The 71,288-nt window shown below is 44.7% G+C and overlaps 4 protein-coding genes and 2 long non-coding RNA genes across 9 annotated transcripts; 3 read left to right on the top strand and 3 right to left on the bottom strand.

The window, feature by feature from the left end:
- Positions 1-1,089: 1,089 nt before the first annotated feature.
- On the bottom strand, positions 1,090-1,986 carry LOC127338220 (uncharacterized). Its single transcript, XR_007874244.2, has 3 exons — positions 1,712-1,986; positions 1,354-1,378; positions 1,090-1,177 (listed from the first exon to the last, which is right to left on the bottom strand). It is a non-coding gene; the product is annotated as an uncharacterized lncRNA (long non-coding RNA).
- Positions 1,987-2,142: 156 nt separating this feature from the next.
- On the top strand, positions 2,143-11,535 carry LOC127341562 (uncharacterized). Of its 2 annotated transcripts, XM_051367431.2 has the most exons (6): positions 2,143-2,346; positions 2,383-2,538; positions 5,036-5,246; positions 6,241-10,953; positions 11,046-11,109; positions 11,212-11,535. In XM_051367431.2, exons 1-5 carry the CDS (start codon positions 2,143-2,145, stop codon positions 11,063-11,065), a joined length of 5,304 nt encoding a protein of 1,767 aa, XP_051223391.1. In that variant the 3' UTR covers positions 11,066-11,109; positions 11,212-11,535. The 2 variants fall into 2 exon arrangements, with proteins under 2 accessions (XP_051223391.1, XP_051223390.1); XM_051367430.2 differs by having other exon boundaries at positions 2,143-2,538.
- Positions 11,536-12,339: 804 nt separating this feature from the next.
- On the top strand, positions 12,340-20,266 carry LOC127341561 (uncharacterized). Its single transcript, XM_051367429.2, has 8 exons — positions 12,340-12,631; positions 14,305-14,491; positions 14,703-14,794; positions 16,075-16,180; positions 18,045-18,253; positions 18,729-18,771; positions 18,952-19,211; positions 19,308-20,266. The coding sequence occupies exons 1-8, from the start codon at positions 12,468-12,470 to the stop codon at positions 19,708-19,710; spliced, it is 1,464 nt and encodes a 487-aa protein (XP_051223389.1). The 5' UTR covers positions 12,340-12,467; the 3' UTR covers positions 19,711-20,266.
- A 25,003-nt stretch (positions 20,267-45,269) lies between these two features.
- LOC127339362 (uncharacterized) lies at positions 45,270-47,896 on the bottom strand. The gene is made up of 6 exons (XM_071827224.1): positions 47,886-47,896; positions 47,016-47,688; positions 46,420-46,629; positions 45,879-46,340; positions 45,684-45,794; positions 45,270-45,598 (listed from the first exon to the last, which is right to left on the bottom strand). The coding sequence occupies exons 1-3, from the start codon at positions 47,894-47,896 to the stop codon at positions 46,456-46,458; spliced, it is 858 nt and encodes a 285-aa protein (XP_071683325.1). The 3' UTR covers positions 45,270-45,598; positions 45,684-45,794; positions 45,879-46,340; positions 46,420-46,455.
- A 1,400-nt stretch (positions 47,897-49,296) lies between these two features.
- Positions 49,297-51,736, top strand: LOC127341560 (probable WRKY transcription factor 72). Of its 2 annotated transcripts, XM_051367427.2 has the most exons (4): positions 49,299-49,580; positions 49,745-49,816; positions 49,985-50,596; positions 50,749-51,736. In XM_051367427.2, exons 1-4 carry the CDS (start codon positions 49,515-49,517, stop codon positions 51,505-51,507), a joined length of 1,509 nt encoding a protein of 502 aa, XP_051223387.1. In that variant the 5' UTR covers positions 49,299-49,514; the 3' UTR covers positions 51,508-51,736. The 2 variants fall into 2 exon arrangements, with proteins under 2 accessions (XP_051223388.1, XP_051223387.1); XM_051367428.2 differs by lacking the exon at positions 49,745-49,816 and having other exon boundaries at positions 49,297-49,580.
- Positions 51,737-67,112: 15,376 nt separating this feature from the next.
- Positions 67,113-68,773, bottom strand: LOC127338218 (uncharacterized). Of its 2 annotated transcripts, none has more exons than XR_007874243.2 (3): positions 68,710-68,773; positions 68,099-68,204; positions 67,113-67,448 (listed from the first exon to the last, which is right to left on the bottom strand). It is a non-coding gene; the product is annotated as an uncharacterized lncRNA (long non-coding RNA). The 2 variants fall into 2 exon arrangements; XR_011754030.1 differs by having other exon boundaries at positions 68,687-68,761.
- Positions 68,774-71,288: the final 2,515 nt, after the last annotated feature.

Here is a 71,288-nt window from a genome sequence, read left to right on the forward strand (position 1 = left end):
GCTTCTTGCCGGACCGCGAGCCGCTAGCCTCTTGGTCGTTCTTGGTCTTGCGGAACGGCCAGCATTTCTTCCCCATGGCGTCGGTCGGGTGGATAGGGTATGCTCTAGCAATGGTGTGGTCGGGGAAATGGGCGTCAGCTTCGCTGTGACGGCCCGCTCACTATGCGTCGCCCCACTAGAGATGGTACGAGACGCGTTATCGTCCTGGGCGAACGGTCGCTCAGATACCCTTACACTGTGTTTGGATGTTGCAATTGGAGCTCGGAAATGAATTGGGCCAGAAATTCCATTTCCAAGTTGGAAAGGAAATGGACTGCAATTCCATTTCTGCTGTTTGGATGTATATGGAATTTCTGCAGGGAATCACAGGCTAGCACCCAATTCTAAATCATGTTTGGATGTCCAGGGCATGGAATTGACAGTTTTGTTCAGTTTTTGCAATAAAAACTTGTCTACATGTATACAAACAGTATATTCGATGTTTATCATATAATTTTCCACACATAATAACATTAAAAACCATCATAACATGGATAATAAGATTGTCTCACACAAATAGCACAACGGATAGATTATGTCTTACATACGATAGATTATGTCTCTCACAAATAACACAAGAGGACAGTTCATAACCAAAGTACATGACATAAAACATAGTTCATCTCAACAACCACACATCATAGGAATCATCATGGTAAGGCCAACAGATATGCCTTCTTCATGTCCTCGGGGAGCGCCATGAAACATTCAAAGGAGCGTTCATTGGCAGTCAACTTCGCATACGCTGTTATGATTTCGGAATCACCCAAATGTTAACTACCTCCACATATCGAGTCCACACTTCATCACTATCAACTGACACCATGTTTTTATCCCAATCCCATCCAAAGCACAAAGATCATGAAAGTTTCTTTTAGTTAAGCGGAGCTTATCATAGCAATATGCCTCGGACCCATCATATGTTTTTTTCAAGATGTACTTTCTATATGCGATTTTCTCCTCATCATCATTGAAACATCCTAAGTTCCTCGGTCCCCTCTGCGTGCTAAGATGAGCTAGAGCAACAAATGACATCTCTAAAAACTGCCTCGTCAATATTAGCCTTATCCTTTTCCTTTTCCTTCTTTTGTTCTCTTCCGTAATGTAAGCAACCAACTCATGATGAGACATGATTATTCTACAATGCACACAATACAGAATTCTAATTATTTTGGGCTTAGCCAATTAAAATCATACATTCTACCATTTGTAGTACTAGTATCCATTCTCTAATGCAAACATAGACATGAACACATATGTATACTGCAGAAATTCGAATCTCACAGATCATAGAGTGGATGATTAATTACTCACCAAGGGGACCAGTTCTCCAATGGTTCTGCAAATTTCAGAGAAAAAAAAAATTAGAACATCTAGCACTCATACACGTACAGGAAGAAGGGCATGTTGGGGAGGGGCCGGTCGGAGCAGGCCGCCGTTTGCCTCCGCCTGCCGCTGCTTGCCCCAGCCCGCCGCTGCTAGCCTCCGCCCGCCGCAACGTGCCCCTGCCATCCGCCGTTGACTTGGGGCGATCTAGGGTTGGGGGCCAGGGGACTGCGACCGATTGAGTCGAGCCGGCGAACGGGCGCTACAGCAGGCGTGCTAGTCGAGCGCGGCGACCGACTGAGTCGAGCCGGAGGGCGGGGATGAGGAGGACGGAGGGGGTACTCACCGGAGCCAGAGCCGCCGCCGCCCCTGCGCTTCCTCTGTCGCCGCTGCGTTTCCTCTTTTGGCTGTGTCACGAACGGGTACGCGAGCCTTTCCGAGCCTTTCCGAGCTGTGGAGCTCGGAAAGGAACGAGGCCACTTAACACAGGCCGCGGGCGGGCGTGGAATTGGGTCGACGTTTCCACGGTCCAAATTCTGAGCCACTTCAAACAGCGGAATTCGGTCTACCAATTCCATACAGGCAATTCCGAGGCTCAATTCATACATCCAAACACAGTGTTAGGGAAGGAAAGTGAAGGAAAGGTGCGACGGAGGCGAGGACGCTAGCTAGAAACCCTAGTTTGGGCTAGCTTTACGATTAAAGCAGCAAAGCTACTGCCTCATCGCCTGCTTTTTCCGCTAAAGTTGTATCAATTGCAGAAATCAAAAGCTCTGAATGGGGAAAAGAAAGCGATCTCTGCGGCCGCAAAGGATGCCCAATAAACACACCCAACTCCTTAAAGACGGTGAAGAACCCCAGGAGCTGAGCGGCCGCGCTCCCCTTCGTCCAATTTCCACCTCAAAAAACCGTAACCACCGCTTCCTCTCCGGAGCCCAGTTGGATTCCGTGTCGTCGTCGTCGCCGGCGACGATGGCGGAGGCGGCCCGGGAGCATGTGGAGAAAATCCTGGCGGAGGCGGCCCGGGAGCATGTGGAGAAAATCCGGCGCGAGCGCTACTACATCGGCCGCGGCGAGCAGAACCCGCTGGCGGAGGACATGCACCAGGCGGTGAACTATCTCAGCCAGGAGCTTTACTCCAAAGATGTGCACTTCCTCATGGAGTTAGTCCAGGTGAAAAATCTTGCTTTCTTGATACGAGTCCTTTCCTATTTCTTTGGCACTCCGTTCCTTTACTAGGAGTGCTAAAAATGATCAACTGATTAAGTTCCAAATTCAGATCCGATGTAACCATTTTTGTTTAATAGAAAACAAAGACTAGATCTTTCACGCAAAAACATCAACTTTAAACCGAGGTAAGATGTAACCACTTTAGCTTTTAGCCCAGAGAACATTTTCCCTCGAAACACGCTTTTGCCCCGCTTTATAAATAAAGCCACACGACTGAACCGATACAAGATGACAAGGAAGAAACCTTTTACACAGCAGATCAAAGATAAACAAAAAAGTACAAGAAGAACCAACACTTGCCACCGGCGACACCGAAGCGAGTCCGCAGGGAATAGAGCTCCACGACGATGGCCCCAAGAGGGTAATGGCGCACCATGCCGTTGTCGACGAGACCAACGGTCAAGGGGTTTCACCTAGAGCCCTAACGTGAAGAAGGTACCCACAGTGGCGCCTTGGGAGGGTAATGGTACCCATAGGCACCGCTGCCGTTGGCGATGAAACGCTCCCCGAGCCTGGCCTTCAAAGCTCCATTTGAGAGATGTCAATACCGAAGCACCGCCACAACCAGGGTCCCTCACCACCTGCTCGTCGCCACCCACATGACCAAAGAACATGACCATCACCACCGCCATGTTGTCCGCCGAATAGACACCTGCACGGTCTACCTTCCGAGGCCGCCGCCGCGGCATCCACAAACTCGAGCTCATCACGCAACCAACAACACACCGCAAGGCTGATGGATCGGGAGAGGTAGGCTAGCACCATGACCTGCAACCACTAGGCCATGCAACAACCAAAGGTAGGGGAAGAGGAACCACCCTCTTCCGTCCGAGGCGGTCGCTGTCCGGGCGCAGCGGCATGGCCAATCAGGCCCAGATCAGTCTTCCAAGCCCAGATCAGGCCAGATTAGCCCATTGCCATGCTGCTGCGCCAAGGTTGCCGCCGTCGTCCACTTGCAGCCTGGCAACGTTCAGATCTACCACCACTGCCAGCCTCGCCGCCATGCCGTGTGCCGCCATGAGCGGTGTCGCCGCAACATCGCTCCACCGCACCGCCCGTCCTGGCTGAGACCAAGCCGTCCAACAGGTGAGCACCAGTGCCACGATGCCCGGGGATAGCACCGCGCCGTCATGTACGTTGCGCCGCCGCTAGTCGAGCTAGTCACCACCTCCGTGCTGAGCACTAGCACCCAGATCTGGGCCGAGCCAAATCAAGCTACCACTGCCACGGACGCCACCACCGTGTCCCGACCTCCGCCACCATCGCCGGCCACCGCGCAGTTGCGCCCGACATTAGCGCGCCGCCACCACTCGACGACGCCCACATTCGGCAACCACCACCGAGCGGGGGGAGAAAAATCCCCGCTGCCAACGCCATCCGAGCTTCACCCAATCAGCGCGCCACGGCGGTTGAGAGGGGAGGGAGTAGTGGGGGCCTAGGCCCGGCGGCTAGGGTTTCCCCCCGATCGCTCGCGGGAGCGACTTGGGAGGGACAGGGGTCCAGACACTCACAATAGTGTTTTCGGGGTGCCAACAGAAAAAAGAGAGAACATTTTCCTACCATTCTCCAGATCGGAAGTAATAGATCGAGATTTCCATCTGATTTGACAAAACATAGTAGCCTTTCTATATCATTGTAATACCTGGTTGCCATATGGTTTTAATTTGCACATTTAAATACATGAATATATGTCTAACATCATCTGTATGCAATGCAGTTTGATGTCAGGTCATGAACCTATTTCTTTAACCTAGGTTCAAAGATAACCATGGTTTTCAAGTAATTATATAAAAGGTGGCGAAATATAGACTTTAACTCAAGTGTGGTCATTGTCCCGAGTATGCAACTTCATCCATCACTTTCGTATGAAATGAAAAAGTTATACTGTGAACATATTTCCATGACAACAATAAATATGTAATGGTTTGATTGCATGCTTCTTAAACCTTCATCTATTTCTTCAAGGTGAAGTAATTGTTATAGTTTGTTGATGATATGGTTTTACCTAGTGATACTAGTAAGCAACACATCCGTATGCAAATCATTTCTAATTCTTCAATATTCACATTAAAGACGTCTTCTCGTCCTAAATATTCAGTTGAACTTAGACCATTCTTGTCATACATGAGTACAGAATTACATGTGCCATTTCGATGTCCTAGGATTCAACTATATGTGTACAACTATTACTTTACATGTTATTTCAAATGTACTCATTTGGATAACTTGATAGAGTTTGCTAGTGTCATGACTGTTGAAGTGGCTGCAAAATTTGTCTGTCGCTACATGTGTTTTTTCTCAAATCGTACTAAGAGAATACATACTAATATTTTTAAGGTTACATCATTTGGTATGTGTAATGCATGTCTGACTAACGCAATTCAGTTCTATTTTCTCCATTTCGTATTTATTTTAATATATTTTATTCCTCAATAACTAGAATGCTGAAGACAATGAGTATCCTGAGGGAGTAGCACCATCTTTGGAGTTCCTTGTTACATCTAATGACATCACAGGATCTGGAGCATCATCAACTTTATTCATTTTTAACAATGAGAGGGGGTTCTCTAAATCAAATATTGAGTCCATTTGTCGTGTGGGGAAGTCAACAAAAAAGGGAAACAGAGACAAGGGTTACATTGGAGAGAAAGGTTAATCTTTGCAGCTCACAACATCCTTTTGAGATTTTTTTTTGGCCATTTGGAATTTACTTTTTACTGTTAGTACTGTACTTCATTTCGTTAGAGGGTCATTGGTTGGAACTTTTCTTGTCAAACATGATGGTAGCTTCAATTGCTTAAAAGATATGTAAAATTTCTAGAATTTTATTTTTTACTTAATTTGAATGGTGATGGAGTGAATGTTCTCAGACGTTATGTATTTTTTGGAAAGTGGTTTTTGGGTACAAGGTGTAAATAACCCCATCCTACAGAATGTTTTGGGCCAAGTTATGGTTTGAGGATTATTGGGTAGTAAATGAACTATTGACCTTTTTCGAATGGTCTAAACTCATACCAATGGATTCGTCACTTTTTCAGCAGTAAATGGAGTTCAAATAGTTTCTGGATATTTTATGAGATTGATTGTCGGCATTGGATCAAAGATTTCAATATTAAAAATGAATCTTGATTCTCCATTGTTTCTAGAATAAGACGTGACATGTATCATATGTTGCTACTTGAAATATTATTAGATGCTAAGATGCCATTTCTTTATCTACTCTGTCTTGGAAATGCGTGGATTTATTTTCTTGTTGGACTTGCTGTGTAAAGTTTATTTCTTGGTAAGCTCCAAGAAAGCTGCCTTTGGCAAGCAAATTCTGTCACTTACTCTTCAGCAATAGCTTACTGAATCAGATCCCTCGAATGCATTATGCATACATGGTATAAATACAATTTAAGCATTTCTGTGTATTTATCAAGACTATACTCCACTTCTGTTTGTAAGGCAATACGGGTAAGTTTTTCCATGCCTAGCAAGATAAGATGTGCAAAATATCCATGTATTCCTATTTTTGTTATGAATGTAATCATTGCTAATCCAATTCATCAGTTTTACCCATGTGTGGTTATGTATATGCTTACCATATCATGTTCCCCTTATATTGAAACTTACAAGTTCTAATATCTGTCTCTTTTGATTTAGGTATTGGATTCAAAAGTGTGTTCCTTATATCGAGCCAGCCCCACATATTCAGTAATGGGTATCAAATCAAGTTTAATGAGAATCCCTGTGCAGAATGTAATATTGGATACATTGTCCCTGAGTGGGTTGAATCCAGACCTAGCCTATCGGATGTCAAACAGATATATGGGTGTTCCAAAAACCTTCCAGCAACCTGTATCATCCTGCCTTTGAAGGATGAGAAGGTTACTGCGGTTAAGCAGCAGCTCTCAAACTTGCATCCTGAAATGCTGTTGTTTCTGTCAAAGATCAGGCAGCTTTCCGTCCGAGAAGATAATTGCAACCCGAGAGCCAGCACTGTTAGTGAGATTGCAATATCCAGCGAAAAGAACTACCAAATGAGAAAGAACATGCATGCAGAGTCTTATACTCTTCATTTATCAGCTCAAGAAGATGGGAACGAAGAAGAATGCGGGTACTACATGTGGAGGCAAAAGTTCCCTGTGAAGCCAGAGAATAGAGTGGACAAACGTACTGAGATTGACGAGTGGGTCATCACTCTAGCCTTCCCACAGGGTGAGCGTCTATCCCGTGGGAAGGAGCTATCTCCTGGTGTATATGCTTTCCTTCCCACGGAAATGGTAACCAACTTTCCCTTCATCATCCAGGCTGACTTCCTCCTTGCATCATCAAGAGAGGCAATACTGTTCGACAGTCCATGGAACAAGGGAATTCTAGAGTCTGTCCCAAATGCTTTCCTGAATGCTTTTGTAGCACTTGTGAAGTCCAGAGCTGATGCACCAGCAATGTCACTTCCATCTATGTTCCGTTTCCTACCGGTCAATCCTTCACTAATCCCATTGCTTGAGCCAGTTAGGTCTGGCATCAAAGACAAGGTTCTTCTTGAGAATATAGTGCCATGTGAGTCTCACACTTCACAAAAGATATTTTGCAAGCCTGACTCGGTTGCTCGGCTCAAACCAACCTTTTGGGATATCCTTGGCAAGGCGCGAGAGTCCGGAGTGGATCTGAAGAATCTGTCCACCCATGGAACCTACATCCTCAGCTCTCATTTTGACAAGAGTACACACAATAGTGTGCTTGCATTTCTGGGTGTTAAAAGTGTGAGCTCTGAATGGTATGCTAAGTGCATTGAGGGGTCTAATCTTCTCAAGGAGGTACATGAACAACTTTATCTGGAAATCATATCGTTTGTCGTGGATAATTGGCAAAATTTCTTTTGTGGAACAAACATGTTGTCTATTCCCCTGCTGAAGTATGTTGATAGGAACAATGCTATCTCTTTCTGGAGCATATCTAGAGCTAGTCAATCGAGCGATAGATTGTGCCTTGTATCTGAGAAGAAGTGCATATCATGGCTCATCAGCTGGAACCAGGAGTTTCTGTCATCTGGACGTTTTTTTCTGCCTCCCAGCACACAGACAGCTCTAGAAGATTTCCCACGGAAGTCAACAATAATACAATGGCTTCACAGCCATGCAAAAGTGGAGTCTACATCCGTGTACAATTATGGACTTACTGTTGCTAGTTCCTTGAACACTGATAGAAGGCCTGTCATTGCTTTGGCTCACTTTCTGTACCACTCATCTCAAAAGGGTCACCTAGAAAGCTACAATTTAGCTGAACTGTGCCGTGTCATGCCAGTGATTGACAGCTATGGCAATTCCGTCAAGACAAGAAGCAGCATTCTGGTACCTGCGAAGGGTAGCAAATGGATTGAACTGATCGGCACTAACCCATGGACGAATGAGAACTACATTGAACTGCATGCAGATTACAAGTCAGCAGGCTGTTTTGCTGGGAACTACACATCCGAAGGCCAGCTCTTGTCTTTCATCAAGGCACAGTTGCATGCATCAGATGTGCCATTCATACACCCTCCGAACGCAAGTTTCCCTACTGTCTCGTCCCCTCTAACTGTGGGCAATGCGATCTTGCTACTAGAGTGGATACAGAATTTGAAATCGAGAAGAGTAACATTACCGGCTAGGTTCTTGGCTTGTGTACAACAGGGAAGTTGGCTGATGACATCAGCTGGTTACAAGCCACCAAACGAATCATTTCTATCCAACTCTGAGTGGAGTAATCTTCTGCAAGATGGATCTTCCTTTGTTGATATACCAATGATCGATCAACAGTTCTACCAAAACAAACTGCATGAGTACAAAGAGGAACTCAAGGCAATTGGTGTAAGATCTGAGTTTAGGGAGGCGTCAGCTTACATTGGCAGCCGCCTCATGTCAATGGCTGCAAACAACATGCTAACCAGAGAGAACGTATACGCATTGCTTCGGCTGATTCGGTTTCTTCAACAGAAGGTTCTGTCACCAAGTGAACTGATTAATCATGTCAAAGATGCGCGGTGGATGAAGAGTACTCTCGGCTACATGTCTCCTGCTAGTTGTATTGTCTATGATTCAGAGTGGGCAGTGGCATCTTGTATCAGTAACCAACCATTCCTTGATGTCAAGTTCTATGGTGAGGACATCCTTGCGTATAAACCAGAGCTGAAATTGCTTGGTGTTGTCGTTGGTTTTGAAAACAACTACCAGCTTGTAATTGATAATTTCAAGTTCAGTTCTGCTGCTGTTACTTGTGATGCTACTGTACTTATCCTCAAGTGCATCCGGTATGTAAGCTCATGTGATGACTTCCTAAAGAAGCTTAAAGAATTAAAATGGTTGAAGACCAGCATGGGATTCCGAGCTCCCAATGAGTCTTTTCTTCTGGAACCTGAATGGGAGTGCCTTTTAAAGGTCTTTGATGGAATCCCTGTAGTTGATGTTGGATTTTACGAGAGTAAAATCAGTTCGTACAAAGAAGAGTTGAAGAAGACTGGATTGATCATAAGATTTGAGGAGGCATCGAAGGCTATAGGAAATATCTTTAAGAAGATGGTCCTTAAGTCATCACTTACAAAGGTGACTGTCCTAGCTCTACTAGCATCTTATCGCCAGCTGAGAAAGCAAAGCCCTATTCCTGTCGAACTTTTCAATGGCATGCAGAATGAGAAGTGGTTGCGCACATCGTTGGGATTCAGGTCTCCCTCGGATGCGATATTATATGACGAAGAATGGAAATCTCTGTCACCAATAGCAGACTTACCTTTCATAAATGATGATGACTCTCATGATGGCTTAAGCAAGGAAATACATGGTTACAAACATGAGCTGAAGGGGCTAGGTGTTACTACAGAAGTGAAAGATGGTGCTAGGTTTGTCATTAGTGGTCTAAACTTTCCTAAGCATCCTGTGAACATATCCGCAGCCACGGTCTTGTCATTACTTCGGTCTATCCGGAGCTGGTTGGCTTGTACAACAAAGTTTCCTAAGGACTTTGGGGAGAAAATCAGTAGCTGCCGCTGGTTGAGGACAACACTGGGATACAAATGTCCTGATGAATGTATACTCTTTGATCGAAAGCAGTCTTATATCTACAAGGAGGATGGCCCTTTCATCGATGAATCTTTCTATGGTTCAGAAATAGCCTCTTTCAAAGATGTCCTTGCGGAAATTGGAGCAATTGTGGATGTTAGATCTGGACATGGCCTTATTGCTCAGCATCTGAGGAACCACAAAGATACTGCTACTATTTCTCGGATATACATGTACCTTAAGGAGTGCAACTGGGAACCTATGGACAAAAAGAGTGATTGGATTTGGATACCGAATGAAAGGGAAAGTGGGGCCTGGGTGAGCCCGCTAAGCTGTGTTCTTCATGATCCGGACAATCTTTTCAGCAGCCAACTGCATGTCTTGGGAAAATACTATGAAGGGAAGCTGCTCGACTTCTTTTCATCTGCTCTTGGTGTAAGACATGCTCCGTGTGCGGAAGACTACTGCCAGCTATGGAGCACATGGGAGAGCTTGTCCAGTGAGCTATCGATAGTCGACTGTGCTTCTTTCTGGAAGTACATTGCAAAGAAGTGGAGCAAGAACACGGAGAAACTTCTTTCAGGTTGTGCCAAGGTTCCAGTTTGTGTGGATGGAAAGATAATTTTATCACAGAAGGAGGACGTGTTTATTCCTGATGATCTACTTCTCAAGGATTTGTTTGACAAGCTCCCTCAGGAATCGTTTTTTATCTGGTATCCTTCTTGCAGCCTTCCTTCTGCCTCTCGAGCAAGGCTTAACAACATCTATGGTAGTATCGGAGTCGGGGCAATATCAAAAGCCGTTGAGAAGAACAATTCTTTCACCTTGGAGGATAGAAGTTGTAGAAAAGTTGATCAGCGTGAGTTGCTCAGTGTTGGTTTGCTTCAAATAGTTCTCGCTTTCCTTGCTGATCCCGCTCTTGACATTTCTATCGAAGAGCGTCACAGGATGGTTTCTTGGCTGTTAAATGTGGTTGTCCTAGAGACCGACAGGCCAATCACGGTGGGATATCGTGTAAATCTGTCTGGTGGAAGGTCCGTGGATGTGAAGGCCAGCCGAATGCTCCGCTGGGAGAGGGTGAATGCAAAGCTGTACACGCAGCGAAGAAATGGCACAGCCAGTTGTTACAAAGAAAAGATCGAGTTTGCGACGAACTTTGCGGACGAGATAGCTCAAGGATTGCTCTTTGAGATGGCGGACCAGATCACTTCACTTGCAGAGCTCATAAAAATTGGCAGCCTTGTAGACTTCCAGGAGGCCGCTGTTGAATACCTGCTGAGGTCGAGGAATCTGCAGCTGTTCCCTGAAGACGAGGCTTTCCTTAACGCTGCATCACGAGGTAAGTCCCTTGCTAACTAAAATTTCTCATCGGTTATGCCTAATGTTTTCCCAACATATCTGAGTATCCATCTCTATACCTCCTGTACATAGGTGGCAGCAAGAACTGTTAGCCGTCTGGAGATCATCTTTCCCTTCTTCTAGTTGATCGGTGATGGTGAGGACATTGTTTTCGCTTCCGTTTGGGCATGTAGGCTGTTCCTACCTTGGTGGCTGCTGCAATAGAGCTTTGACATTTATGTGTTTTTCATTGGTATAGGTTTTGTTGATGGCCTGCCCGCAGGAGCTTTGGTGCCCTGTGTGTCTGGATTGCTGGAGGATCCGGAATGCAAACGCTACACCAGTGTATTTGAGACTTTCTGCTGGTATCAGCCCAGTTTAAGCTGCCGTGTTTCTTTGCTTTGTGTGGGTGGCTCTCTTGTCTTCCCGTCCAGAATCTGTCAACAGTGTCAGTTTGTCTGTTTAAGTAATTGTTTGAGACTTTGAGTGATACCACTAGTACTATTTTTATGCTGTCCCATTACCTTGTTTGCTGTGTGCGCCTCATTGGTCCTGAAGGAGAAAAATGCACTAATTTGCTGCACTGGTATAACTTTTCCTGATGGAAATCTGAATATAGTTTGCTTATGTTGTTTCCTGGATAACCTGCCAAATTTGGGAGCGTACCACACGAATATTCTACAATAGCAGGTATTGAGGAATCTGTACAAGAAATTTTATTAAATTTGAAAGAAATTGTATTGATAAGTAATCTCTATGGAGTTAAGAGACGCATCAATTTGTGTCAAAGGTCCTAGATACATAACTGCTAGAGCAATGGATGAAGCTGAGTGCGTTTTTATTTTAGACGCCACCAAAGGTGTTCATTAGAGTTCCAGAACGAAAAGAAAACCGAGGCCCCTGCTAATCTGTAGGCTGAAGCATGAGGGAGCGAAAGCTCCATCAATATCTTTTACATAGCCTGTTGTTCTTCAGGTTTACTAGATTGGATGTGTTGGCTCGTGTGAGTTCACATCTCTTTGCATAGCCTGTTGTTCTTCAGGTTTATCAGATTGGCAACCACATATCATGCTATGAGACCTATGTTTTAAAATTCCGGAACCAAGAGGGTGCTAGATTTCTGGTGAACAGGCCTGCTGGTGAACTCTAAGATACCATCGCCAAACAGCAAAATCCCATATTCTTTGACACGGAATTTAGTGGGAGTACTATTTTCCATGTAAAATTAGTCTTTATGAAAATAATCCCAATCTGTCTTTTCGATTTTTATTACAAGTAAAAGTAGTAGCATTTAAAAGTTAAAACCGGCTCTTGTTCAAACTGTTGTTTCAACATAAAGAAGCAAATTTTTGTTAAGACTGCAAGGCTGCAACGCATATGGTTTTCGAAAAAGTTTTGACATGGAAACAGAGAGAGAACAAACTTAAGCGCCGCCGCCTCTCCTCCCCTTCCACGCGCGCCTGTAAAACTCTGGCTGGCCACCGTGGTACGGGCCTAGGGTTCTGTTCGCCGGCGATGTCGGCGCCGCTGCCGGGGCGGACGCTCGCCGACCTCGATGGCGACGTGCTGGCCCACTGCGCGCGCCACCTCTGCGCCCGCGACGTCGCCAGCCTCGCCATGGCCTGCCGCCCGCTGCACGCCGCCGCCTACTGCGACGCCGTCTGGTACCTCCTCTACAGGTCGCCTCCTTCACCCCCTTCCCTCTCGCTCTCGCCCGTTTCTGAATTTCGATTCAATACGTCGATGCACCCAATTGTGCGCCAGCGCTTGCGTACGGCAATTGTTTCGAATCGAGTAGGTTTAGCTTTCTTTTGCGATTGCTAGGTGTATTGTTGATTTGGGTGGTGTGCTAGGGGGAAGAGGCAGAGCTCACTGAATTTTCAGGGCCGAAATTTACATGTGAGTGGTATCCTGTTATGGTTTTGGATTCCAGAGCTTTTCTGGAGGTACAATTTGGGGGCAAAATGCATTTGCAACGACATTAGGTGTGGTGACGATGGTTCTGACTGAAGAATTACGAACCTCTGCTATGGTTTTCGTGTTAGGATTGTGTACAGGATAAGTTTTGAGCTGATAGGGTTAAGCTTGAGAGAACAACTTTTCCGTTGCCAGCTAGGCTCAGGAAGCCCCAAACTTCGGAACAGTAGATGCACTGAAAGGAACAAGCTCCTATTATGTTGCATGAACTTTCATCTTGATTGTTGTATTTATTGCTAACATTAATATAGGCAACTATCAGAGGTTCGTTGGTCCATGGATTTAATGGGACAAACCTTACAACTTTCTTAGTTTTCTCGGGTGTTGGGATTGCAAGCTGGAAACTTAGTCTGTTCATAGTGGGGAGTAACTTAGACTAGTAACATATGACATGTTACTAGTCTAGGTTACTACCTTCATAGTGGGTAGTAACTTATATGTGGTGTCATACATTGTATCATTTATTATGTTGTAGACTCATCTTGTCTTGAGGTGTGTGATGTTATGGTAACATAGCTAGTTACCACCTCACTCTCTTTCTTCATTTATTAGCATGTCATGTCATCAAAATGCCTTGAGGTGTGTGATGTTACTAGCTATGTTACTCCCACTATGAGCAGTCTTATAGTATGTCTGCAGAAAAGTACAGTAGAATATTTCAAGCTTAAAATAACAGTGTTGGCATTTATGGTATACTCCCTCCGTGTCGTAATATAAGTGTTCTTTTGGACATTAGCACAGTTTTCAAGGTGTCATTTTAATCATAATTTCAATGTAAAATGCCATCTTACATAACATAAAAGAATCTGTTTGTACATGCAATGGTGGGTGCTTGCCTTTAGGGTTTGAGGTACTATTATATGTTACAAACGTATAGACCATGAAGAATCTAGTAATACCAATTTGATGTTGCTGGTGCTAGTTCTTCTTTCTTTAACCCAGAAATGTTTGACTGGTACATTTCGAAAATAGGTTATATTTGGATTCTGTGGTAGTAGCTTTTTGAAGGAAAAATAGTTTTGGTAGTTCGAATAGATGAAAGAATTCTGTTGCTGGAGGAATTGTCCTTGTCTATACAATATGAACTTTGTTTGATTATAAGGTGCATGGAACTTGAAAGTGACAGGCATGGATGTTTACTTTCACGGATGCCACTTCTAAATGATTGATGCTCATTCGTCCCCTCTGATGCTTTGCAGCTAGTTTCGCAGTTTCTGTGAGTTGATCAATGGTGTGTTATCCTGTTGTGATCTCACATAAAATATATAATGTTTCAGAATCTCAAACTATATACTGTTTAAATAGTTTGGGAACAGCAGATATCTATATCTTACTGCCCACTTATTGGTTGCGTCATGACTATTTGAACTTTCAGGGAGCAATGGCCGTTTCAACAAGTACCTCGTGGAGCTTTGGGGATTAGAGAACTGTACATTCGGAGGCATACTGAAGTACATCAAATGAAATTTAATGACCCCTTATCATCTATTTATTATCTAGATCCCACTGAGTCGGCACCAAGCCATCTAATGCTTGATAGGAATGATGTTTGGTTCTCTCAAGTGAGTAAAATCTAACAGTATTATGTGTTTTTGATTGAGCAGATTTGCTGTTCTGGTTAAGTACTGCAGATTCAAAAGAAAAGAATCTGCAGTACTTAACCAGAACAGCAAATCTGCTCAATCAACAGTGGTTAAGTACTGCAGATTTTTGCAGTATCAAAAGCTTTTTTTTGGGCTAATCAACATATGCCATGCGATTTCTTCTGTTCAGGGCCCAGTAGCCAAAAGATTGAGCCTTGGTTGGCTGAACATGGAATTGATGGAAACCTACAAGTCTCATGGTGCAAGAATCACTTGTATGAGGTAACCATTGCTTTTTCTAGACATTTCTAGTAACCTTATGTAATATGCAACTTTTATTTTGTCAATTTCATCATTTTCATGTACTCATAATCATTCGACCCTGTGGGGCAACCAAAGAGGTGACCATTGAATTTTTGGATTTATTCCCAGCTTAATGAATCAAGATAGTATATTTATGTGCTAATGGATTTATTCGGATTTAGGATCCATATCTAGAGGTGGGCAAACCTGGTTTCACGGTTTGGACGGTTTTAGCTTAGTTCATTTTTTTTGCACTAAACTGGAAATGAAGATTTGATTTGTGAAGGGAAATGAACTACTTTCACTAACCGATTTAAAACGGTTTCCACCGGTGTGAGATTTGCACACCCCTATCCATATCCACTTGTTGTCTTCGGCAAGTTTCTTTAATCCTCACATATAGAAAATCTTTAACTGTTAGTGATGATTCAGTGGATATCAGGATCTAGTTCTCATTATCGAAGAAAGCACACTCTGTTTATGATATTTTCGTAGATTTGAAGTAGTATTTGTATATGTATTTTTTGTGTGGGACACACATCAATTTTCAGGTAGAATTGCAACTTGTTTAGCTAACAAGAATATGAGAACGTTTTCAGAACATTTAACTGATGATATATCGGATCATTGGTGATTATGGAGCTATTTAGTAACTCCAGGTAGTCACTAATTGCCATAGGACCCATAACTTTTGCAGTTATTTTTCTACTTTCTTGATTAATATCAGTGAGGGCTATATAATGCTCATATACTGCACACCTTATGTTTGGTGTAGTAGGATGTTATGACATGTTATTTGGAAGTGAATGAGCTCATTGGACTTATAATATATTAATTTTGATTTGTTTTTTGCTTCCATTTGTTAGACAAGTAGGTAACTTCACTCTGTTCCAGTACATGATTATATCTTTGGACTTTGCAGTTCTATTTTGTGTCACTTCTTGGTGACTCTTCTTTTAGTTCATTATAATCTACAATCGTAGTAACATCCATTACTGTACTTTGTTATCTTGTTTCCTAGCAAACAAGAATTGTTGTAAATCCTTTCCATGAAAGCTGTTTGGTATTTGTTTGGGATATAGTATCCTCATCTCATAGGTTAACTTTTATTGTTTCATAGTTCTCTCTGTGCTTGGCCTTTCCCCTAATTCCTATATTCTTGTACATGCTTGCATTATAATTACGGTGCTATTGTCCCTAGAATTGCTGAAAGTCACTGAGATAGGAGTGCTTTAAGTGTTATTTGGTTCATTGTGCAGATTATTCCCACTAATCGACACCCCGTTCTTCCGAAGTGATACATATACAAATGAAAAGGCATTAGTCACTTCAAGCACAGATAGAACTGTTCGTCTTTGTTGGAAGGTATCTCATTTCGATATTACAATACAATATGTAAATTTATTTTTGTGAAGACGCAACGGTTACTCCATGGTGATCATCACTTATTTTGTATTTTTGTCTATGAATGGAGAGTTGTTTGAAATAGTAATAACAAAAAAATAAACTAACCACTATAACCTATGGTCACTTAATGGCTGTAAATAATAGTTATTAAAATTATACAAGCTATTAAAATAAATTTTAGTGTCAGATTCATATTGGTTCCTTTCTGACTCTTGTCAAATTTTTAAAAAATGCTTCCCTTTTTTTTTTTTTTGTAATTCCCTTGTTCTGCACTTCTGGTGTTTCTATTCATGACATTGTGAAGCAACCACCGAGTACCCTGGCTTGTCCCTTCGCACTATGGCAGCCTCAGTAACTGCTGACAAAGTTATGTCGCAGTACCCCTCATTCTGCCTTGTCAGGCTTTTCATGTGCTTACATGTTAGATACCCTGGACCATTGTACGAACATGTGGCCATGAGGAGTTCTTGGACCGACTAGGTGCCCGTGAGAAGGCGCCACTCAAGCATTGTAATCAAGAAATGTAGTTGGGGTGAGGATGGAGAAGGAGATTCGGGTTAAGAGGGGTGCGGCTTATGTAATGCTGGCTTCCAAAGATAAAGCAGGATTTACCTGCTATTAAAATAACAAGAGATAATGCAGATTTAATCTGATTAAACTCATTTAGAAGGAGATACAAAGTCCCAATCTGATACTGCAGGGACCCATTATCCTTGGGCCAGCCTGGCCCGCATGTATGGAATTTTCCACATGAAATTACACATGATCCTCTAACATCCTGCTGTGCTGTACATCCTCATGGATTACCCCCTCCCAAGATCAGCCTCTTCCTCGTTTTGTTACTTCTAGCTCCATAATACTGCAAAGCTATCACAATATAACGTGGAAGCCCTGTGATGCCCATTGATGCACTTTATATTTAGATATATGATGTTTTAAAGTTTCCATTTGGAAATGCTTACTCGGTATTTCTGCTTCGATATATCCTGATGTAGAGTTGCAGCCTAAACAACCACTTTTGTCCAAATTTAGCTCACACTGGACATTTATGACAATGCTGATCCTCTTTGTTCCTCCCGATCGTCCTCTTCTTATCCCTTCTTCTCATCCGTTCCGTAACAGGGGCTTCCTGGTCTCACTCGCCTGTCATCTCAACCTACATGCTCAGGGCCTGACCTCATCCTTGCCACACGCATCATATGGTTGAGTACATATTGGTTGAGACTCGCCCTGACCTGATGAATGGGGAGTGGGAGAGACTAAGTTGTGCTCCACGACCTGCAAAGGCAGCAGGGTGTGCGGGTAAGAAGGTGCCGCTGCAGAAAGGTAGTGATGAGGATGTATCTAAATTACCTTGTCAAATAATGTAACGGTTAGCTAACATCTTCTCTTATGATAGCACATCTGCATTGGGGTGTGCTTTTGAAATCTAATTTCTTTTCTTGTATAGATAGTAGATACAACTCTAAAGCTCAATTTCACTGGCAGATAGATGAAAGTGAAAATTACTTTCTGACCTTTTCTTACTCTTTATTTCCATTTAGTTCATTTGTAATAAGCTTTATCTCCTAGTCCTACAAGTTTTTGTTTCATTGTTATTTGAATTCTTTTGGTGTAACACTGTAACATACGGATGCGCACCTGCATGATCAGATGATGACAAGCTTATCTATTTTATCTTATTTTTGCAGCGTTCATGGGTTACAGTGTGTTGAACTCTATAGTCTGAATGTGTTCCTTGCATCAGTTTAGTTTGGCTAATTTTTTGTCACGTGATACGAAGCTAGTGTTAGGAGTGATTTTTTACTTTTATTTTATGTAGGGCCTGTCACGCTGTTACAAGGGCCATTCAGGACCTGTTACTGCTGTGGCTGACAAATTGCTTGGTGACGGTGAATTTAAAGTACTTGCAACTGGTAGTGAAGACTGCACCATTCGCCTCTGGTCTATGAGCACAAGGGCAAAAAAGCATCCTCTAATCTCAACTTTGCATGGACATGAAAAAACACTGTCACTTTTGTCTGTTGCTTGGTATGTACTGTCTGATGAGTGGAACTTACTCAACTACTAGGTAGCTGTTTTTGTTGGCATGTACACTATTTATCTGACTGGAATGCATTCCAATGACTTCTATAGTTACAAGGTTTCCATGCTGTTGCCCTGAACTTCCATGTTCTCGAATATGGTACTAACTTTGCCGGACAAACTTAGGAAGTTCTTACACTTGGATCTTATTTTTTCCTGCATTCCATTTCTTTAATAAAATAAATCCTATCCATAAGTTTGAAGAAGAAAAAGTTTACAATGCTTAGGCTCTTCAAAACTTGAACCAGATGGCAAGAAAACACAAGAAACCAAAAGTTACAAGTAGCGGTCTTATCATTTGATTCTAATGGCAGTTATATCTAGCATGTGTAATTGACGGAATAATTTACACTAGCCATTCCGAGGTTTATTAAATCATGATCCATCAGCACAATGATTGATATTCTTTTCTGCTCTTCAGGCATAAATCCTCACTGTTGGTGAGCAGTTCCAAAGATACAAAGGTATGGGAGATCGGAAGAAAAATTTACCTGAGATATTATTAATATTGTTTAACATCTTATGTATGGTCCACACTAAACCTTAATAGCATATTTATTGTCATGGGACAGCCATTTTATGCTCATGGTAAGCTCTGTTTTTTGTATATTTGCATAATGTTAATTTATTATGCTGCATCATAGGTGAAAGTGTGGGATACAATGGCACCTCCATCCAGTGTCTCATCATCTTGCGTTGGGGGTACTCACCTTAACTCAAGTGGTCCGCCAGTTGCTATCAAATGCTATGAATCTCTTTGTTACATTGCTGCTGGATCCGAAGTGACAGCAATTGACTTGAGGACAATGAAGAAGTCTTCTGTTCTTGCACTTCGCAACCAAAGAATACTTTCTTGTGAGATGCTACCTTCTGAATGGTTAATATGCACAGGCATAAAAGACAAGTAAGCTCACAATATCTGTACAATCAGTGCTTTTCTCATGCTTGTGGCTTGAACTGTCTTGGGAACCTTATCTATTTATTACTATCATTTTGACAGGGCTCTTCTGTGGGATATTCGCAAGTCCCAAGAACTTGCAAATACAGTCGCAGAATTGCATTCAGATGGTCCTGTGATGTTGCTTCACTTGGATCCATACAAGGTAGTGACGGGAGCCCCATGGGATGGTCAGGTGCATGTCTGGGAAACCAAGACGGGGCACTTGGTGAACACATTGAGTTGCAACAATCCCGTTAAATCAGCTGGGAGAAGCACATTGTCAGCCATGGCCGTGGATGGGTGTAGGATTATCACCACAGGGAGGAGTTCTACCGAAGGCAGCCTGTTGCACTATCAAGACTTCCTGAGATCCTCGGTGCCTGTAGCTTCACCTGGCGAGGAGGTTTCCAAGTTCTGGGGATCTCAAAAGTATGACGACGAAGACAGTGAGGATGATCACTAGCAGAACTTAGCACTAAGCAACAAAAGGTACCATTGCATACAAGATGAGATTGAGAGCTCATTCCATATGCTAGGCTCGTTTATATCTGTCTCTTAGCCACTCTGCTAAGGTTCAAGTTCAAGAAGTGAGCATCTTTGTGAAATGAGCCTGCACATGCATGCAGAAAGGATACTACATCAGCTGTGTTGTGCTTAAAGGCATCTTCTGTAGCTACATACATATTGTTATTCTCGAACAAGCTACACACATCAACATGAGCCTTCGTACTTCTGATTATCCAGCCACCACTGCTTACACAAAGGATCATCTTGTGCTCTTCACCATAGAATTGCAGTGGGTTTGGCTTGAGTTATTAAAAAACACCTTTTGCTGTGAATGTATAGTCTCCTCAGTATTCCTCTGGAGGTGTAACTGCTGTGAAACAGCTATAGAGATGCTGAATATGTGTAGAAGTCCAGTAACACATGTGTTGTCCTTCCTATTTTCCGGCTTATGCTGACAATCATATTACTATTGTATAAAGCTTTTCTCGCAGCTCATGAAGCATTCCCCGCAAGTATAAGTTATTACTAGTTATGCACTTATGCAGCATGCAAACTCAGATACTAGACATGCTGCTGTTCATCCCTATCCTCAAGGAATGATCTGTTGAGAAACTTGTTGGCCCCAGTTATTGCTACCAATGATTAAGACGAGAACAACTTGGATGTTTAGTAGTTTCACATATCTGAAAAAATGATATTCAACTGAATTGTGGAGCATTATGTGAAGTTTGAAAATACTTTTCTTTCCTGTTTTGGCTAAGTACTGCAGATGGGAAATCAGCAATGTAAAAATGGTGGTCGCATCTAACTGGCAAATCAAACAGTTTGAAATTCCCATTATTAGAAGACCTGGAGATCGCGATTTTACCATATTGGGCACAATATATGCAGAAGACTTTTACCCCGGTGTAAGTCTAGCACAGGGGGCTTTGGCCTGTAACCTTCAGAGAATGGGGCGATCATAGGTATTGCACTATCACTGGTTGGTTTGATGCAAACTCATCAAAAGTTATATTGAGTTTGGGCTGGATTTATTTGTTCTTGTAGATGAACAATATCCCAGGTTAAAGTCGTGCTTCAGTGTGAAAACTATCTGAATCTGTATTATATCCAGTTACAATGTCAAACATAGTCCTAGAGATAATAGAGGACTCCGTTTTAACTTGCAGTGCATTGAAGTCAGCATGTCACAGTCCAAGTTGCCAATGCAAGTGTTTCCACGCACGGTTCTATTGCTAAAGACAGAGGTGAGTCTCTATTATGATAACAATCATCTATCTTCTCTGTGGAAAAAATCGTTGGTGTGACCAAATTCTCTTTGCTTTTCTTGCGCCTACTGTAAGCAGTTGACATTTGAATTAGTAAAGCTTATGTGCAGCTTGCATTTACACTTGACAAATCTTTAATTAAGCAGTGTAACCAATTGTCCTGTTGCCTATGTAATCTTGAAGCGGATTGGCAGCGAAAAGTATTGGGTTTACTTACGACTGGTTGCTTAAGCTGTTAAGCCATACCATCTTAGATGCCAACACTTTTGTTTCTGGTGAGTTCAAAGTAAACTTGAGGATGAACCATCTGCTATCTTTGGGATTTGCATATTAAGTTTTTTTTAGATCAAACGAGGTGGTTTTTATTATCAGAATCCCACACACTCCGATGCCAATAGGTCTATACAAACATCCGATGTAGAACCTAGCCATCTGTTACATAATTTATTCCCGTAGCCTGATTTTGCTTACTTGTGATTTACCTCATTACCCGATCGGCCCACATGCATAACCAAGTGATCATCGAAATCACTAAGAGTAGGCCCATGCATCTGTCCAGGTCTGTAGACTTCAGTTTTGCCTTCATCGTGGTATTGTCTGTTTCCAGGATAATCTTGATCACCTGCATTTCCTTAGCGAGTTCCACCGCTCTCCTGCATGCTAGCATATTAAGTTTAAGCAGGGGCAAAACTCTGTTCTAACTAGGGAGTACCCAGTTTTAATAATTTCATGTGCACGCTATATGTAGTTCCTATGTCATTTGAGGTATTGCAGTTTTTCCCGTGTGTTCTAATGCGAAAGAAATAGCCTGCTTGGAACCTGAAGCTCAAGACGGAGACAAAAAGTTACATCGAATATTTTAATCGAGCAATGCGAAAATGCCTTTTATCACTGCCCTTGTAGGAAGGAAGTCGGTGTCAAGTAAGTGAGAACGGGAGGATGGCTTGCATCATCGTTGTGTGCTGTAGAGGCAAGTTGAGCGGGGCCGTTTCGTGGAAACTGGCTATTGCAGCCTTATCTCTTAGCTCATTCCCATTGTTACGGCTAATGATGATTATATGGGCAATAAAATAGCCATATCGAAGTAACCACTGATTTAACATGGCATTGAGGGAAAAAGCAATGGAGCGATGTCAACGCAAGAGCATATACTCTATGCTATCTGTGAGAATTGGCACGCAGGGATGGATCGGCGACCTGGATAAAACTTGTTCCATAGAAACTCAGATCAGTAATCCAGAAGTCAGAATTCTGAGCTTAACTACTTTTGCATGTGTCAGCGCTGTCATGTACTATTCTACATGTTGTCTTGACAAAACTTTACTGCTTGATTATACCTCTTCTGGACCATTCCTGGAGGAAATGGAGGCACCGTTCAGAAAAGTCAACAGAAGTTAACATTTCATCTCCATCATGAGCTATTAGGAATCTACAATTGCTGCATTGTTTGTCTTGACCCTTTGACGGAAGAAATGTGAGAGTCACACAGTCCTGTGTTTAGCTTTACTTCATTTTGATGGATCAACAACTAGGTCAAATAAGTATCTGCGTTCATATTGGGTTGGTTGCTGTATAATGAATAGCAAGTAAGCTACTATCAGCATCACGCCTTAACTAATGTGCCAACAACTCAGTTAACTACGCCCAGACAACTCTATGATATGTGCCACGATTGCGCGCACCACTGTATTTGATTTAACTTAGTATTAGTAGGTAATATCTAGACTGATCGCATGGTACATCTACATGTTTGTCCTTACCATACGTGCCAATTTAGTCCAGAAATGAACCGCCAAACGTTGTTATGTTACTTGTTAGGTTAGATGGTTAACTAAACAAAGTGATCCAAACTTGACTATGCTGGTTTTTGCTTGTTTTACAAATTGAGATCATAGTGTGCTGTCATTAACACTCCAATTTGATGCTTAGCTGTGTCTAGATTTTGATGCTGACATTTGCATTTAGTTAACTGCAGCCTTATACAACACCATTTGCAGCACCAGCTAACCGGGATTGACGACTGACTGGTCTTATTGCTGAGAACAACCAAGCATGTCGATTAGTACTAGTATGACTTAGTTGTGGCATGGTATTCCAAAACACATGCATTGACAACATTGGCCATCATAGTCATCTCTTTTAGTCATTCGAAATAATAGACAGAGTGTTTCTGCACCCGGGTGCATATGCACCCTTATTTGAAATGCATTTTGATGAACATATTTACAAATGTAAAAAAATACGAATGAAAAAGTCCCGTGTATATTTTGACATGTTACATGCTCACAAAGTTGTTTCAGAAAAAAATGATATGTTTTGTGCCCTGTGCAAAAAAGACAAATTTTGGGTGCTAAAATAGTCTATTTCTCGAGGCATTATTTGTCTTTTATACACAGGGTACAAAAATTGTCGGTTTTATGTGAAACCTTACTTGCACACATAGAACATGTCCCTCTACACGTGAAGTTTTTTCCTATTTTTTTTTTATGTTTTTGAAATATGTTTTACACATACCGGGTGCATATGCACCCGGGATCAGTTTTTTTTCTATGCTGAAGGGGGATATGTACAACACTTAATAACATGATAAATACTCACGCGCTTTATCTTTTTCTGCTTTTTTGATGAAAAGGTTTCCATTCCACATGGATTCCGAGCATTGACGTTCAAGTCCTGATCTTGGTCAACTAACCGTAAGTACTCTGATAAGAGCTGCCATTAATGTTCTAAATCTGAAAATCAAGTCTTGATGGGATGCATGAGCTGTGAACAATTGACTTGTTGCTGTACATACCTGTCCATGATTAGTTATCAACTTCAGTCTTTGCAAAGACAGATCCATGATCTGACATTTCCATAGGTTCTGACAAGTTGTTGACCGCAAGTATTTTGATGCACAAACCGCAAGAAGATCCATGAGATACTATTCCTTTTGTGCCTAAACTACTACATTAGAACCGTTCCCATTGGCTGTGCCCTTGATCTGGTCCATGTGCAAGACGTCTGACCTGCAAAAGATGCATGATCTTCCTTCTGACTTTGCTGTTTTCATCTCAGGACCCAGTACTGGTAGTGATCCAAGAAAACACCACAAAACAGCATTTGACAGCTACCAGGAATTGCCGATAGCACGAGTTTGGTTTTTCCAATGGCGACGTCACGGAAATATGGCCGCGCGCGCGGGGATATTTCGAAATCACCGATGAAGGATGATGAAGTAAGTAGCAGTGCCTTACAAGCATCAATCACCTAGAGGAAACAAGAGCCAAAAATACACTTGTTTTCAGCCTAGTTGATTAGTTCATTTAATTGAGGGCATAGGGGCCCGAGGTCTTTCCTTAAGAAAAATGTGCTGGAAATCTCAATCATGATCCTTGCCCTAGGTCCAAAGTTTTGACCAGATCGTTGAAAAGGCTCGGCGCCCACATGATCGGATGCGTCATCCAGCGGGGATTCTTCTCATCCCTTCGTCTCCGGCTTCTTTGTATCTTAGCTGTATCCATTTGGGAAAGAATTTTAAAGTGTTTAGGAATTAGGTAGGAAAGACGCCTCCCTCTGATGCATTCGTTGACTAAACCGTGCAGTTTATTTGAACTGAGTCTGTCACCCAACCGCCATGTGCTTATGTTATTGGCCACCATCTCTTCTACTCCTGCCTATTTAAACCTTACCTGTGTTATCGTTAGAAATGATATCATTTCATGCATGACACACCTCTATGCATATGTCTTGAGTTGATACATCTGACTAAATCCCTGGGTATAGTCAAGGGAATGCATCGTCAGTATAGTCATGGTATGTAATCTATTTCCTGGAGAGTAAAAATAATCCATGACTATTCTTGTCATGTTTTGAAGAAGATCCACACGCCCTCTTGGTGCATATTGAGTTGTGGAAAGGTGAAAGACAAATGTAGAATTTTTTCTTTGGTGATGATACTACTCCCCATTTGATTTATAGGAATGGAGCATAGGAGAAATCAAGGAATTTTTAGGTATCGAAGGAGACATAAAGGAATTGGCCATATTTAAATTCATATGCACAAAAAACAAGGCAAAAAAAACAAGACAAACGTTTAACCTAGAAATATATGGTCCAAACTAAATCACATTTTAATTCAACTCTCTGAGGCATATTTTCTATTCAAGAGTTGCATCTAGAATTCCTCTTAGACCCGTAGCTCACCACATGGGACATGTGTGTATCTCTGGTATGCTACAGATATGTCATATGTTACATGCAAAACTAGCTCCCCTAAACCCTAGCCCTAACCCTACACCTAACCCTAACCAGTAGATCAGGCACACCCTCGATCGTGTGATAATGGCTCTAGCTGTGGGTGTATGTGCCAAAGGGTCCCAATCTTGGTTATCCATGTGTATATGTACTAAACAAACCTAAAAGAATGAAAAGGTACATTGGTGCACCCTCGCGCGGAGAAATCTAGGGGGTAGACCCGCCGGGCCACACGTTCCGCTGTTTTCGGGGGAGGAGGAGGAGAACGACCGCCAGAGCACCGGAACCCCACCAAATCTTGCATGTGGATATATGCTATGTGTGAAAATGTGGTGCAAGGTGTAATGGTGCAAAAGTAGCTCCCCTAAACCCTAAACCCTAGCCCTAAACCTACACCTAACCCTAACCAGTAGATCAGGCACACCCTCGATCGTGTGATAATGGCTCTAGCTGCGGGTGTATGTGCCAAAGGGTCCCAATCTTGGTTCTCCATGTGTATATGTCCTAAACAAACCTAGAAGAATGAAAAAGTACATTGGTGCACCCTCGCGCGGAGAAATCTAGGGGGTAGACCCGCCGGGGCACACATTCCGCTGTTTTGGGAGGGAGGAGGGGGAGAACGACCGCCGGAGCACCGGAACCCCACCAAATCTTGCATGTGGACCTATAATATGTGTGAAAGTGTGACGCAAGATGTAATGGTGCAAAAGTAGCTCCCCTAAACTCTAAACCCTAGCCCTAACCCTACACCTAACCCTAACCAGTAGATCAGGCACACCCTCGATCGTGTGATAATGGCTCTAGCTGCGGGTGTATGTGCCAAAGGGTCCCAATCTTGGTTATCCATGTGTATATGTACTAAACAAACCTAAAAGAATGAAAAGGTACATTGGTGCACCCTCGCGCGGAGAAATCTAGGGGGGTAGACCCGCCGGGGCACACGTTCCGCTGTTTTGGGGAGAAGAGGGGGAGAACGACCGCCGGAGCACCGGAACCCCATCAAATCTTGCATGTGGACATATGCTATGTGTGAAAGTGTGGTGCAAGGTGTAATGGTGCAAAAGTAGCTCCCCGGTGTGACCTTCCTCACATTTGGGCGATAGCACTTAGCAGATTTTCCGAAGCGCGTATTAATTGCTCCGAAACCCTGATATATGTGGGGGATGAACATGGAGAGTAATTTTGTATTGCACATGGTAATACTAATAAATAGTCATCAAAAAGTAAAAATAATAAAAAAATAAATATAAGTATTAGATGAAATAAAATAGAAAGAAAAACAAATAAAATGAAGTATGGCGCACGGCAAAGAAGGAGTCGCACGGCAAAGGCGGCTTTGCCGTGCACTTTGCCTGGCCTCACGGCAGAGGGAGGCCCACGGCAACGTCCCAGTCCTTTGCCGAGCATATTTTCTTTGCCGTGCGGCGTTTATTGGCTTTGCCATCCTGGCTTCTTTGTCGTGCGCTTTTGAGGGACTTTGCCGTGCGACGGGACGTTGCCGTGCGGCACTGATGAGTTTGCCGTGCTCTATAACTTTGCCATGCGCCACCCTGTAACTTTGCCGTGCACATAGTCTTTACCGTGCGTGCTTCTTGCGGCGCACGGCAAAGAAGTCTTTGTCGTGCGGTGCCTCACGACAATGATAGGCTGCACGGCAGCGTCTGATTTTCCCGTAGTGATGGTGGCTACGATTTCAAATTCATATGCAATACATGTCAACCAGGGATGACTGTGTCGCTTGTGAGCGAAATAAGAGTGGGTTGCCCTCATATGGTCCAAAATGTAAAATATGTTCAAAATGTCACCATTTCAAATACATTGTTCAAAACGGAATAAACACTTGAGAGATAAGTTACTATTTATCCGCCATGCCCTTGGTTATTCATTCGATTAAAGTTAGTTTGAGATTTGAGGTGATGCATCATGATCGATGATCTCATGTAACCGAAATAAAGGAGACTTTTCAAAACCTCGCGGCACTGGTCTTGTGTCGCTGTTCTTAGCCGAGAAATCACCGCATACATGGTTGCAATTGTTGACGGTAGAATCTGTCTCCTTGTGTCGTTGAGGTGTGCGTCGGACTTGGATTTGAAATTCCGTGACAATTTGAGATAGACACCATTATTCCGTGTGAATTGTAGCACGAATATTTGTGACTTAATTCATGCCGCACCAGAGTATTAGCTAGAAGAGCACGTGAAACATGCTCCTTGTTTCCCCCCCGGTGGCCCCGTCTTCACCGTCCGTAGCTCCTTGAGAAGAATAAAATTGCCGTTCTGTCTTCTGTGGAGGAAAGTAGCACTAGTGGAAAACATGACTTTTGTTCCGGGTGGTAAGGGTCTTTTGTCGCGGGTGGCCATCCGCGACAAAAGAGTCGCGATAAAAGGGTCCACCTTTTGTCGCGGGTCGCTTATCACCCGCGATATATAGTCCACCACGTGGCAGGCGCCTGGCGCGCAGGGGACAGGCCCTTTTGTCGCGGGCGGTATTACCACCCGCGACAAAAGGCCCTCTACGTGGCGCGCGCACAACGCTGCTGCTTTAGGGTTTGAGAGGTGCAGCACCCCCCCCCCCGCCACCGACCCCCTTTTATTTCATTTTTTTCATTCGAAAATAAAAGTTGCATATATTTGTACGCTACTAGAAGTGGTACACGTTCATTCATTTTATATATATATATATATATATATATAGATCGATCAAACAAATATTGGAAGCAAAAGTCGATTTCCCTTACACATATTCGTAGATTCCCTATATATATACATGGAGCTCACGATCGACAAGCGGTACTAACGACCGTCTATTTGGAGGTAGAGCATCTATTTGGACTAAACAAGCCTTTGTCGTTTATTACTTCTCTAACCAAAAGTCCCGCCAGTTCCTCCGCGATTCCTAGTAGGTGTTTCTTTGGTTGGAGTCTGTCCCGCATGAAGTCGACCTATATACGAAAATGAGATGAGTATGACTATATCAGTCTTGATAACGAAATATTGATGATAATAAATAAAGTTGTGAATGTTATTGCTTACGTCGAATTTATTTTTGTTCTGCTTCTCAGTGGTTAACATGCGAATGGACTCGCAAATATAGTATCCACATAGATTCGTCCCTTGTGGCTGCTGGGGGCACGGTATAGGAGTAAATGTTAGCTTCTTTGCCCAGGTAATCTTCTTATGATGATTCTTCAAAGCTTGCCAAGCCCTGCCAGGCAAAAGAATGATTGAATGAGTGGATAATTAATTGATATCTCACGAAAGATAAAGCGCGGCGATGAAGGAAATTACACTTGGAGCAACTTCTGCAAGTCGTGGAACCCGTCCACGCCTCTACTCAGTGGGTCTCTTACTTCAACTATTCCCTTATCAGGTTGAATGTCTAGTAGAATCCAGTGAAAGCTGCACATGTTATGCATATACGTCAGGAATTACACTTAACATCGAGTAAGAAAAATTGAATGTGCATAAAAGATCATTAAGACTCTCACTCGTAGTTGTAAGGAAACAATATTGAATCACAGAAATATTGCTCCCCCAAAAACCTTAGTAGGTTTCCCCCCGTTTCTTCGCGTTTATGCTTTACCGTTTCAGCATGTATTTTATCTGGGTCAATAAACCCAACATTGATAATATTATTACTTTTGCATTCACTGATCTTCAGTCTGCATAAGAGAACACATAAGATATAATGAGTATATGCAATGAAAACGAACATGAACTGAATGAAAATGAACTTATATGTAGTTAACAACTTACAAGCAATAGCAACTCATGAGAGATTTGTCGAGGGCATCTAGATTGAATAACTGCCAGAGTTCATTCATCTCAATATGGATCTCCTCCTTTTGGTAGTAATATTCCCATGGTATACTCGCCACGATGTACATTATGTTCTCCTTGCATGCATCAAGGTACCACTGATGCAAATTCCGCATATGTGTTGGCAGTTTATGCAGCTGCTCTCTGCTGACCAAGTCGGCCCCGTAGACAAATTTAGGAGCTATATCAGCAGTGGGTAGTGCAGCATCTGCTGCAGACAGCAATTCCTCCACGGTAACTGAACAGGAAGCCGCTAGCCTTGCAGCTTCTTCCATATCGAGACCACCATGTTCCTGGTACACCTTGGGAACATTAAACACTTTGAGTGCTGGGATCGATTGTTTGGGCTGATCTCCGAGGAGGGGAACTTCCTTTCTCTTTCTTCCTTTTGTCGTTTGCTTGGCCTTGAGGGGTGCACTTGTTGAACTTGACTTTTTCTCGGCTGCACTTCTAGCTGATGATTTGCTCGTGCCAGCAATGTCCTTCTCCTTAGCCTTTTCATCCTTCTTATGGTCAATTACCTTCGCAAGAGTGCGTGTATAGTCATCCTTCTTCTCGTGTAACTCATACTGCGATGGTGTGTTCAGAAAACTAGTAGCATATTCTATTTGCTTCTATGTGTATGGCTCTGGCGCTGGAGGTTTTGGCTTATGAAAAAAATCATAATTGTATTTCTTAACAATGGCATCATTTTCCTCCTCAGTACGATCGTAAGGACGGGGGGGAGGAACCTTTGGTACTTTTGGGAGGGGTGACATCTTGCGGACAGGACTCTTGAAACGCTTCCGGCTGGGTGCATTCCGAGTCTTAGTGGGCGGCGGCGGCGCTGGAGATGGAGATGGACTACCGATGTCGTGGTCGATGTCGTACCCACGGGGTGATGGTGGCGACATGTGATCAGTAGGAGGAGGTGATGGTGGCCTGCGATCACCTGGAGGAGGTGATGGTGACCTGCTGGGACGACTGGTACTAGGGGCTACCCAGCCTGGCAGCCTGATGTTCTTCTTTTCCCAGAGAATGATTTCTCCCAGCACCTCTCTGAGTGTAAGCCCCCCATCACCTCCAGGGATTTCGAGCTCCAATGTCTCCCACGACGGGACAACTGAATCCACCCCGACACGAGCATAGCCAGCTGGAATCGGATTGCCATGCCATGTTGCCGGCTCACCTTCAGGTCCAAATGCCGGTAAGACATAGCCGACCGCCACCTTAACAGACACCTTCCTGAACACCTCATGGAGATCACAAGGTGTTTGCTCCTTGATTCCATCCAAGGGGTCGCCAGGACCGGCATCTACCATCATTCGTGTAGGAGGGGCCTCCGAGTCGGCCACGCTGCTGTCTCGTCGCTGAGATATGCCAGCGGTATTATCTAGCGGGCGCTGTCCTTTTAGTTCATTTATCTCCCGCTGCTGCTGCTGAAGCTCCCGCTGCTGCTGGTCAAGTCGGCGTTGGAACTCGGCCATCCGGTCATTCTGCACCTCCAGCTGGCATTGTTTAGCTCTCGCTCGGCTTCTATAAGTCTCCGCGTCGGCCGGAAACCCAAGCGACCATGGAACACTAGGGCCGAAGCCTCTTGTTCGTCCTCCCTTCTCAGGATTACCGAGGACTAAAGTTGTCGGCAGGATAAGGATGTGTCGGTAACTTTTTGTCACGGTTGGTGGCTGCAACCGCGACTAAAGCTGTCGGCAGGATAAGGACGCGTGGGTGGACGCACTGCTCGATGAGATAAAGCATGTAGCGCACGATGCCCTGTCGAAGGAATAAGACAAAGTAGAAGCGGTGCCGTGCCTATAAAAGGAGCATCGATACGCCTTGCCAAGAAAATCAACAAGCCAAGCACAGTTTCATTCCCATGGATGAAGGAAAGGGTTCTCATTATTACATAAATGTAGAGATTGTCTTGGGAATTATATATGAAGAATACATTATTACATCGCCATCTAGTGTTGTGATCTTCTACGCCGTAGCCATGAAGAATCTTCATCATTTAGCAAGATGCTTGGGTCAATTTTCACCGTGAAGGGCGGAATTTCTTTAAACTTATTATAATCTTCTGACATGTCTGTCTTGTCATCCACTCCCACGATGTTTCTTTTCCCCGAAAGAACTATGTGGCGCTTTGGCTCCTCGGTTGATGTATTCTTTTGTTGATTTCTTTTTCTTGATTTGCTAGACATGTCCTTCACGTAGAAAACTTGAGCCACCTCGCTGGCTAGGACAAAAGGCTCGTCCAGGTACGCAAGATTGTTGGGATCCACTGTTATCATACCGTACTTATCGTCAATATGTATAGCGCTGAGCTTCACCCATTTGCACCGAAACAAAGGGACCTTAAAAGTGGGACCATAGTCAAGTTCCCATATCTCCTCTATGTATCCATAATATGTGGTGGTCTGCCCATTCTCGTCTTTTGCATCGAAGCGGACACCGCTGTTTTGGTTGGTGCTCTTTTTATCTTGGTCGATCGTGTAAAATGTATTCCCATTTATCTCGTACCCTTGGAATGTACATATGTTTGAAGATGGTAACCTGGCCAACAAGTACAGCTGCTCCACAACATATGGGTCATTAATGAGATGTCTTTGCAACCAACTGCCGAAGGTATTCATGTGTTGACGTGTAATCAAGGAATCGGGCTGGCCCGGGTTTATTTCTCGTAAAACATTCTTATGTTCTCGATGTACGGAGCCACCAAGCTGGAATTGTATAGAACTGTGTAGTGTGCTTGATTGAAAGAAATCTTGTCCCTGCACACCGTTGCTTTCCTTCCTAGTGTGCCTTTTCCAGTCAGCCTCCCCTCATACCGAGATTCAGGAACACCAATCGGCTTAAGGTCAGGAAGAAAGTCAACACAAAACTCAATGACCTCCTCAGTTCCGTAGCCCTTTGAGATACTTCCTTCCGGCCTAGCTCGGTTATGAACATATTTCTTTAAGACTCCCATGAACCTCTCGAAGGGGAACATATTGTGTAAAAATACAGGACTGGGAATTCTAATCTCTTCAACTAGGTGAACGAGGAGGTGCGTCATAATATTGAAGAAGGATGGTGGGAACAACAACTCGAAGCTGACAAGACATTCGACCACATCTTCCTGTAATCCTGACAAAGTTTCTGGATCCATTACCTTCTGAGAAATTGCGTTGACGAATGCACATATCTTCACAATGGCTAGTCGAACATTTTCTGGTAGAAGTCCCCTCAATGCAACCGGAAGCAATTGTGTCATAAGCACGTGACAGTCATGGGACTTCAGGTTCTAGAATTTTTTCTCCTTCATATTTACTATCCCCTTTATATTCGACGAGAAACCAGACGGAACCTTGATACTGAATAGGGCTTCAAAAAAGATCTCCTTCTCTTGTTTGGTAAGAGCGTAGCTGGCAGGCCCTACAAACTGCCCTGGATGATTGCCGTTTCGTCCTTTATGAAGTTCCTGGTCCTCCCGTGCTTCTGGTGTATCTTTTGTCTTTCCATACACGCCCAGAAAACCTAGAATATTCACACAAAGATTCTTGGTCAGGTGCATCACGTCGATTGCAGAGCGGACTTCCAGAACTTTCCAATATTCTAGCTCCCAAAAAATAGATTTCTTCTTCCACATGGGCGCGTGTCCGTCATCGTCTTTCGGAACAGGTCATTTGCTGGACCCTTTCCAAAGATAACATTTAAATCCTTGACCATGTCAAATATATCAGCACCACTACGGGGGACAGGCTTCGGACGGTGGTCTGCCTCGCCATCGAAATGCTTGCCTTTTTTCCTTAAGGGATGCTTGCGCGGAAGGAAACGACGATTGAACGGGTACACAACTTTTCTGATTTTTCCCAAATATTTACTTTCAGTCTCATCTAAACAGTGTGTGCATGCATTGTATCCTTTGTTCGTCTGTCCTGAAATATTACTGAGAGCAGGCCAATCATTGATGGTTACGAATAGCAACGCTCGTATGTTAAATTCTTGCTCCGTGTGCTCATCCCACACACGTACACCTGGTTTGGCCCACAACTCCAAAAGTTCATCGACTAATAGCCTTAGGTACACATCAATGTCGTTGCCCAGTTGCTTTGGGCCTTGGATAAGCACTGGCATCATAATGAACTTCCGCTTCATGCACAACCAAGGAGGAAGGTTGTAGATACATAGAGTCACGGGTCAGGTGCTGTGACTGCAGCTCTGCTCCCCAAAAGGATTCATGCCATCTGTACTTAGAACAAAGTATAAGTTCCTTGCCTCACCTGCAAAATCCCGGAACTCTCTCCCGATGTTTCTCCACTGCCGACCATCAGCGGGGTGCCTCAACATCCCATCTTCACAACCTGGGTACAACAATTTGTGGTGGTCCTCTAACATCTTGTCGAACTGCAACCTCTCCTTATCCGTGCCACAGTCTCTTCTTGCATCAGAAATGGCCCGACGAAGATCATCATCAACAGGATCATCTGATGCATGTTCTTCACATCCTTCTTCTTCATTGTCGTCCATTGCGGTATCATCGCATTCAGAGAACATAGATCAGTACTGCTCATCATTATCTTCTTCTTCATCACCGTCTTCCATCATAACCCCTTCTTCTCCGTGCTTGGTCCAAACATTATAGCTAGACATGAATCCAAACTGAAGCAGGTGGCTCTTAATGTCTCTTGAGCAAGAGTAATCCTTCTCGTTCTTACATTTTAGACATGGACAGCACATAAAACCTTGCTTCGACTTGTTGGCCTCGGCCACAAGCAGAAAAGAATTCACGCCCTCTCTGAAAGCGGGAGCACATCGGTTACCGTACATCCATGGATGACTCATCTGCATCATAAGTACAATTATATATGTATCAGATGCAATCACCTTGCTAAAATTAGTATTATACGGACTATGCATATATATATAGTCGAGAAAATAGTTGCTAACCTTTTAGGATCAAAAAGAGGAGAAATCTTATCAAATAAAACCAAGTGGCATCCCTCTCACAAGCATTCCATCAAACACCTCTTGTGCACATGTAGGAAAAATGAGCTAGCATACACCTCCACCTTCACCACCAAGGAAAAAATGAGGTGGGGGTGGCTGGCTGCTTGTCTACATATATAGGCATGGCCATTTTGTCGCGGGCCGTATTACGACCCGCGACAAAAGGGGTGCCGACCCCTTTTGTCGCGGATCGTAATACGGCCCGCGACAAAAGCCTCTACCGGATTCGGAGCGACGTGGCCACCCCATTTGTCGCGGGTGCAGGCGCGCCCGCGACAAATGGCTCCCACGAAAGCCCTATCTTCCACTAGTGTAGGAACTTGTGGGAACGTACAGAGCAAGCCCGATTTCCATAGGCTACCCATCGTACTCAAAGGATCAAACCATCTAAGCTTCAACGGTGTTCGCTGGCTTGGATTGAAGACCTTGCCCTGTCTGCGATCTCAACAAGTAGGCCAATGGGGAGACAAGATAGTCTAATCGCACGTCTCATCTCCAACCGTGTTGCATGGATCGATCGCGCGTGGTGCCGCCAAGACGTCATGCTTGCGAGGGGCCAACTGTGGTACCCAGATCAATCCGTCCATCGAGGAGGGAATTGTATATCGTGATCACTTGTATATATAACAGATGAAGACCTGGACTTGGAATGGATCGCCACCACATCACACATTTGCATGATTTGCCATGAACTCACATACATTTCGGAACAAAGGTACTTCCTCCAATCCATAATAAGCGTCTGAAATTTTGTACTATGTATTACTTTTTCACTAAGCTTCCGACACTTGTTACGAATCGGAAGGAGTAATACTTACTCTGTTCGAACAGTTGAAGGCGAGGCTCTCATTTCCCCCCCTCCCCTCTCTCATCCAGCTACAGTAGGTTGAGGGTCGACCTCCGTTGGCCGGGCCGCTCCGAGGCCTCCTCCGCCGGATTAGCCGGCCGGAGATGGTCAAGGAAGGGTGCCGGAGTAGATAGGGCTAGTTTTAGATTTAGATCTAGCTTGTTTACCCCTGTGGAGTATGGCGTTATGCCCATGGGAGTCTGGCCATGGCGGAGTTGGAGAGGCTCCCGGTGGCTTGTGGTCGTCTGGCTGCTGGCCGCGGCGCTCCGATGGTCGGAGCCGGAGGCGGAGGGCGGCGGCGCTACCACAACTCCCCCAATAAAGCTCTCAGGCTTTTCTCTCGATCTGGATAGTTCCGTCTTGGATCTTGCTTTCCCTGGCCACCATGGTGGTGGAGAAGAGGAAGCAACCCTTGATGGAGCTGTCCTTTGCAGATCGACGGAGAGGCGGTGGCGGTGGTTCTGCTTCATCCTGTTCTTCACAGCTAGAGGTACTTCTGCCTCTGCTATCCATGGTCGGCATGGCGGCCTGAAATCATCAACCTCCGATTCGGAGGCCCTGCAGCTTCCTTCCTGCTGGAGCTCGGCGCGTTGCTGCTACCAAGTGGTGCGTCCCCGGTGGCTCCAAGGCGTCCAGCAGCGACGGATCTTCGCCGGACTTGGGTGTTCGGGCATCTGCGCCCTGTTCCTCGGCGGCGACGCTTGGAGGACGCCGGCGACTTGTGGTGGTGACGCCCAGGGACTCGATTGCGTTTTTATCTTTAGTTCTAGGGTGTTTTCTGAAAGATGGCAGGCCTTATCTTCTAATTACTGGTTCTTTAGGGCGAGTGATGTAAAAGGGCTTGTCTGTAAATTTGTACCCACCACTGATGATAATTGAGGTTTCTCCGGGGTCTTCTTGACCCCTTCTTTGTGCAAAAAAAAAAAAAATACTTACTCTGTTCCAAATTCTTGCCCTGATTTGAGCTCAACCAGAACAAGAATTATGGAGCGGTGACTCCCTCCACTGCTGAGACCCAGCCAACCATCAGACGGCGCTGATTACATGTACGATTAACGTACTAGCACATCGCATGAGATTGAGACGGAACAGGTAAAAGTGTCTGTGCATCTGTGACTCGGTTGTTACTTTTCATGCACGCACGCATGAATCATGACCGATGGATATGTAGAATATTTCGCTGTCTGACCGGCCGTCTGGCGTGGGCGGCGTAAATCCTGAATTCGTTCGTCAGACGTGTGTGAATTTGGTCCAGAAAATTCGGATATATGAATGGATCTTATTTCTCGATGTGGAGAACAGTTCCGACTAGCTAGCCAGCTATAGCTAGCTAGTGATATTTGCCTATTTGCACCGACCGACTGCTAAGCCATTACGTTATTTGGGTGTATTCCCATGATCAGTTTGCTTCTCCAGGTTGGCTACACGCTAGACTAGACACACTACACATTCCGGCCGTACACAAAGTCAACGAGACGGCCAAAACAGATTCAACGCGACGGATGTACAATACATTCAAAGAATGGGGTATAGTAGGACAAGGTAGACATTGTTTGGTTGGACAAAGAAAGCCACATGTCGCTTTGCCACGTCATAGATGTACTGGGGAAAGGCACATCCCAGCGGGTCCGGGCGTCCAAGTCTAAGCATGAAGCATCGATGAGTGAGACCGGTCCAAGTCGTAATTCTCGATTGCTTAATGTGGTTCAAAAGTCGAGTTGTGGGTGGCATAATATCACAAATTAAAGAGACTTTTCTTTGGTCATCCTATTCATCCATTTTTTGACGGTGAACGGCAGAGCTGTGCCTTTACAAACCTCTTCTATTCATCCATTTGATTTATTATAGGAATGGTGCATCGGAAAAATGAAGGAATTCCTCTTTTTGTTAGGTTTCAGAGGGAAAACAAAGGAATTGGGCCATAATTTAATTACTACACATAAAGAACAAGGGAAAGGCCATAATTTTGTTGCAGGGTAATGGCCTAATCTTATACATGTGTATATTTTCTAACGTTGATTTGACTATGTTGTTTTAGGTTCCCAATGTTTTCAATTATTGGGTAGTGAACGCCACTTTTTTGTTGCAAAATTCACGTGTTTTCACAAATCCTCGGTCTTACAGGATTCCCGCGTTTTCGGAATCCTACAAATCAAAGAGGCCCTTCATGTATGTAAGAAATTACTATATTTATAGTTTTGATCGAATTTGTGACACACTAAACCACATTTTAATTCGACCCTCCGGACCATATATGTTACTCAAAATAAATATATTTTGCATCTACAACTCCTATTTGAGTCAAATTTTAGCAATTCAGGTGGTCCTTACATGTAAGTCTTGCACACCGGGACGAGACGATGTGCTACACATACTTAGACCCCATGTGGCTCGTCACATGGGAGATACGCCTATCTTTGGTATGCTTTAGAAATGCCATATGTCACATGGTGGCTTCGCATGACACGCGGGGAATGGGGTGCAATACGGGTCAACAAGGAGTGGCAGTATGGGTTGCAATCAAACCGAGAGTGGTTGCCAACCATTTTTTTTTTTTTTTTTTTTTTTCGCAATAGCTCAACCAAATTTTAGAGGATTATTTTGGGAATCTGGTTTGCCTCACCCTGCTCGTCCCCTCTGAACTAAAGGGGTGTAAATCGTCAACCAGCTAAAAATATTTAGCCCTATCCCATATAGGGATAGCAAGCGAATTAAACATACCCTAAGATAGGACAAACATGGTTCGGTTTGGACAAGAAGAGTCACATGTCGACATGTTACTCTTCTTGTCTGTTGGGATTCTTGATTGCTAAATGATTTCACAAGTAGAATTACTCGTGGAAATATGGTTCATAATACCACATAAAATAATCATGGTCCAAAATGTCACTACATAAAAATTACACGGTTCAAGTCAATATGGAGTGGTATAAATAAAATTTAAGTCAACCAAAATTAAGATACGGTTAAAAATGTGAAAACAATTGAAGTAGGGTTACCAAAAAAAATTACAGTAAGGTTTAAAATTCCACCATGTCAAATATACATTGTTCAAATAAGGCTGGGAACCGGATTACAATACTCCTGAACCCGATTAAACTTAGTATGGGACTAAGTTACATCACTAGTGATGAGGACATCCCTACTACACTACTACCTCCGTCATTGCAAGATGAAGACGATGCTGCTGTGAAGCTCAAGTCCAATGAAGTCAGGATTGGACCAATGAGACACGCTCGTGCGAAGCTACTTAAACAACATGTGAACTTGTTCCTAAGTGATACTTTGATCCATGAGAATTTTATACTGCCTAAGTCGTATTACTTATTACTTATGTATGATCAGGTATGAAGAGGAAGCAAGCATCACACGAGGAGGAGAGGAGCAGCTGGACAAGAAGATGGACGTGAAGCTGGACATGGAGATGGACATGAAGACATCCCATGGACGCGCGAGAGGGGGGCGGGAGGCATGCACGAGAGGAGGAGATGCAGTTCAGGCCGGTGCCAGGCCCGGTCAGACCGGCCGTGCCACCGGGCCACCCGGTCCCAGCCTCGGTCCGACCGACTGCCACGCTGGATCAGTCCGGTCCAAACCGGGCGCCACGCTTGTGCCAGCGGGGCCACATCCAGTAAGCCTGGAAGCTTAGCCGGTTCCCACCCGGCGCCAGGTCCGGTTTCAACTGGCCTGACCCGGTCCCAGGCTCGGTCGACCAGCCCCCAGGCCGGCCGTGTCCAAGTCTGTCTCGACCAAATCCCGATCTGGGTCGGTTATTCTTGTAATTTTTCGACCTGAGGTCGTCCTGAACCCCTATATAAGTGTCCAGGACGCCCCCAAATTAGGTTTAGACCACGTTTAAGATAAACCCTAGTTCATAGTTGATTGCTTTGCAACTCTATCCAATTCATACACCATATTGCATTGATATTGGTGTATACCCTGAAAAGTCTTGTGTGATTTGCTGTTCCATTGGGAATTAGACGGTTGGAACTTACCGCTTCGTGGTCGGCGGCTACGTGTGCAAGTGTGTGGAGTTGCGAATATCTTGCAGGGTTGAGAGTTGTTGCATTGGCGACAGAGACCAATCGAGAGATTTCGTTGCGTCATACAAGTTATCATCCACTTCATCGTCATGTATCTCCGCTGTGTTCATCCCGTGATCATCATCACCACCATTGCTTACTGAGAAGATCGGGCAACCCCTTATCAACTAGTAGAAAATAAGGCTTTAGTCACGGTTTATTTGGGGGCTTTAGTCCCGGTTGCGCAACCGAAACTGCGCAATCAGGACTAAAGGCCCCCCTTTAGTCTTAAAAGGTTCTCCACGTGGTGCGTCCAGAGAGCTAGGGTGGAGGAGCTTTAGTCCCGGTTCGTAATACAAACCGGGACTAAGGGGGTCCACACGTCAAGCGCTGGGAACCGGCCATTTCTCTGCTGCGGCAGAGAAAATGACCGTTTCTCTGCCATGATAGAGGTTTATGGTTTATGACCGCGGCAGAGAAATCGACGCTACTGCATACATCATTCAAGGAACCATTACACAACATCGTCATGAATACAGTAGCATATTATAATATAAAGTCCCCTTTACGACCCCTATTGTCCATCCTTAATGTCTAAATATATAATCCCGATGGTATTCTCCATTTGGAGCTATGACATGTCTAACTAAGAATCCCGCCAATTATTCTTGATTGCTCGTACGCGATCCTTTGATAGGAGTGTCTCGCGCACACGCTGCATCTAATTTTCAAAAAGGAGATCAATATATATGAATAAAACTCAACACAATTTATGGTAATAAAATAAGATCGTGAATATTGTTTACCTACATCAACTTGTTGTATAATTCACCCCCCGATGACAGGCCATCTTGCGAATGAACTCGCAGACGTAGTATCCACATTAATTATTGCTGTCTTCTTTCTTCAAACACTTTACGAAAATAGAGTTCGATCAAACTAATAATCAAGCATGGTAATGCATGACATTGAAATAATAATCAAAGAGATTAGTGGACATAGCTATATTATTACTTACATCGCGATCTTGAAATGTAACCTCCTGTTTCCATTCACCCCTAACAGTTTTGATGAACCGTTTCCAAACCCTGCCCGGTAAACAAAAAATGAGTAAAGGAGTTATTAATTACTTGATATTAGGAAATGAAAAGAAGATGCCGATATAGGGCGATAATGATTCAAATTACCTCCAGAGCATTGCATTCAGGTCCGCCCATTCCCCATGGTCTTTACGTTTTAAGTCCATGACAAGTACTACTTCTTTGTCAAGTTGAATGACTAGCAGAATAAAGTGGAAGCTGCGCACGCATAACTCAGATGATTAGTTAGACTTAACATCGAGTAATCGAAATCAAATGTTACATGACAGTAGCAATCACTTGAAGTTGTAAGGAAAGAATATTTCTGATTTGGATTCTCGTTTTACTAAAAACATTAGCAAGTTATCCTCTGTGTTCTTGGGAAATTGGTGTACCGTAACTTGATGAACGGTATTTGGGGTCAATGAACCCAATATCATAGTTTAGTCCTCTTTTGCATTCCAGAATCTTCATTCTGTATAATATATAGCGTGTAAAAGAATATAGTGAGGATAATTATTAGTGCAATGAACGAGCTTAGCTAGAGACTTAATTATATAAATAAATCACTTACATACAATAGCAACTCATGAGATTTTTGTCGATATCGTCTTTATTGAATAACTAAAATAGTTCTTCAAACTCAATGTGTATCTCCTTGTTTCACGGAAGTAATGCTCGTCTCTAATTCGCACTATGAGCATGATGTTCCCTTCCTTACAGGCTTGCATGTACCAGTCATGTAATTTTTGCATCTGTGTTTGTAGATGCGGAAGCTGGTCAGGTTTGATGAGAGGTTTCCCGTATGTGTATCTGTATGCTAATTCAGTCGTGGGAAAGTAACCTCAGTCGTACAAACTTTTTCAGCCATCCGTGTGACTATTTCTGCCGTCTCCGGATCATCATAAGAGTGCACGATCAAAGGGGTTATCGATTGGTTTTCCTTTTCTCCGAGCTGGGCAATTGTTTTCCCTTTTGCACTACTACTTCCATGCTGCGGCACATCCGCTCTCGAGGACCATATAATAGAGCGGTCATAGTCTGATGCCAACTCAGATGACTTTGCTCGCGTCTCGGCAAAGTGCCTCACCGTTCTCGGTGGTATATACACCTTTGGCGGGGGGCGTTTCGGTGCAAAATGATGTTTCACCTCGGCCGCTGAGATAGCGGCGAGTTCGTCATCAGTCTTCTCGTATGGTAACTTGGGAGGAGACTTCTTCACAGCTGAGGATCTCTTCGCATCTGTTGTCGCCGAAGCAGCGGTGTTGTTCCTCTTTTTCCGAGTCTGCTTAGGCGGCGGAGTCTGCTGACGCGGAGGAGATGGCGGAGGCGGCGGAGTCTTCCTTGGGTTCAAATTTGGAATCACGATGCCTTCCTTTCACCATAGAAGGTGCCTTTAATGACATCTCCCAGTTCAAGTAATAGAAATTTCAGTAGGAGGGAGTTTCCTTCATACTATTCATTTGAAACTTGTCATTTTTGCCTAAGCTACATACTTTTGAATTTGAGTATGAAAAATGGCGCGCATATACATGCATGCATTCCCTACATACAAAAAATTTGTCTGAATTTTTTTGAGTAGTAGAAATACAAATTTTATGCCGCTACAATAACTCGGGTACTCATGAACCCGGATGCCACTTTGTATTTCGCCGCAAGGGTCACAATTATCGACGGTAGAATCTATTTCCTTGTGCTTTCGAGGTACGCATCCGATTTGGATTTGAATACGAAATGTCATGAAGAATTTATGTGACTTTTTCATATCGTACCAAATTAAGGAGTAGCTAGCTAGAGGAGAACGTGATACACGCTACTCATATGTTTCCATTCCTTTTCCTCCATATGCCTATGCCGGTGGCTCCACACCCGTCACCGTCCTTCGCGCCGTTAAAAGAAGAAAACCGTCGTCCTGAGTAGCTAAGAAACTCATGGGAACGTAGCACGAGCAAAGCCCGATTTTCTTTGGGTTATAAAACCGTCGTGCTCAAGGGCTCCAGCCATCGAGTTTCAACGGGGGCTCCGCTGGCTGGGATCTCAACACGTAGGCCAGCGGAAGCCGAATAATCTGACCGCATCCCATCTCCATTTGCGTTTGTTCTGAGGAGATCACCGACTAGTTAATCGTAACACACGAAGACCTGGACCTTGGGATTGGGTCGCCGCCAATCCCCATGACAACACATTACATGACGTCGCTCGCATCGCATGAACGGTACTGTGCATTCGCATCGACGATTCTACAGTAGGACGTACTGCCATGCCATGATATGTATTGTTCAGACTTTAGACGCTAATCTTTAGCGGCCCGACGCATTTCAATCACTCAAAGTACCAAAATGACCATTTTCATTTGTTTTGGTAATTGGACTGTGTACATAAAAATGGCAGTGTGGTCTGGTTTGTCTGCTTGAATCAGGGGTAGCCCTAGCGGCCTAACGTATTTTTTTTAATTATTTTATTGATAGAAAATAAATTATAAAGTGCAAAAAAGCTAAAAATTAAAACCCTAGGCTAACTAGGGTTGTCGCCACCATTGATGCCTACTAGTTGTCATCCTTGATGATGATGAACCCTGGAGGCGCCCACGGCCACAACCTGTACAAGGCGCCATGTGCGGGTGGAACAACATGTGCCGAAGGGGGGAGGGGTCTGCTGATGGCGCCGATACTGATGCATGCGTTGCTGTTGTCGTGGGAGGAGGCGGTGCCGTGCAAGGGTGGTAGCGCATAGGGGTCACCAGAGGGGTGATTGGCATGTCCTACGCATTTGATAACCTGTGCATTTGATATGTCCATTGTCTTTGAAATCTCCATGACGACATTTAAAACTACTTATTTATATTGATCGAGCGAACTATATGGAATGATACTTATTTCGACCAATACCTCCTTTATACACCTGTATATAGAAATGTATCTATAGAATTAATCATGGATTGTTTAAAGGGTTCCTAAGGTGCAAGTAGTACTCTTTGAGATTGCCTAACCAAATACTACCAGAGGGAAAACCTCTCACGCCTTCGCTTTTGGTTACGTTTTTGTCTATATGTTATTAGTATTATTAGCGGAAGTTGATAACATAACTTGGATCAGTAAACAAACATTCTTACACAGTCTAACAAAAAATATACGCATATTATACAATGTGTGGATTAACTCCAGAATTTAGATTGATAAACAGCCGAGAATTAGCAATTCAGTATGTTTTTGATGTAGCTAGAGAACGGTCCCAACTAGTATTTTTTTGATGTAGCTAGAGAACGAATCCAATCAGTTACAGTACTGTGTGAATTGCCACGAAAATTTATGTGAAATTTTCATAAGGAGTAGCTAGACCCGCAAAAAGAGAAAAAAAATATTAAGGGGTTGCTAGAGGAGAACGTGATACATGCTGTCGTCCTTCCCTCCTCTAAAAGTCGAAACCCGTCGTTCTGTATACGAAACTAGCCAAGAACTCATGGGAACGTAGCACGAGCGAGCCCAATTTTCTTTGGGTTAATCAATCGTACGTGCTCGACGGCTCAAGGTATGATGTTTCAACGATGGCTCCGCTGACTCCGCTGGCTGGGATCTCAACACGTAGACTACCGGAAACTAAATACTGTACAGTAAATCTGATCGCATACCATGTTCAATTGCGTTAGCTTCGAGGGGACCGTATATACTTAATCGTAACAGACGAAGACCTGGACATGGGGAATGGTTCGATCGCCAATCCCATGACTCGCCGTGTTACTGGTATGATTCGATCGGCACATAAATTGAAGCCACTCGCATCGCATAAGTGGTAGTACTCTGCATGTGCGTCGACGACTCTACAGTACTTATCTCCCATGTAGTCGTACTCCTACTCCTACCACTAGTCCATGAGTACTGTTCAGATTTCAGAGCTTGAGACTGAGCCAACCATGCATCACTTATCTCAAGCGCAGATCTTAAATACCGACGTGGACATAAAATCGAGCAATATTTTTAACATCTGTCCGTTTGGGTACATATTTTTCCTCCCAAAACGTTTGTATTCATAAAACATAATTCAAAAAGTCCGAAAGAATAGAAAACAACTAAAATAAAATACGGAGTGGATAAAAGCCCTAGGCAACTAAGGTTCATGCCATGGCCTCCAAGTCCTTGTCACCGAAGTCGATGAAGGCCAACAGTGCCCATGGCCAGGGCTAATAAGTCATCGGAGGACGTTCAGCCGTCGGCGTTGGAACAAGCGGTGCTGGTGGAGGAGGCACTTGTGCGGGAGGAGATGGCCTAGGTAACCTGCTCGGCGTCACAGGTCCAAGTCCCACGAGCCAAACGAGTTCCATTTGTACGAGTCCAACATGTAGGCTGGGTCCTCCCGCAAATCGGTGGGAGGATGAACTGGCGGCAATAGATTTCATCACGCCGTTCGCGCTTCTCCCATGGCACAAGCAACATGGGCACCCACCTCAAATTTAGAAGCTAACCTTCAGTGGCCACGGCACGGGGCAGCTTGCATCGTATAGCTCGCGCGTAGTCCACCTGCACGTACCGGCGATTCCACTCCTTATTTCGGCCGCACTAAGCTCCTACCTCATGGCCGTTCTTCGTCTTGCGAAAGGGCCAGGACATGCCCATGGTGACGCTTGGTGGTCTGTGGAAACGGCAATGGCTTGGGCAAAATGAGATCCAGGAGGAATATGTAAAATGTGCGCTAGTTGACTCGGCTGTGCACTACGGCAGAACTAGGCTTTGCCGTGCAGCCGAAACGCACGGCAAAGGCCGAAATCAGCTCGGCAAAGCCTTTGCCGTGCGTGCGTGCACGGCAAAGATTGCTCGGCAAAGATCTGGCTGGCAAAGCCTTCTTTACCGTGCGTCAAGCGAAAATCGCACGGCAAATCCTTTGCCGTGCGGGCTAACTTTGCCGTGCGCTGGGCTGGCTTTGCCGAGCGGCATTCTTTGCCGTGCGGCTTAGCTCTTTGCCGTGCGGCGTCCTTTTCCGTGCGCTTCACCTCCAAGCCGCACGGCAAAGCCTCGGCTTTGCCGTGCGCTTTGCCTCTACCCCGCACGGCAAAGGTAGCCCAGCAGGACAGCCGCAGCACCGCAGTGCACAGCAGGCCCCCTTTGCCGTGTGTATGTGCACGGCAAAGAAGGCCTTTGCCGTGTGCTTATGCCTTTGCCGTGTGCTTATGCACGGCAAAGATGCTGAAAAATTTCCAGATTTTCTCTGTTTCTCTATTAATCCCTGCATATGCAATACACAAATAAAAATATATATCCTCATACATATATAGCATAGTATATAGAGCATTTGCACATCATCAACAACAAAGTTCATACATAATAGTCCAACAAGTCCATACAATAGTCCATATAGTCCAACAACGAAGTCTCCAACAACAAAGTCTCCAACATAGAATGTTCCAAGTCGTACAACAAATCCATACAACCAACATCAACCTTCGCCATTTCCGTGGCCACTTCCTTGTCCTTCTCCACCTCCTTGTTCTTCTCCACCTCCATGAACAAACTTTTATCTTTAAGAGACTGAGGCCAGTATAACTGAGCAAGGACACCAACAATAAGAATAACAGAGCTACCAGCCAAGAAAGCAAAGAGGTTGTTCAGATAACCCTGCGCTCACAGAAACAATGTTGGAAAAGAGAAATAACAAATACTTTTGTGGGGAAGCTTCTACTAATATAAAGTACCATCATACATTGTTCTTTCTAATCTTTGATGGTTCTACATTCCAGTGAGAATGAAAAGTTTTGCCAGGTAACGTGAATTGATCTTCAAAATACATGTCAAGAACATTCCCTAGTTCCGCCTATAGTAAGAGAAAACTTAAATGAATTAGAATGATCAAAGAAAATATGTCTACAGCAAGCATGGGTAGAGAGTAACCATGTACCAGTTGGAAGTGGGATACGAGAACTTCCTGCCTATTATTTGCTAACTCATGACAGCCTTTAAGCTCTGTATTCTTGAATGCTGCGGCATTAATTTGCAGTTTATAAGAAGGGATGAACTCATGAGCCAAAAGAACAAAATCAGGACCCCCAATCTCCTCCAAGCTTCCGTATTTTGGGGCTGGCCACCATGCATTCTTTGGTTTGCCCACTTCATGAGAAGACTTAGCAAGATCAAATCTCTCCAAGCATCTCCTAGCATTATTTGCTAATTCTGCCTCGGCAATTCGGTGTATACAAACAGTGGAATCGGATGAGCAGTTTGGCTTCCGGATTCGAAACAAACCACCAGTGCCCCCGAGGTAATTCTTTTCGGTATCCTCAATGACACATGAGAAAATGGCTTCAGCAAGAGCAGATAGAAGTTTTCCATCTGATGAACTAATGCTGAAATCCACAGGAACCTGGTATGGAATCACAAATTAGAAAGAGGTAAACAACCAAAAAGAATCCAGTATTAAGAATTCAAGACCCAATGTACACCTTTCGGGGTTTGCTCCAATCTTCGAAATCTCTCTCTCAACCTGGAGAGAAGACTTCTAGACGAAAGTTCGCAAGCTTCTCCATTACAACTTGCTTAAGGGCCATAGCCAAAATACTCTCGGAATGAGGTTCATTTTCAGAGAAAAAATCATCACCATAGTCTTTCTTTATCTTGCTGGCCTTCTCTTGAACTTCCTTGGCTTGCAAAATCTACAAATTGGCAAAACTTCCTCAAGAAAAAATGAAGAAAGAAAATTGGACCAAAGTAACAAATCTTATCATCTTTGGCTTCTTTGTTGAACACAATAAAACGGTGCAAGCACCAATCCGCGATTGCACACTTATCTCTATTGCATCTTGAATGCATTGCCCGGTTGCGCTTCCAAGGGGAATCTACATGCTTAATTTAGCTTCTCCAACTGTTTCACGATGTGTGATCATGTTTTCTATGATCTAAGTACTGAAATGTTGTTAATATTCAAACGAGTGATTCCTATATTTAGTGAAGCGTAACCATATCCAACAAAATCAATCCTAACAGCACTGCAAAGCGTAAAGAACCTAAGCTAGGTGGAGGTGGAACCGGAAGCGCTCACCACACGAGTGGACGCGGCGCCGCCAGGGCCAGGGAGGAAGGCCTCCATAACCATGGCCTCGGATCCAGCGCCGAGGTGCGCGTCCGCCGCCACGCCGCCGTCGGCCGCCGCCGCGGCTGCGACCGCCTGCTCCCACCGCGCGGCGCCGGTGACCTCGAGCCGCGCGAGGCCAGCGTCGTAGCACCGCGCGATAGGGATGACGCGCCTTCCGTCTCCCTCCGCGGCTCGGACTTCTCTTCCGCCGCTGGCGCGAGCCGCCACGGCGGGTAGGCGGAGGGCGAGGCGAGGTGCGGGGGTCAGCTGTGGTGGGGCTCTGAGTAATGGGGGTGTGTATTTTAGCGCGACGGGGGGCAGGGCGAGTCGGCGGCGGCGGCGCGACGGGGGGCAGGGCGAGTCGGCGGCGGCGGCGCGACGGGGGGCAGGGCAAGTCGGCGGCGGCGGCGGCGCGGGGTGGAGGAGCGCAGCTAGGGCGAGTTGGATGCGCGTGCGTGTGTGGATGCGAGCTGGCCAGGCGGATGCGCGTGTGGATAACGCTTCGGCGTCTTTGCCGAGCAAGGGATCTTTGCCGTGCGCCCTTGGCAGTTTGCCGTGCGGACAGCTCTTTGACGTGCGCTTCCACACGGCAAATATGCCTTCGTCGTCCACCCTTCCTTTGCCGTGCGCTTTACGCCCTCTTTGCCGTGCACTTTATCTTTGCCGCGTGCTTTAGGTTCTCTTTGCCGTGCGACGTGCTTTGCCGTGCGTTTTCGTTTTTGTTGCACGGCAACGATAGCTTTGCCGTGCGCGAGCACACGGCAATAGGTGGTCGCACGGCAGCGGCTGTTTTTCCTGTAGTGGTGGCACTAGTGTTGTACTTCTCCAAGGTGTTACTTTTCACGCATGACTGGTGGATACATCTTTTTTTTTTTCATTCGTGCATCTATATGTGTCTTGATCGACTTAGACTTAACTAAATCATAGTCAGTGGTGTTATTCAAGTTTGGGCTACAACCTAGTTACAATTCATGTGTAACTTATATGCTGTCACGAATCTCGAAGCAAATTCAATAGTCTAGATTCTTTTTCTCGGTTACAACCTAACTATAACTAGGGAAATCTCAGTTGCAACCTATTTCTGACGAATAAGGTTTATATTGTTTTTGGAAAAGTCAAGCCAAGTAAAGTTTGACCAAATTTTTAGAAAAATCTATCAATAAATATGATATTTGATACATATCATACAAAATATATTTCATGATGTATGATATTGATTTTGTATTTTGCATATTAATGATTTGCTGTAAAAACTTGGTCAATCTTCACATGGTTCGACTTTTGAAAAATAATATAAGCCTCGCCATTGGAACGGATATAGTATTACATTTGAGGCGCATGAAAATTTAACAATTGCTTTTTTGTTCTTTGTCAGGCAGCAGCCAGTTTTAATTCTGAATTCATGCATCAGATGTCAGGAATTCAATTTGATAAATACTCCCTCCATATTCCATAATTTTTATCGTGATTGCAGTTTTAACTTAGACTGAAACTCCCATAAGAGTTATAAAACGGAGGGAGTATTATTTAGTTTTCGACGTAGAGAACAGTTCCGACTAGGTAGCTAGTAATATTCGGACCGATTCAGTTGTTCTGATCATGAGTTGCTTGCTTTCTCCAGGTTGGCTAGCTACACCCTAGCTAATCCCTATACACACATGCACGCAGACATCGCGGCCGTACACAAAGTCAACGAGAAGGGCCAGAGCAGATTCAACGCTTAACCCATCATGCTGCGTGCGTACATACGTTAACCGAGAATGAATTAGCACGTCCAGGCTTGGCCAGTCAGACCGATCGATCCACAAGTCAAACTAAAAGCTAGCTAGATCTCCCCATCAGACGTATACGTGCGGGGGGAGCTCGATCCATCGCAGCCGCAGAGACTGGCGATCGAGCCGGGGGTCGGGGGAGGAACCAACGCGGCGGCAGCGCGGCAGCGACTTGCAGGACACGTTGTGGGCGGCGACGAAGACGGAGACGACGAAGAAGCTGGGCGACGGTGACCGCGGCAACGATCAAGTTTTATATTGGGGCAGCAGCGCGAGAAGAGAGCAGCTTGCTTATCTCACTCGATGGAGAGGTTTCTGTCCATGAGGGCGAGGCCGGGTACACGCGTTGACATTGTTTACACGCTGCTGGATATCGATCGGTCGCCCGTAGTATGGACAGGAACCATGAACCTACCCGCCGTGATATAGGTTTAAGAAGAAGAAGCCATGACAGCCACAGGGATTTAGGATTTGGTACACGGAGCAGCAACTGTTAGATTAAACTAAGGTTAGAGAGTCAGAAACTGCAGGCTTCGTCGTCCTTGCTGGTCGTCGCTTCCATTCCACGGATCCTTCTTTATAAGGAGGGGGCGAGGTGCTAGTGCAAGCACCAGGCGTCTCTCTCGCTCAAAGAGCTCTCTTTGCTTCGCCATCTCGTGGCCTGTCGCGATCTGTTCGTCGAGCTTGATCTGCCATGGACGTAGCAGTCGAGAGGCCGCCGCTGGTGAAGGAGGAGAAGAAGCCGGAGACCATGATGGAGGTACGTGGACCATCTGTTCTTGTTCTTCCGATCGAGGCTAGCTAGCTCTTTGTTCTCTATTTCATCTTTGTTAGTGACCTTAATTTGCATCATGAATTAGTAGGATATATAGCTTCTTGTCGATGAGAAGTTGAACTTAATTAGCTCAATCATTTGGCCTGCAGATACGAACCACACCTCCAATAGTCTTTGAAAGTTTTCCATCCACGCAAAGAGTCGATGCAACCACCAACAAGGTACATCCATAATTTGCACAAGCTAATAACTAGTAGCACATGCACAAGTAAAATTAGGAGCAAAGAATCAAGGTCAATTGCACCAAACTAATACTGTAGCTGGCTAAGATCATCTCTGCACGCGTGGACTCGTCTAAAATATTAATTCTCATTGGCGTGTGTGTGCAGGATGAGAAGCTGGAGGCGACCAAGGCGGAGATGGGGGAGGTGAGGGAGGAGAACGAGCGCCTGAAGACGCTGCTCTCCCACATCGTAAGGGACTACCAGTCGCTCCAGATGCACTTCCAAGAAACCGTCAAGGTCAAACAGCAAGCAGCCGCGGCGGACAAGCTCCCTGCAGTCGCGCCGGTGGAGGCTGACGTGCCACCTCCCATGGCCGCAGCCGCCGACGACCTCGTCTCCCTCAGCCTCGGCAGCGGCGGTTACGCCCGCTCGAAGGGCGCCGCCCACGAGAGGACCTCGTCGTCCTCGTCCGGCACCGAGACCGACCAAGACGATCAGCTGTCGCTCGGGCTGAGCAGCCGTCGCTCCAACGAAGGCGACGACAAGCAGGCCAGCCGCCCGTCCGCGGCGGCGGCGCCCTTGCTAAACCTGAGCTCCGACAGCAGCGCTGACGACGCCGCCCCGGCACGCCACCCACTATCCACTGCCGCATGCCCGCCGACGTCCAAGGCGCGCAAAAGTCCCAGCGCCGGGGTCGACGGAGCGGACGAGGAGGTTCTCCAGCAGCAGGCCAAGAAGGCTAGGGTTTCCGTCCGCGTCAAATGCGACACCCCCACGGTACGTCTGCACATCCAAAGCATACGTGCACGGTGCACACGTAGAAACAAATTAAAATGCTACATGCATGTGTACAAACAAAGTATTCTCTTTTATCCAATTTAACTTGATTGTAACTTTGAGCTAATGATTTCTGTGTTCACGATGAACAGATGAATGATGGGTGCCAATGGAGGAAGTACGGGCAGAAGATCTCCAAGGGCAACCCGTGCCCGCGCGCGTACTACCGGTGCACGGTGGCGCCATCCTGCCCGGTGAGGAAGCAGGTGCAGCGGTGCGCCGACGACATGTCGATCCTGATCACGACGTACGAGGGCACGCACAGCCACCCGCTGCCGCCTGCCGCGGCCGCTATGGCGTCTACCACCTCGGCCGCGGCGTCCATGCTTCTTGCCGGCTCTTCATCCTCGTCCCATGGCCACCACCTACCGTTCGCGTCCACCGGGCTTCTCGGCCCGACCACCATCTCCACCATCGCGTCCTGTCCCACCGTGACGCTCGACCTCACCGCCCCGCACTCGCTCATGCAGCAACAGTACGCGTCTCCTTACGGCGCGGTGGCGGCGGGGTACGAGTCCAAGGCGCTGCCAGCGGCGTGGAGCAGCGGGTACTTGGCGCCCTATGGCGGGGGACTGCCGTACTATGGTAAGAGCTCCTTGCCGGCGATGGGGCAACATTTTGGCATGGGAATGGCGACGACGAGGCCGGATCAGCTGTACGGCGCCGCCCATTCGTCGTCGTACCTGCAGAGGTCGTCGAGCGTTGGCGTCCATGGCCCGGCAGCACCAGCTCCGGCGGTGACGGACACGATCGCGAAGGCGATCACTTCGGACCCGAGCTTCCAGTCGGTGCTGGCGGCGGCGATCACATCGTACATGGGGCGAGGCGCGGGTGCGGCGGCGCAGAAGTGATCGATGGGCCTTGACTGGTTGATTTAGATTGGGTTTAGGGCCGTGGACTATTTTGTAAGCTGTTCATTAAATTAGTACTTCGTTTTGGTATAAGAATTGGCTTGGGATCGAAATGATGATCGATCTAGGGATTAGCTGATGTACAATTGATTGCACATATATGGCATTTGGACGAGTCAACTGTATGTACTTTGAGAAAAGAAGTTATCAGATCGTATCGTTCCAGCTATGTATGTTTTTTCGACAAAGAGCATATATTAATATCGGAGATATCAATTACATCTAGCCTCTGTAACAACGCATTGCCCTACCGACATTACGGAACACACAACCAAAAAAAGAAAGAAGAATTACAGAAAAAGAAAAGTCCCGCTACGGTGGTTTAATCTCACCACCAAGACAGCACCATAAGTCCAACTTTTTCAAAAGCGACGCTTTTAAGAAGGAAACAGTGCATAAGTGATGTCGTCGCCCGATCAAATATCTAGGGTTTCACCCTGAAGAAGGTCCTCGCTCTCAAAGCAATGTCTTTAACAAGGCCAGACACAACCAATTAAGGCCAGACATTGGATTTTCACCCTGTGCAGTCGCCCTAACTTGCATGCCGCTGCTCCAAGTCATTAACCACCAAGCCAAAACCTCATCGCCCCAAAGATTGGAACATCTATTGCTAATTCTCAGATCTCGGCCTTCATGACATTCTCTGCCAGCACCATGGAACGAGAACGTGCCCCATGATATTAGCAGCCAGCAGAGCTTCGAAGTGCTCCCTGTGAAACCAAACGACGAGAGTAAAACACGGGTGCGCACGACGGAATCCCACCCGATCCAGCTGTCTCTAGGCATGAATCGCCCATGGAAGATCGTTGGCGGAGCCTTCCGGAACCCTTCACTCTAGCCATATCAATGGGGACACACCTCCGGTAGATCATCATCTTGACGCAAGTTGGAATCCTAGGACCGTCGCCATTATTGTGGCCGAAACCAGCAACACCCACGCCGCCGATCGACTCCCGACGATCGGAGAGATCGGGTTGACCCCTTGCGGCTCAGACGAGCCTAGGGATCAGACCGCACAACACGATCCCACCGCCAGAACTTGGCCACGCGCCTGCAGCACAGGACTGGCCAGCGCCGCCACAGGCTCAGGTCGCGCCACCGCCTCCAGCAAGCAGCGTCGTACGTCCTCCCCCTTCGCGCCTCCCTCCCGCGACGGCGAGCGCCGCCATGACGCCGCTCGAACCGCCGCCGCGCCTCCCTAGAGACGGGAACCCCGCGCGATGGGATCCTTCGGGGAACACCCACCCCACCCGCCGCCTTTGTCAGCCAGGTGTGGTCGCCACCGCCGGCGACAACGCCGGCAGCAGTCGGGCACGGAGATCGGAGCCGCCGCGCTCTCGGGATCTGGGGGCCCTCTGGAGCCGCCTCCAACTATGTATGTACATGACCGGGAGTGTGATTGACCAAATTTATCTTCTTTATGCTCACATATAGTAATAACCTGATAGTAGTGTTTCAAATAGCTCCTTGCAATCACGACATCGTACCCCTTTTTGGCAACCCGGAGCCAGGACTCAAGCACTAGCACCCCTGCAAGGACCTCTTCCGCCTCAACTACTAGCCCCAAACCTGGTGGCAAGCGCCATATTCATGAAGGGGAGGGGATCTTTGCCCACTCTACCGCGCACCTGGAGACTGGAGACCTAGGTGGCAACACCTGATGAGTGCATTTTGTACTCACAATTTCTCGAACATTAATCATGACATTTTTATATAGTTTATCTCAGACTACACAATTAATGGCCAAATATTAATGTTTGTTTTCTTCGGTTTTTGTTTTTGTTTTGAAGGGTTACAAAGTGGATTTCAACTCGCATGGACCAATCACAAGGATCCGAGCCAAACTGAGGCCGTTTTATTGAAATTTTGAGCATTAGACGCAAGAGCATTGGAGTACTTCTTATATTAAGGTACCAAAACATGCTCATGTCTAAAACATGGAAATATTTGGTCTCGTTGATATAAATTAAAGTATTGAACCACGTAGAGGCCACCTTAATGTTATATCATTTTGAATGTGAATTTTATGGTCAAATTACGAAACCACACACCACCGAACAACCAAACCTTTCCAAATTTCCCATCGATTTGAGCACGGTTTGTTCCCTTGATTCCTGAGAGTATAAGGAGCGCAGTGTGGGAGTTCTATTCAAATTGGATCCCTTGGTGTAAAGAAATAAAGGGAGATCTGCAGAGGAAAAGGGCCGGTCTAAGCTATATATGTACTTCTCCAAGTGGTAGCCCAACCCTAAACAACCCCTAATCACCATCCTCATCAAGGATATGACTTCACCAGAACCTTCAAAGTGTTTGATGTTCCTGGCTATGACATGTTTCTAGGAATTGATTGGTTTGAGAGCTTTCTTCCCATGTGGGTACATTGGGTGAAAAAAACTCCGCGGTACAAGGAAAATGGCAGAAAGGTGTATTTGAAAGGTCTCAAACACAACACAAAAAGATGTGAACCCATATCTTTTGCTGAATTGCAACAATTGGCCGAGGACAGAGCGTTGGAAAGAATTGTGCAACTCAACTCTATCTCAGAGAATGGCGATCTGGAGGCAGTACCAGTGGATATTGCTCAGGTACTTCAGGAACATGCTAACTGTTTTGCGACACCAACAACACTACCGCCTCATCTTACCTATGATCATCATGTGGTGTTGTTACCAGGGGTTCAACCAGTTAATGTGAATCTGATGAGGATATCCAGGCAGCCTGGTACACTAGGACAGCCGTTGATATGATGATTAGTCTAAGGTTGTACCAGTCTTGTATCGTAGTATTGTTATTAGGGAATAATGTAGCCAGGTCATGTGGTGGACCAAACTAGGGTTTTAGTTGTGTATATTTGACTTGGGCCTGCCCAAGTCGAATTAGGGTTAGGCCCATAAGTGGGCACCCCAGCCCAATAGGGGTTGGCCGGCCACCCTTCCCCTCATATAAGGAGGTGGGGCGGCTAGGGTTAGGGGATTAGATTGAATCCAGAATATGTAGAACCACGAGTTCATACTATCACCGTCCCTATGGGATCGGCGTGCTTGACGGCGTCTTGGACGTTCGTCCGGTTATCCAATAAAGGTGTGAGAGTTCTTGAGTCTGTCAAGGGTGATCATGTGTGCGAGAAGGTCCTCGAACTGTTGAGGGTTATCGAGCTTGGCGTGTCTACTCTGCAAGAGGTTCGGCGTTCTTCGTCTCATGTTGGCCCGATATTTCACGGTGCACCTCCTTGATCCATAGGATCCGATAAGTCTTCCAACCACGTCAGCAATACACGCAGCCTGAAGATGGGGAACGCCAATCCAGCGAGCAACTCGACGAAGAACGCCGAACCTCTTGCAGAATAGACACTCCAAGCTCGATAACCCTCGACAGTTCGAGGACCTTCTCGCACGCATGTGTTGGAGATATGCCCAAGAGGCAATAATAAAAGTGGTTATTATATATCTTTATGTTTATGATAAATGTTTATATATCATGCTATAATTGTATTAACCGAAACATTAGTACATGTGTGATATGTAGACAAACAAAGAAGTCCCTAGTATGCCTCTTAACTAGCTTGTTGATTAATGGATGATTAGTTTCATAATCATGAACATTGGATGTTATTAATAACAAGGTTATATCATTGTATGAATGATGTAATGGACACACCCAATTAAGCGTAGCATAAAGATCTCGTCATTAAGTTATTTGCTATAAGCTTTCGATACATAGTTACCTAGTCCTTATGACCATGAGATCATGTAAATCACTTATACCAGAAAGGTACTTTGATTACACCAAACGCCACTGCGTAAATGGGTGGTTATAAAGGTGGGATTAAGTATCCGGAAAGTATGAGTTGAGGCATATGGATCAACAGTGGGATTTGTCCATCCCGATGACGGATAGATATACTCTGGGCCCTCTCGGTGGAATGTCGTCTAATGTCTTGCAAGCATATGAATGAGTTCATAAGAGACCACATACCACGGTACGAGTAAAGAGTACTTGTCAGGAGACGAGGTTGAACAAGGTATAGAGTGATACCGAAGATCAAACCTCGGACAAGTAAAATATCGCGTGACAAAGGGAATTGGTATTGTATGTGAATGGTTCATTCGATCACTAAAGTCATCGTTGAATATGTGGGAGCCATTATGGATCTCCAGATCCCGCTATTGGTTATTGGTCGGAGTGAGTACTCAACCATGTCCGCATAGTTCACGAACCGTAGGGTGACACACTTAAAGTTGGATGTTGAAATGGTAGAACTTGAATATGGAATGGAGTTCGAATATTTGTTCGGAGTCCCGGATGAGATCTCGGACATCACGAGGAGTTCCGGAATGGTGCAGGAGAATAAGATTCATATATAGGATGTCATTTTATGTGAATTAAAATGTCGCGGAAGGTTCTATGGAAGGTTCTAGAAGGTTCTAGAAAAGTCCGGAAGAAACCACCAAGGAAGGTGGAGTCCACATGGGACTCCACCTCCATGGCCGGCCAACCCTAGTGGGGGAGGAGTCCCAAGTGGACTCCCCCTTAGGGGGCCGGCCACCCCCCATATGGGAGGTGGAACTCCCACCTCTAGTGGGAGTCCTAGCTTGGCTAGGTTTCCCCTCCATATGGAAGGTTTTTGGTTCGGGTCTTATTCGAAGACTTGGAGACCAACTCTTGGGGTTCCACCTATATAATGAGGGCCAAGGGGGAGGGGGCCGGCCACCTAAGACACCACCAAGGTGGCCGCACCCCATAGTGGCCGGCGCCCCCCTCTCCCCAAACCCTAGCCACCCCGCTCCTCCACTTCCCGCACGCTTAGCGAAGCTCCGCCGGACTTCTCCACCACCACCGACACCACGCCGTCGTGCTGTCGGATTCAAGAGGAGCTACTACTTCCGCTGCCCGCTGGAACGGGGAGGTGGACGTCGTCTTCATCAACAACCGAACGTGTGACCGAGTACGGAGGTGCTGCCCGTTCGTGGCGCCGGAACCGATCGTGATCAAGATCTTCTACGCGCTTTTGCAAGCGGCAAGTGAACGTCTACCGCAGCAACAAGAGCCTCCTCTTGTAGGCTTTGGAATCTCTTCAAGGGTGAGACTCGATAAACCCCTCGTTGCTACCGTCTTCTAGATTGCATCTTGGCTTGGATTGCGTGTTCGCGGTAGGAAATTTTTTGTTTTCTATGCAACGTTATCATACAGTGGTATCAGAGCCGTGTCTATGCATAGATGGTTGCACGAGTAGAACACAATGGTTTTGTGGGCGTTGATGCTCTTGTTATCTTTAGTTTGAGTACTTTGCATCTTTGTGGCATAGTGGGATGAAGCGGCCCGGACTAACTTTACATGACCGCGTTCATGAGACTTGTTCCTCGTTCGACATGCAACTTGTATTGCATAAGAGGCTTTGCGGGTGTCTGTCTCTCCTACTATAGTGAAGATTCAACTTACTCTTCTATTGAAAACATTAGTATCAACGTTGTGGTTCATGTTCGTAGGTAGATTAGATCTCTCTCGAAAACCCTAAACCACGTAAAATATGCAAACCAAATTAGAGACGTCTAACTTGTTTTTGCAGGGTTTGGTGATGTGATATGGCCATAATGTGATGATGAATATGTATGAGATGATCATTATTGTATTGTGGCAACCGGCAGGAGCCTTATGGTTGTCTTTATATTTCATGTTGAGAGGTATTTCAAAGTAGTTGTAATAGTTGCTACATGAGGTGAACAACCATGAAGACGGCGCCATGGACCTTGACGCTATGCCGACGATGATGGAGATCATGCCCAAAGATGATGGAGATCATGTCCGTGCTTTGGAGATGAAGATCAAAGGCGCAAAGACAAAAGGGCCATATCATATCACATATGAACTGCATGTGATGTTAATCCTTTATGCATCTTATTTTGCTTAGATCGCAACGGTAGCATTATAAGATGATCCCTCACATTAATATCAAGATAATAAAGTGTTCTCCCCTCGTATGCACCGTTGTACAGTTCGTCGTTTCGAAGCATCTCGTGATGATCGGATGTGATAGATTCAACGTTCACATACAACGGGTGTAAGCCATGTTGCACACGCGGAATACTTGGGTTTGCTTGACGAGCCTAGCATGTACAGACATGGCCTCGGGACAACGGAAACCGAAAGGTTGAACACGAGTCATATGGATGATATGATCAACATGTTGATGTTCACCATTGAAGCTACATCATCTCACGTGATGATCGGTTTTGGTGTAGTGGATTTGGATCGTGTACCACTTAACAACTATGAGGGATGTTGTATTAAGTGGGAGTTCATTAGTAATTAGATTAGAACATGAACTAATTATCATAAACATAGTCTGAGTAGTATTTTGAATTAATTTTGTAGTATTGGCATCCGTTTTCTACTATGCGCTAGTCTTGTTATTGAGATAGAAATACTGTTAAAATCTGACAAGAAACTTTACAGATTGGTACCGTATTGTTAAAGAATCAAGAATTGATTAAGTCCTACTGCAAGCTTTTAGTAAACCTCACATTGCTGATTCAAAGAGCTATGGATTCAATTAGTAACTAAAGTTATCTTGTCTCCGTAAAACTTGAAGTTCAAATCTGTTTGAAAAGTAAGGAGCTGAAAATTTAGTTTTCAGAAATAATCAAGGTATGAGATATATGTGATATCTAAGACCTTATTGCAAGATGATAGAATATAATTTTGTGAGACTACATAAACTCATAAGTTTTATGGGAATGTATGAAGGTTGAAGACGCCAGGCGTCACAATCCTCCAACTATTGGGGCACTAACGATATTCGCATATCCATGAAGTTATCATCCTTAGTATGCACCGTTGCTAAGACTCGTCGTATCGAAGCATCACGTGATGATAGGGTGTGATAGATTCTACGTGTGCATACAACGGGTGCAAGCCAGATTTGCATATGCGAATACTAAGGTTAAACTTTATGAGCCTATCATGTACAGACATGGTCTCAGAAAGTTGTCATGAATTGATGGATAAAATTATGAGTGAAATTGTTCATCGTATTACAAAGTTACTAATAGTGAAATCTAGAACACTTGTCATATGATGATCAACTTCAAAATAAGAACCTCAAGGTTATTGGTATTAGACCAACAAACCTAGAAGTTATTGATGTTGAAGTGTTTTTCTGAATAATGAGGAAAACTAAAAGAGAAACTGCAAAAGATATTTTGGCAGAAAGAAAGAAAAGACTAGAAAGTCTAGCTCAGGTGTATATAAATGATATACATGTTATGGTTGTATTCCTAGTTAGGTCACACTATGAAATTCTTGGGTATTAGTACTATATTGGTTGGTATGAAGTGTCATACAAAACAACGCAATACAAGAATACAATGGCCTAAGTGACTGACAAGGAATATGATTGGAATGCACGTCTAGAACAAAATAAAGTGTTATTATGTTCGTCGTTGGCATTCTATCTAGCCCTTAGAATTTATAATGAAGAACTTAATAATTGTTATTTTGCTCTGGTCAAATGAAAACAATGAGTTGTTCAAATTATGACATTACTCCATGTATGATGGATAAGTTATTATAAATCTTAATGGTGAAACACACATACATAACACTGACGCTAAAATGCCATAAGGCAAATGATTTGAATTCCACTTATTTGTGGAACCGCCATTTAGGTCATGTTAGAAAGGAACGCATGAAGGAACTCCATGCAAATGGATTTTTGGAGTCATTTGATTTTTGAATCATTTGGCGCTTGCAAATCTTTTCTAAAGAGAATGATTAAAATGCCGTTCATAGGCCAAGAGTTGAACGGGCAACAAACTTAGTGAAAAAATACATAATGATGTATATGGTTCACTGAGCATAGTTGTGTGCGGGAGATTCTTCTACTTCATGAAAACTTTCAACAATGAATTGAGTATATATATGTGGATATATTCGATAAGGAAGAAATTTGAAACATTTGAATGGGTTCAAATAAATTTCAGCATGAAGTGGAAATCATCGTAATAGAAAAGTCAAATATCTATGATTGGATCATGGTGGAAATATTTGAATTACGAGTTTTAGCGAACATCTAAGAGAGTCATGAAATTGTTCTACAACTCACATTTCTTGGAGTATCATAATAATGATATAGTATCCGAGAGATGTATCCAAACCTTGTTGGATCAATGATGAGATAAAATATTGATGCCATTATATTTTGTGGATTATGCTTTAGTGACTACCGCTTTTACACTGAATAGAGCATCATCATGATCCGTTGAAATGACACCATACGAGTTATGGTATGGGTATAAACCCTAATAGTCTTTTCTTTAAATTTTGGTCTAAGAGTTTACAACCAAACTCGGATGAATGTCTTTGTTGGTTATCCCAGAGATTTAATTGGGAATTCTTCCCACGAGACAAAGACACCAAAAATGTTTGTCAATGTTTCTTATTTCCGAGAAAATTGTTTCTAGTGAAGTATTTGAGTGGGAGGACAATATAATTAGATAAGGTTTATGAACCTGAGCATAATGATCAGAGTAGCGCAGCATCGGAATTGGTTTCGGAAGCGGCCACGACGATCATGGCTCCCATGACTACAAAGTATTTTAGCCATGGAGATCGAAGTACATATTGAACCTTGTAGGTATGGTTTACTTTGTGATCAAATAAATGATTTGTGGACAAAGGATTGATTTTGAAACAATGATAAACCAACTACAAACAAAGAAGTTATGATGGGCCCTAACTCCGTTAAAAATGGCTATATGCCATGAAATCCAAAATAGATGAATACTTTATGAAAGTAAATGGATCTATAAAATTGATGGACTTGGATGGAATATCCTTGAAGAAGCTTGACTTGTTGAAAAGTTGTTTACAACAAAGTTCAAAGAGTTGACTACGATAAGATTATATCTTCCGTAGCAATGCTTATAGTCTATATGGATTATTCTAGTAATCACTACATATTTCTTTTATGAGATATGCTAGTAGGATGGCAAAATACACTACTTAACAGAAGTATGTATTAAAGGTGTATACAAGATACAACCAAGAGTTTTGCTGGTCCATGGAATACTAGATAGGTATACAAACTTCAATTGGATGAAGTGAGTATCGCGGAGTTGGAATCTTCACCAGATGAAATAGTCAAAGAGTTTTTGATTTCATCAAGAGACGATGAAGAGGCTTGCATTTGCAAGAAATTAAGTGGGAGCGCTGAGACATATTTATAATACTTTATGTAGGTGACATATAGTTGGTTATAAATGATGTAATTATATACTTGATTAAAAGGTTTCATTGAGAAATTAATTTCAATGAAAGGATATAGACTGAAACATATTTAGTGTCAAGATCTATGAAGATAGATTGAAACACATAATAAGTTTAAGTCAAAGTACATAGAATGGATATTGAAGTAGTTCAATATAGAAATATTAAGAAAATGTTCTTGTCATGTGAGGGTTTAACAAGACTTGAGTGTATCTGACACTCGATGAGTAAAAACACATGAGTGATTTTAGATCACGAATAATATGTACAAAATCAGATATCTTGTGCTCTAAAATGTTATGAGCATATACCAGAATGATTCATGAGATGATCATTGGACGACAGTAAGAGTATCCTTGAGTACTTTAGAAGAACCAAGGATATATATATAGTTTTGTATGAAGAAATGACAAACAAATCGCTGTAAGGTGATTACACCGATATTTGTTTTGTCACATATAAAAATAAAATTTCAATCTCAAATTAGACTAAGTGTTGTTTTAAAAGGTAGCACAATGAGCTAGAAGTTGTCTATGCTAGATTTAGAAGAGTTCTAAATATTGTGACGGATTCTACAAAAGAAGGCAGAATATGTCATTGTTTTGACAATGACAAAGGATGTTAAAGTCAAGAGGTTCTTTGAGAACTTGGTGTAGTTAAAATGAGTCAGAACTTTGAAGCTATATTGTGTGTGACAATATTAGTGACATATTTCAGACAGCGGAATTAAGGTTCCACCAGAAGACCAAACATATTTAATGCCGACTCATTTGGAAATGAGTGATGCGATTGAGACGCAAATGAATTACAAAATACATACGTTTCTGAGCGTGTCAGATCCGTTGACTAAAACCTCTCCCGTGAGCAAAAACATGATAAAGCACCAGAAGGCCAAGGTGTTATATCTTTACAAATGTAAACTAGATTATTGACTCTAGTGCAAGTGGGAGACTGTTGGAGATATGCCCAAGAGGCAATAATAAAAGTGGTTATTATATATCTTTATGTTTATGATAAATGTTTATATATCATGCTATAATTGTATTAACCGAAACATTTGTACATGTGTGATATGTAGACAAACAAAGAAGTCCCTAGTATGCCTCTTAACTAGCTTGTTGATTAATGGATGATTAGTTTCATAATCATGAACATTGGATGTTATTAATAACAAGGTTATATCATTGTATGAATGATGTAATGGACACACCCAATTAAGCGTAGCATAAAGATCTCGTCATTAAGTTATTTGCTATAAGCTTTCGATACATAGTTACCTAGTCCTTATGACCATGAGATCATGTAAATCACTTATACCGGAAAGGTACTTTGATTACACCAAACGCCACTGCGTAAATGGGTGGTTATAAAGGTGGGATTAAGTATCCGGAAAGTATGAGTTGAGGCATATGGATCAACAGTGGGATTTGTCCATCCCGATGACGGATAGATATACTCTGGGCCCTCTCGGTGGAATGTCGTCTAATGTCTTGCAAGCATATGAATGAGTTCATAAGAGACCACATACCACGGTACGAGTAAAGAGTACTTGTCAGGAGACGAGGTTGAACAAGGTATAGAGTGATACCGAAGATCAAACCTCGGACAAGTAAAATATCGCGTGACAAAGGGAATTGGTATTGTATGTGAATGGTTCATTCGATCACTAAAGTCATCGTTGAATATGTGGGAGCCATTATGGATCTCCAGATCCCGCTATTGGTTATTGGTCGGAGTGAGTACTCAACCATGTCCGCATAGTTCACGAACCGTAGGGTGACACACTTAAAGTTGGATGTTGAAATGGTAGAACTTGAATATGGAATGGAGTTCGAATATTTGTTCGAGTCCGGATGAGATCCCGGACATCACGAGGAGTTCCGGAATGGTCTGGAGAATAAGATTCATATATAGGATGTCATTTTATGTGAATTAAAATGTCGCGGAAGGTTCTATGGAAGGTTCTAGAAGGTTCTAGAAAAGTCCAGAAGAAACCACCAAGGAAGGTGGAGTCCCAGGTTTCCCCTCCATATGGAAGGTTTTTGGTTCGGGTCTTATTCGAAGACTTGGAGACCAACTCTTGGGGTTCCACCTATATAATGAGGGCCAAGGGGGAGGGGGCCGGCCACCTAAAACACCACCAAGGTGGCCGCACCCCATAGTGGCCGGCGCCCCCCTCTCCCCAAACCCTAGCCACCCCGCTCCTCCACTTCCCGCACGCTTAGCGAAGCTCCGCCGGACTTCTCCACCACCACCGACACCACGCCGTCGTGCTGTCGGATTCAAGAGGAGCTACTACTTCCGCTGCCCGCTGGAACGGGGAGGTGGACGTCGTCTTCATCAACAACCGAACGTGTGACCGAGTACGGAGGTGCTACCCGTTCGTGGCGCCGGAACCGATCGTGATCAAGATCTTCTACGCGCTTTTGCAAGCGGCAAGTGAACGTCTACCGCAGCAACAAGAGCCTCCTCTTGTAGGCTTTGGAATCTCTTCAAGGGTGAGACTCGATAAACCCCTCGTTGCTACCGTCTTCTAGATTGCATCTTGGCTTGGATTGCGTGTTCGCGGTAGGAAATTTTTTGTTTTCTATGCAACGTTATCATACAGCATGATCACCCCTGACAGACTTAAGAACTCTCACACCTTTATTGGACCGGACGAACGTCCCAGACGTCGTCACGCACGCCGATCCCATAGGGACGGTGATAGTATGAACTCGTGGTTCTACATATTCTGGATTCAATCTAATCCCCTAACCCTAGCCGCCCCACCTCCTTATATGAGGGGAAGGGTGGCCGGCCAACCCCTATTGGGCTGGGGTGCCCACTTATGGGCCTAACCCTAATTCGACTTGGACAGGCCCAAGTCAAATAGACACAACTAAAACCCTAATTTGGCCCACCACATGACCTGGCTACATTATTCCCTAATAACAATACTACGATACAAGACTGGTACAACCTTAGACTAATCATCATATCAACGGCTGTCCTAGTGTACCAGGCTGCCTGGATATCCTCATCATTCTCCCCTTCTTCAAGAAGCGTTGTCCTCAACGCGTGTGGGTCTGCTAGAAAAAGGGTGACGTTAGATAAGTAACATCGCCGGTCTTCATCCTCAAGCCTCGCCAGTCTTCCACACCTCATCCTCCCTGTCGACTAGCTTGTCTTGACCTTGGCGCCCCTTTGGTCTTTGACGCCATCAACCTGATTGAAGACACAAGCATCCTCCCAAATGCAACTGAGGCGCGCCAAACAAATCTCCCAAAACAAACAGAACAAACTCATGTCCGCCATGGATCCAAATAAGCTGAACACACCCGAGTACGCACTCTCTTGGATCACCAATGTCTTCCTCCTGTGAAGAAATTTTTTCATACACTCCTCGACGCACAAGCATCAGCAACAACAGCAAAAAGCAGCAACAAATGTCGGACTGGACGTCGATCCTGCTGAACGGCCGGCCAGGGCCCCGGTCCAACCGGCCTGGGCGCCGGTGCATCCGTCCTGTGGCCCGGTTGACCGGTCGAGGCACCGGGCGAACCGTCCCGACGTACTGGACATCGCCCCGGTTGGCTCCAGTGCTGGCCCCGGTTTGCACCGGCCTGCCCGGCCTAGCAGCCGGTCCAACCGGCCTTGGCACCGGACCCGCCGGTCTGGTGGTCGGCCGGCCGGCCGTGTGACCGGACCGGCCGATTGTAGGGCCGGTCTGCTGGGTCGTGGCGCCGGCCGCCAGATGGATCTGTTCTTCCTCCTCGCGATTTGTCCTGCCGCGGCAGAGAATTTCGGCGAAATACTGTCGTGGCAGAGATTCTGCAGTGCTAATCCTTCGTCTCCCTTGCCTCCTCCTGCTCCTCCGCATGAACGAAGGCTTCCTCGATCTTCACCAACAGTATGGCAGCGACGTTCCCAATGGTATCCACTCCAAATCGAGAAAAACAATGGCGAACAACAAACAAACCGCACCGTGATCAACCTAGCGCTCTGATACCAAGATGATACGGGGACTTGGCCCGATCTTTCACGGTGCACCTCCTTGATCCATAGGATCCGATAAGTCTTCCTACCACATCAGCAATACACGCAGCCTGAAGATGGGGAACGCCAATCCAGCGAGCAACTCGACGAAGAACGCCGAACCTCTTACAGAATAGACACGCCAAGCTCGATAACCCTCGACAGTTCGAGGACCTTCTCGCACGCATGATCACCCTTGACAGACTCAAGAACTCTCACACCTTTATTGGATAACCGGACGAACGTCCAAGACGCCATCACGCACGACGATCCCATAGGGACGGTGATAGTATGAACTCGTGGTTCTACATATTCTGGATTCAATCTAATCCCCCAACCCTAGCCCCCCACCTCCTTATATGAGGGGAAGCGTGGCCGGCCAACCCCTATTGGGCTGGGGCTCCCACTTATGGGCCTAACCCTAATTCGACTTGGACAGGCCCAAGTCAAATAGACACAACTAAAACCCTAATTTGGCCCACCACATGACCTGGTTACATTATTCCCTAATAACAATACTACGATACAAGACTGGTACAACCTTAGACTAATCATCATATCAACGGCTGTCCTAGTGTACCAGGCTGCCTGGATATCCTCATCAGAATCCATATAGATACTCACCACAACAGAAAGATGAAATTGAATGGCAAATAAGAAACATGCTCAAACAAGGGCTAATTCAACCAGGCCAAAGTCCATTTGCATCGTCGGTGCTCTTGGTGTGCAAAAAGGATGGCACATGGCGTTTTTGTGTGGATTATCGCCACTTAAATGCAGTCACTGTCAAGGAAAGATACCCCACGTCAGTTGTGGATGAACTTCTAGACGAGCCACTACTAGAAAAAGGGCTAGCCGTAGGAAACTACTAGTGGAGCACCACTTTTCTGGTGCGCCACTGCTACACCGCTAAGTGGTGCGCCACAGATGGGGAAGATAGCAGTGGCGCATCGGCCCAGTAGTGCGCCACCACTAGATATCTGCCATGGTCGACCCCCTCCCCAAGTTTACCAATGGCACACCCTTTACTGGTCCGCCGCTGCTATGTGAGATAGGAGTGGCGCACCAGTAATGGGTGCGCCACTAGTAAGCTTGGGGAGGGGTTGGCCATGGCCTTTTACAGGTAGGAAACTTACCAGTGGCTCACTACCACATGGTGCGCCACTACTAACAGTGGAGCACCTTGTAGTAGTGCGCCACTCGTAAGTTATGCACAGGTGGTGGGCCCAGGCAGGGGCTGGTGCTAGGTTAGTAGTGGCGCACCCCTCACTCGTGCGCCACTGCTTTCTCACACAGCAGTGACGCACCAATGAGGGGTGCGCCACTGCTAACCTGGGACCATTTTGCTGCATTTTTTACCCCACATGCGACACACTTTCCCCACACTCTTCCGCCACCTCCCACCAAATCTGGATCTGGTCATGTTGCTTCTCCTCCCTACCTCATTCCTATCCCTTCATTCACCCAAATTAAGTTGGTCAACCTAATTTTCTTGATAGGTAAGTAAGCGGAAGCTCTCTCAATCTAGATCTACTTAATCTCAACTTTCTTTCTCATCCAATACTCCCTCTCGACCTCGCATCGGTAACTTTATGTAATGGGTTCAATTTGTTTACTACAAGAAATCTGCCATAAGTTGACAAAATAAAGGTGTCACTGAAACGTCACTAATGGCTACTTGTGACGTTACGGTGACGCTTTTCAAAACGTCGAAAGCTGGGAGTCAGCAGTGACTGCTTAAGATGTTCCACTTGAAAACGTCGTAGAGCTTTGTGACGTTTTAAAATGTCACTGACGGCAAGACGTTCCCAAAACGTCATGGGCACCTGCCCCCAAGTCCGGCGTGGCAATCCGACGTGGCAATATTGTGACGAATTAGATCCTACGTGGCTAGTCTGACGTGGCAAAATTATGATGAAATTAAATCGTCGTAATCCAAAATCAGCCCGATCCATTTCGTTGGTTTGCATGAGCCAAGCCCATTAATATCAGCCTTTTTCTTCTAGGCCTTGGTCATTTCTGATCCATTAAAATTTTGAGCCTTTGTTATTTTGCAGCCATTGTTCGGCCCATTTATCTTCTGGGCCTCATATTTGTTAGCCAATTTACCTTTCAGGCCTTGATCACTTAACAACCTTTACATTTTTTAGGGCCTTGGTCTTTTTGCGATCTATTATTTCATCCCATTTGTCAGTTTTTGTTTTCAAACAGTTTGACAACATTAAACAACATATAATTCAATTAGAAACAACAAAGAAATGAAATTCTTTGAAAGGAGACACAAGTAATCCACGGATCAAACCACAAATACAAGAAAGACACAAGGATGCACATAAAGCTAGCCCATAATATAAACCCACCCTACAGCAGCAACATCCATTATCAGTCCTTCTGGCCAGACACAGCCCCCAACCTCCAGGCATATATGCCTACACGTCCCCTTCTTGCACCTGCATGATCAGGACCTCTCATGTCCACCAACACTATGGCAACCTACCAACTTGTCCCTGTGTGCACCGCTCTCTCTAGCAACGCGTCACAGCGTCCGGCTACCAACCACCACCGGCCCAAGAGCAAGACTCCACCATATGCTCATCCATCTATTTTGCATGACAACAACAATGCAAAGGAAAATTAGTCCACAAGTACATACTTAACTGGTCAAGCCAATAATGAAAACCATTCAAGAATCAGGGACTGGACTATTTTCCATGACAACAACAATGCAAAGGAAAATTAGTCCACAAGTACATACTTAACTGGTCAAGCCAATAATGAAAACCATTCAAGAATCAGGGACTGGAAAAAATAACAGTTTCACGATTCACAAAACATTCATGCTTCCAAAGAAAAATATGCATCAGACTGTAATAGATTTGTGCCTCTATCTACTGCAAGAGAAATGAGAGCATGGCCTAAAGTGAAATAAAAGAGTGCTAGTCATGTAAATGCTACCCCTGGAACATCATGCGGCCAATAAATTCGAAAATAGAGAACTGGAGTATAATATTTTCCATTTTACGGAGATCATTATGACTATGACTTATCACTTACATCGTAAACTGAAAAGAAAGCAACACGTATATAATTAACCATAAAGTAACATCATAGAGACTTGATCAGACCCTAATACAAAGCTATTCTGACCATATATTCCATATCACATAGGTACTTGACTCAAAATAATGCACATCATCATGGCCCATCAACCAAGTAACAAAGAGGAGAATGAGATAGACCAAAGACTTACCTAATCTAGAGAAGGCATCATTGCTTCAGGCTCGATAGCATCTCACCAGCTCGCACCTAGCCAGTTCCAAGAAGCACACCTCGCCTGCGCTAGCAGCAGCGTATCTCTGTGATATGCAACCATTGCCATCAGGAAGCTCTACTGCAAGAAAATTAAGTCTAGTTGAAGAAAAATTAGTACTCCAAGATGGTGTAAAGCAACCATTGACTTTACTCCTATGGCTGGCATCTAGACAGCAAGCACACACTGTTGTAATCAGTAAAAGGACCCTAGGAAAGCATCTACACATTGTTGAACTAATACACGTTGTGTCAGGTTTGATACAACCCTAGAGGAGTAGTACTAAATTGATTCAGTACATTGCATACTTGGTAAAATAATTGCCTCCAGACAGCAGCAAATACTCATGCGCCACAAATGAGCAAGGGGATACACAGACACACATGGAACAAGCTAACAAATCAATAAACACTATCACCAACTTGGTTTGCTACCAGAAAGTTTTTCCCTAATCCACTGATAACAAATGAAGGACATTTGAAACAACAACACATATAAGTTTGTCAACACCCTGGGTCAAAGTCTAACATAAGCTTGATCAGCGGTCCAACCAAAGCCCGTTCCAGCAGGGCAGTAGACATCAGCAGCCCAAACCTCTTCCTCTATTCACAGGAAAACACACATAAACAGTCAGAGAACAATGTGATTGACATGTCTAGGAACCAAAATTTCTATAAAATTCCCATCCACGCAGGCAGCAAACAAGTTATCAAATTTAGGAGAAGGTGAGACAAACCTCCTCTCAGACAAGCACCAAAACCAACCTAGGGATGCTTCTGATGGATCCACATGCAGATCATCCAAATGGATACCCAAAAACATCTAGTGACCTACAACTACGTAAATTTTTTCCACTTGGAAATAAAATAAGCATGAGAAGAAATTGATATCAAATCTTGATTCATAATAAAGAGGACTAATATTTCCACAAAATTATTTATCTGAATAAATATGCAATGAAGGAAAGACTAGGCAGCAACAATATAGCATGAATGGATTCAATAAATCCTAGCTAGAACAAAACGAGGAAGGTGATTTTGTACCCATGAAGCCCGTACTGTTATTCCGAACAAACCTAAACAACAATTTTTACCAACTAAAATGGATCTGCATCTAGCCCTGGCGAGATGCACTGCAAATTGTGATCTGCATCTAATATCCTCTACTGTTCTACTGCAAGTTGTTAGCAGACACGCAAGCCAAATCATCTACTGCTTTATGAGGCTACTACTAGGCATACGGCGCGTAGTCGAAGTAAAATACCAACTACACGCTGTTGTTGGCGGTCCTGTAGAACACGGGAACACCATCGTCAGTGAAGGCATGGGCTTGCAGACCTACCGCATCTGGCCCGTAGGGTGAATCCGGTTTCCGAACATGTTCAACATCACCTGTTGCCTCCCTTGTCGTATGGTTGTTCCCTTGACCCGAAATAGGAGGATGGGAAGCAGCGGAGGGGCAACGGGATGGTAGGTCGGCTGGCTGTTGAAGCCTGGCCACTGGCGAGAAGGGGCAGCACGGCGGGCGTGCTCCCTCGATCTATATGGGGTCAGCCGCAGGGGAGAAATCCCACGAGGGGAGATGGGTGTCGACCGGTCGAGGGTGAGGGGCTGGAGGTGGTGCGGAGGGGAGGAGAGGCACCGGAGGTCTGCGGTGGCCGACGATGTGGCGCCGGGGAAGGAAGAGATCTTAATCAAGGTGGAGGCGGCGCACGAGGGTGTGTGGAGGAGACGAGGGAGGGGTCTGTGAGAGGAGTAGGTGGGGTTGGATACGGGCTGACCTAGAAAAACTTTCGGACCAAATTTTGGTCTCCCGCGGCCCAAAATTGAAAGCCTGTGGCGCCAACACCAATTTCACAACGCGCGCAGATTCGCTCCAAAATTTCGGTGCGGTGAAGAGTGAGTTCCCAAGCGTTGGATCAGGCTATTGTAGATGGCTAAGATCCATTTTGATGGGTGATCCGTGGGTAGCCTCCTTCATGCATTTCGATTGGCTAGAAAAATGTGTCCACAGAATTGCTGGATATCTCTATTTCTATTGTCATCTCATCAAAAAAAGCTTTTTTTGTTCCATTATGCCACACGCGAGTGTATTGGGTTCAAGTCAATGGGCTACATGTCACCGAAGTTTATTATTTGTGGCCCACATGCCACATCATTTTGTATCACTTAGTGTTAGGTGCGTGTGTCCCATACCTTGTATGTTTTGTCCCTATGGCATATGGGTTCCACACATTAGATAGGTCAAGTGGACACATAAGCGGAATTTGACATGTGGACATGGCACGTAGGTGAAAATTGACACGTGGACACGACACAAGTATCAGTTGGTCCTACATGTCAGTTAGTTCAAGCCAGTTGCTTCTAGTGACACGTGTGAGGCGCGTGGGACCCGAAAAGGGACACATAGGCAAAATGGATGACATGGCAGCCAAACACATACCATTGTATTGAGCCAAATGCCAATGACGTTATTGATTTGTCGCAATCGTCAGTGGAAAAACGTCGTAGGCTACTTAATTTTGCTAATGACGTTTTGACCTAAATTGCCAATGACGTTTTTGCCCAATAACGTCACGATTTTCTAGGGTTTTGCCCCCCCCCCCCCCCGAGTGGCCAACGACGGTCAAAGCTAGGAACGTCATAAAGCTATGACATTTTGATTTCCAGTCATAAAAAAACGTCATATTATGGCAGATTTCTTGTAGTGGTTGGATATGCTTTGTATGTGACCCGTGCCGATCGGCTTGTGTGCATGTATATGCTTTGTATGCGAAGGTTATATGCATCGGGCGCACGCGCGGCGTCCGGGGCAGTGATGCGAGCATATATGTTATGTGAAACCTCCACATGGATGCTTTTGTTTGCAGGGATTTGAAATGCGACTTGTCAATATATTTCCAAAATGTTGATTCATTTCCGTTTCGGCGAAAATTAGGCATACTACGCACATATATTGGTCCTATTTTTAGGGAAGGTCATGCCAAAATTTTCTTTTGGTTCTAAAATATCCATTTTTCTATACCCCGCAGGCGACCATGGTCCGCATGATGACCGAAGGAATTGTGGCTGGATTTTTTATATTCAAAATAACCAAACGGAGATAAGATGTTAGCGTCGAAGATGCAAGC

This window comes from Lolium perenne, chromosome 3, assembly GCF_019359855.2.
Source record: "Lolium perenne isolate Kyuss_39 chromosome 3, Kyuss_2.0, whole genome shotgun sequence".
NCBI classification, from domain to species: Eukaryota; Viridiplantae; Streptophyta; class Magnoliopsida; order Poales; family Poaceae; genus Lolium; species Lolium perenne.

Coding starts and splice junctions, on each gene's coding strand:
- LOC127341562 (XM_051367430.2), top strand. CDS start 2,143: ATGGGGAAAAGAAAGCGATCTCTGCGGCCGCAAAGGATGCCCAATAAA. Junction 5,247..6,240: donor GGGTTACATTGGAGAGAAAG/GTTAATCTTTGC, acceptor CTTTTGATTTAG/GTATTGGATTCAAAAGTGTG. Junction 10,954..11,045: donor CCTTAACGCTGCATCACGAG/GTAAGTCCCTTG, acceptor TCCTGTACATAG/GTGGCAGCAAGAACTGTTAG.
- LOC127341561 (XM_051367429.2), top strand. CDS start 12,468: ATGTCGGCGCCGCTGCCGGGGCGGACGCTCGCCGACCTCGATGGCGAC. Junction 14,795..16,074: donor GCAAGAATCACTTGTATGAG/GTAACCATTGCT, acceptor TTCATTGTGCAG/ATTATTCCCACTAATCGACA. Junction 18,254..18,728: donor TCACTTTTGTCTGTTGCTTG/GTATGTACTGTC, acceptor TCTGCTCTTCAG/GCATAAATCCTCACTGTTGG.
- LOC127339362 (XM_071827224.1), bottom strand. Junction 46,630..47,015: donor GCGCCGCGTCCACTCGTGTG/GTGAGCGCTTCC, acceptor GCCAATTTGTAG/ATTTTGCAAGCCAAGGAAGT.
- LOC127341560 (XM_051367427.2), top strand. CDS start 49,515: ATGGACGTAGCAGTCGAGAGGCCGCCGCTGGTGAAGGAGGAGAAGAAG. Junction 49,581..49,744: donor AGCCGGAGACCATGATGGAG/GTACGTGGACCA, acceptor TTTGGCCTGCAG/ATACGAACCACACCTCCAAT. Junction 49,817..49,984: donor TCGATGCAACCACCAACAAG/GTACATCCATAA, acceptor GTGTGTGTGCAG/GATGAGAAGCTGGAGGCGAC.